The following is a 72,089-nucleotide window of genomic DNA, read 5'->3' as shown; positions in this document are numbered from 1 at the left end:
AGGAACATACATATCAAGTCATGATCAACAATGAATCTTTAAACCATGTCATAACGTAGCATATATTCATGTTCATTTTTGTACTTGAGCCTAATTAGTTGACTTGTACTACTGTGTTTGTTTTATTATATAGCTACTACTGTGTTGGACGTCAGGTAGCCCCTTTGTCAACCCCACGCCCCATGAACATATATTGGCCAATAGGTTTGGTGGACTTAAAACCACCCATGATGTCAACAAGCTCATATATTGTAGAACCCGTAAATCAGACTACGTATAAGCCATGCATAATTCCTAGTATTTAAATTAAAATGATTTTATTTCATGAGTCTTTAAATTCTCTTCGTTAAATGTATTTATTTCATGCAGTAGTTTAGTTGCTACCTTTTTGTTAAATAAGTGAGGCCGGACCGGAGTTGGAGTAAAGAGATAAATTTTAATATTAAGAAAATATTCCTAGAATTTATTTAAGATAAATAATAAGTTAATTTATTGTAAAAGAAAATTTAGGGGAATCATTTAATTAATTAGAGATAAGTAGTAAATGAATTCTTTTAGGTTCAATAATTTAATTAAAAGCCTAAAATAAAATATGTGACCAATTGAGATAAGTTAATCTAGACTTATTTTAATTAAGAAATTATAATTTAACATGATAGTAAATTTATCTTTAAAATTTAAAGAATAATCCATGCATGCAAGATAATGGTATTCCTTAATTAATTAATTTATTCACGAAAATATTTAATAGGTAGATCAAACTCTAAAGAATTAAAATACAAGATTTAAGAATATTTCCCCTCCATTTTTATTTAAAATTTCGGCCACCCCTTTGTGATTTAATTAATTTGTCAACTCTCTTTTTTTTTTATCTTTCACTTGGTCCTTTCCTTACCCAATTTATGGGAGATAAATCCCTCAACTTTAATCCTCAATAATTAAACAATTAAGCAATATTCTCCCTTATTTTTGCAAGCTCAAAATCAGTCATCCCTTATTTCAAAAGATTTTAATTAGTTGGACAACTCATTCTTTATTATCTTCCCCTTAAATTTTCCTAGGTAGATATTCTCCCAACTTTTAAATCACAATCAAATAATTTAATTAAGCAATTTTTCTTGTTCCTAGACTCATTGGTCGATCAAATACATTCAAAATATCCCTCAAAAATCTTGTGATATCCTAAGCATTCCTTATCCCACCACTAGAAAGATAGAAAGATCATTTCATTCCCTTATCTTGTCAACTTTCCCATCAATCTTCTAGCCATTCCCTCCCCCTCCTCTTCACCAAAATTTGAGAGAAATTCCGAGCATTTCAGAGAGGAAAAATCGTGAGAAAACCGTGAGAAAATAGGAGAACAAATCGAGTAGCCAACAAGAAGGAAAAGCACTCCGTCTCCTCCGCGCCGCATCGTGTATTTCTTTTTGTTTTCTTCAAAACAAAAATATCCAGGCATGTATAGGTTTTTATTTACTCCTCAATCAAGTCATATACTGATTTTAACATCCCTTGTGCACGATCATTAACCATAAAAATCGAAATAAATGACAGCAACTTTCGAACCATGTACAGAATTTTCTTGCCTTCTTGAACACTTCACGCCTTTGCTTTGTTTCGATAGTTTCAGGTGTTGGTTCGATTCCAGGATTCCAAGGCTGCGTATAGACACGTACTAGGGTGTGTCAAGACCATGTTGGTCCATTCAAACAAGCACCATGCATGCTAGAAACTGAAAATGACAGCAACTCTTCATTCATGCCATTTGAGTTTTGAAAAATGTTCTGCTTTGCTTTCAAGGGGAGTTTCTGATCTTGGCTGCCCTAAGGGCCTATAGACATTGTTAGAACACTTCCCTATCATTTCTAAGACGTGACTAAGTCTTCCTTTTGGAAGCTTGGTCCATGGTGAAACGGTTTTTAAATCAAAACACAAGAACAGCTCACAGCCCCTTCGCCCCTTTCGAATTCTGGTTGTGTAACTTTCGAATTTAGTGGTGTGGTGTGAATCTTGGTTGGCCTCTGGCCCATAGCCACGGTTCATACCATACCCCTTGATGTTTAGATCGTGCCATGGTCAACCAAATGGCCACTGGAATAGTCCATGATAGCAAGAAGCGTAGCAACATCCCACGCGCACATAATTGCTCTCGGGTGGGACTTTTCGATAGTTTCTTGGTGTGGTTCGAATTGTGGCTGGCCTTGGGCCCTTAGCCATGGTTCCAACCTTTCCTTAGGATGTTGGCAAGAGGTTCTGGTTGGTGGTTCAAGCCCCAATGGCCGGTTACCTCAAAAACGACGCAAGGAAACGCAAGCATGCTGCTGTATTTTTGGACAGCAAGTGGGTGCTTCGGTTCAGAGGCTTGTTTGGGTTCTTGGTTGGCTTTTAGCCTTTGGCCTTGGACTGGACAGTGCCTCATCAAGTTAGGAAGGTCAATTTTTTGGCTGTTTGTGATTCGTATCATTTTAGAGGTCGTACGAGAATTTATGGTGCAATGTGCCAAAGTGACTCTCGAAAGAGCTTTTCACGTTTTTGGCCTCCATTCACTAAATTTCGAGTACTGTAAATTTAGGAGCATTATTTCATCATTTTTAAGAGTATTTTAATCATGACTAAACGTTGGTTCGGTGTTGGTTCGGGTTGGCTCGGAGTCATGATTAAATACTAAGTCAGTGGGCGTAATTGTCTCGTTTTTGGATTCAATTACAAAGTTTGGTCAAGAAAAATCAATTGCATATTTTTCATGTTAGATTTAAGTCGCAGCGAGCCTGGGAACGATCCAACCCGTTTCGTAAAATCAATACAGGACATTTAATTACTTTATTTAATTATATTACGTGCATAAAAATAGAAAATTTTCATTTTTGAGATTTATGTGATATTGCTTGTGGCCATTGTACCATTGTGGGATTATTACTCACCCGGTCGCCAGTTACCGGTCTGTTCAGTTTTGTACCACCTAGTATACTGTGGCATTAGTCTGATCAGACGATTAGTATTTCACCCGGTCGTCAGTTACCGGTCAGTTCAGTTCAGTTCAGTGCAGTTCATGGGGCCACTTGCGTAAAACATAATCTTAACAAAATTATCATCCAGGCTATTTTATTGCAGAACTCTATTGGGCTAACAGTTCACTTATGATTTTCAGTTCAGTTATGTAAGGTCCAAAATTAAGACAACGTAATCCAACTGCATGCAAATCTAGGAAATATGAAAAATGAGTAATTAACTGATTTTGATTGCTAATTGATTATGTGACATACATGCTTACATGTTAAAAATGATTTTATTATCATCATGCATAAAATTATATTTTTAAGGAATATTCAAGTTGCGATTGAGGAACGGAGACCGAGAGCTGAAAAACGTAAAATATTTTTATTAAATAATTATTTTTAATTATTTAAAATATGGTTGATGATTTTTCATATTTTTTAAAATAAGGGGTTTTGAGGTGATTTTATACGCCGGGATGTAAATTTTATCGGTGATGGTTTTTCAACTAAAATACGAGCTTTTTGGCAACCCGGCTAATAAATTCACAAATTTATTTTAACAAAAACTTTGTTAATATTTTATTTAAATCCTAATTAGACTAATGGGCTTAATTTAATTGGCTTAATAGGCCAAAGCCTATTTAGTACTCAATTAGTGCTTAAATAATATAAAACCCTACAATTCTTCACTCCTAGCACTACTAAGAATCGGCCCCATCTTTTTAAAAGCTGAAAACACTCCCCACCCCTCACACAAACACAATCACACACTGCACTGCATAATTGCTGAAGAAATTCGAAGGTGCCAAAGGATTCAAGCCAAGGTTTCGCGTCCCGTTCTTCGTCGTCAACGATTATTTGAGCGTACTATACGCAAAGGCACACCTTAATCTTCCTTTTCTCATCCATCATGTCATATATATATTTTTAAAAGCTAGTTGGTTTGAAGCATGAAGCACAGAACCTTGCTGCTCATGTTTTCTTTCTTTGCATGATCTTTATGCTAACCTAGTTGATGCTTTGATTCGCGTTTCATGACACTAAGGGGCTGCCATGATGTCTAGGTTTGTTTAAGTAAAGTTTATACTTGTTTTGGAGTCCCACACACCATACACAACCGGCCGAAACGTAGAAGGAAAACGGAAACAAGAACAGGCAGACAGCGTGAACTTGCTGTCATGGGTTTAGGGGTCGGGTTCCTTGTTCCAGGGGTTGGCTGGGCTTTGGCTTGAGCCAGGGTACCGGCCAGGGGCTTGGTTGAGGCTAGGGTAGAGTCCTAGCCAAGCTAGGGCTCGAGATTGAGGGCTGGGAGGAGTCCTGAAACAAGAGGACTCCCACCCGAGAGGCAAAGGAATCGCGTGCAGGGTTCTGCTCTTCACGCAAGCTTGGGCGCGCGATTCAGGGGGTCTGGGCTGGGTCAGGTCAAGTCCTTAGGGTCCTTAGGGGGTGATCATCAGGTTGGTTCTCGGCTAGAGGGGCGGCTAGGTTCCTAAGGGTTCAAAACTTAGAGTCCATGAATGTGTAAAGTCTCGGCCAGCATGGGGTCAATTAGGAGCTTCTCGTTTTCATGGTTTGGGATGATTTATTGGCAAAATTAGGGTCCAGTAGGATACTTTGGGATGTTGGGCAAGTTTTGGCTCGACATGGTCCGGGGGTAACTCGTGAAAATCAAAAGTTGGCTCGGGGTCGAGGTTTAGGTGTCAAGTAGGGATCTTAAGTAAGGCAAAATTGGAAAACGGCTCACGGGGGTCGAGTCGTGGTCCATAAGGGCTAAAATAATATAAAAAGACTAAATTTAGAATTTAGGAATTTTATATCAAAGTTTGGGATTTTTCGGGATTAAAACACCGTCAAAACTATTAATTAATGATAAATAAAAAAGTCTAATAATTAAGCTAAATAAAATTATGGGAAAATTAAATTAGGCTTAAATAATTATTAGCGACATGTTACAGTCAATGAATTTAAGAAAAATTCAAATTCGAGAAATTTTTCATCCAAGGGTAAAACGGTCTTTTTTTACACCTAAAAATTAGTAAAGGTCATGGCAGTGCCCTAAATGCTATTTTTATGATATTATGAGTATTTTTAATTGATTATGAAATGTTCATAATTAAATGATGATTTTTAAATGTCTATTTGATTTTTATGATTTAAGGAAGACATTTAAAATACATGTTGCATGCTTGGTTTCAAAATGGAAAATGTAAAGATTATTCAGGATTTTTCTAAAGTGATGTGAATGAAAAATGTTGAAGGATGTGAAGTGATTGTGACTAATTCGTTAATGTTGGCAACGTCGTGAGGGTTATGGTCCCAGTGGGAGCCCGACGATCGTGTTTCCATCATTGCGAATATGTGGTAACGGTTTTGTGGTAACGGAAAAATGGGAATATCGTGAGGGGAAAAGGCCCCAGAGGGAGTCCATTTATGGGAAAAGGCCCTAGAGAGAACCCCGACGATCGTATTTCTATTCGAAAGAGGATAGGCCAGGGCCCAGTTGACTGGTGAGAGTGTTGCTGGTATCCCTCGCCGCCCAGTACTGCGGTTTCATGTAGATGGATCCATTGACTTTTGAGGTTTATGTCATGATAAGGAAAGTCACAATTAACGATCTGAATTCAACAAAGGAAAAGGAAAAAAAAAGGGAAAAGGAAAATATTTATGATCATGTTAAAATGTTTTATGTCATGATAAGGAAAAATAAAGGAAAAGATCAAGGTTTATGCAGGTCATGAAATATTATTTTCACCTAAAAGTATTTTCACTGTTGCATGTGGTTTTATATGTATTACTTGTTATAAAGATTATGGTGTGTTGAGTCTTTAGACTCACTAGGTGTGATGGATGCATGTGAGTTTGAGGGAGGTCTTGACGGATGATCTGACTGGACTGAAGGCGCACACAACCCGAGGACCAGCGCTTCTACTTATTTCCGCACTTATGACTTATGAATCATGATTTATAATTAAAGATTTTAAGACTAGTTATTTATGCTTTTTGAGAAATTTTTGAGAGGTTTAGTATGGGTTATTCTTTTCAAATTATGGTTTTTTTAGGTTTGGTAAAACAAATTGACGATTTCATTTCTATGACTATTTCGTTGATGTTTCATTTTAAAGGGTAAAATATTTTATAAAAAATATTTTCATGGGATGGACGAAATAAAAAATATATATATATATATATATNCCGAGGACCTCATTTATCAGTTTATTTATTATTTTTGGCGAAAACTCATTTTATTACAATGAATTATTTTAAGCTGTCGTTTTGAAACATTATTTACTTCCGCTGCTATTTTTGAACATTAAACTTTATTTATCAGTCTATTTATGAATGAGGCATTTTATTTAATTAAAGAGAAAATTTTAAATTTTTCCGCAAATTTTCAAGTACGAATTTAGAGGCCTCTACAGGTGGTATCAGAGCCTATGTTCTTGTAAAGGGTTGCACTACTACTGACCTCGAGAAGCTCACGAAGTCACGTCTTCAGTCTGTAAGTTTTACATTTACGCATTTTATTTAAAGCATGAATTATTTAACAGCATGTTTTCATGAAATATTTTACGACCAGATTTTTTTATTGTTCAGCATTTAAAACTTAAATAAATTAGGGAATTATGCATGTTGGTTACGTTTGGGTTATATGTGTGGAACAGTATGCCCCCTAGACGCATTCTCGAGCGCACTAGAAATGATGAGCCTCGCCGGGAGGACGAGGAGGAGCAGAGGCAAGAGAGGCATGGACCTCCACCCCCTCCACCAGATATGAATGCCCAGATGCTAGCTGGGATGACTCAGTTCTTCGCGCAGTTTGCGGGGAACAATGCCGCTGGAGCAGCTAAGCCGACAGGGGCCGAAGCTATTTATGAGAGATTCATGAAGATGCGTCCTAACGAGTTTTCAGGGACGACGGACCTCATGATTGCCGAGGGCTGGATCAAGTCCCTCGAGGTTATCTTCGAGTTTATGGAACTTGGAGATGCAGACAGAGTTCGTTGTGCCACATACTTATTCGGAGGAGATGCCCGCTTATGGTGGGAAAGAGCATCAGTAGCCCTGAACTGTGCTACACTGAGTTGGGCGCGTTTCACGGAGGTATTCTACTCCAAATAGTTTACTGAGGAAGTGCGCACCAGGTTGACCACGGAATTCATGAGTCTGAGGCAAGGAGATTTGACTGTTATGGAGTTCATCCGTAAGTTTGAGAGGGGTTTTCATTTTGTGCCCCTGATCGCGAATGATGCTAAATCCAAGTTGACACATTTCTTGGTGGGTCTACAGCCGATCTTGCTCCGTGATGTTAGGGTATCTGACCCTACTACTTATGAGGTCGCTGTCGCCAGAGCTCTAGCCGCAGAGCAGGATCAACGGGATATCGAGAGAGACCGTCAGGGCAAGCGCCCAGTCCAGGTACCGCACCGCCCTCCTCCTCAGCAGCATCAGCAGAAGAATAAGAGGCCTTTCCACAGCCCACACAGGAACGAGGGCCAGTAGCAGCAGCAGCAGCGGGGACGCGCAGTCCCTAAGCCTATGGAGCATCCGATATGTCCTAAATGCTCACGCCGCCATCCTGGAGTATGTATGTATGGCTCTGGGAAGTGTTACATGTGCAGTAGCCCAGACCACGTGCTACCGTAGTGCTCTCAGAGGAACCTACCTGCCCAAGGCTGGGTATTTGCTCTCCATGCAGCGGAGACGAACCCCGATACCATGCTTATGACAGGTACCTTTAAGCTTTAAATTTATATTTGGGATTTAATGTTTTGGGTTGAGATTTTGAACCTAGAATTGCGATAGGGTTGCGTGCTCTACTCAGTATTATTTTTGGGAATTTAAGTTAGAAGAAATTTGGTCTATGCTTGTCTATAAACTTAGCTCTTGTGATTATTGGGTTCAGCATAGTGTTCTAACCTTTCAGGGAGAATTTTCATAGCTGGCTCAGCTACAAAAGCCTTGATAGATTCAGGGGCTATTAACTCGTTTATTTCAGAGGTCTTCGCTAATTTTCTCAAAGTTAAGACCATTGGGCTAGATGTAGCCTATTCAGTAGTACTACCTTCGGTAGAGGAGATGACAGCCACCAATGTGATCCGAGACATAGATCTGGAGCTTCATGTCAACCTTGTTTATGCGGATCTGATTGTCTTGCCGATGCCAGAGTTCGACATCATATTAGGCATCGATTGGCTATTGCGGAACAGAGTGTTGATAGACATCCAGCGGAGATCTGTTCTAGTCCGACCGCCTGGGATGACACAGTTCTTATTTGAGCCGGACAGGTACTTTCCCTTACCACACATTATTCCTTATGTCCAGGCTAGGAAGCTCATGCATAGAGGGTGTCGAGCGTTTTTAGCAACTTTTATATCTGTCCCCGAGACACCCAGTCAGTTAGCCGCAGATGTTCCGATTGTTAGAGATTTCTTAGATGTTTTTCCTAAGGACGTCTCTGGTATGCCACCTGAGAGAGGTGGAGTTTTCTATTGAACTTATGCCAGGTACGGTACCAATCTCAAAAGCACCGTACCGACTAGAGCCGACAGAGATGGCAGAGCTGAAGAAGCAGATTCAGGAACTTCTCGACAAGGAGTTCATTCGACCGAGTTTCTCACCATGGGGCACGCCAGTCTTGTTTGTGAAGAAGAAAGATGGATCCATGAGACTATGTATTGACTACTGGGAGTTGAACAGGGTGACAGTGAAGAACAAATACCCACTTCCGAGGATTGAAGATCTATTTGACCAGTTGCAGGGAGCTTTGGTATTCTCCAATATTGATCTGCGTTTCGGTTATCACAAGTTGAGGGTGAAAGACGCTGATGTTTCCAAGACTGCGTTTAGGACTCGTTATGGCCACTACGAGTTCTTTGTGATGCCGTTCGGTTTGACGAATGCGCCTGTGATCTTCATGGATCTCATGTATCGCGTATTTCAGTCGTATCTTGATCAGTTTGAGATAGTGTTCATAGACGACTTTCTCGTCTACTCGAAGAATCAAGAGGATCACAGTAGACATCTGACCACAGTATTGCAGACCTTGCAGAAGCACAAGTTATTCGCAAAGTTCAGTAAGTACGAATTCTGGTTGGAGAAGGTGGCGTTCTTAGGCCACATTGTTTCTAGCAGTGGTATTGAGGTAGACCCAGCAAAAGTTGCAGCAGTCAGAGACTGGGTTGTGCCACAGAATGCATCTGAGATCCGCAGTTTTCTAAGCTTAGCAGGATATTACCGAAAGTTCATTCAGGGATTTTCTTCTATCGCAGTTCCACTCACAGCATTGACCAAGAAGAATGTGAAATTTGTTTGGAGCGATGAGTACCAGAAGAGCTTCGATACTTTGAAGCAAGCTCTTATCTCAGTACCAATTTTGGCCATGCCATCAGGGCCCGGTGAGTTTGTTCTATATACCGATGCTTCGAAGCTCGGTCTTGGCGCAGTATTGATGCTGCATGGGAAGGTGATAGCATATGCTTCTCGTCAGTTGAAGACTCTCGAGAAGAATTACCCAACCCATGATCTAGAGTAGGCAGCCGTTGTATTTGCTTTGAAGATCTGGAGACATTATTTGTACGGAGAGAAGTGCCAGATCTTTATCGACCATAAGAGCCTCAAGTACTTCTTTACGCAGAAAGAGCTGAATATGCGTCAGAGGCGTTGGTTGGAGCTTGTGAAAGACTATGATTGTGACATTAGCTACCACCCGGGTAAAGCTAATGTAGTTGCGGATGCACTGAGCAGGAAAGTTGCAGTGATGGCCCATTTGACGATTCAGAGACCTCTTCAGTCTGAGATGCAGAGGTTAGATCTAGAGGCATATCCTCAAGGTAGAGTTCCCCGTCTTTCCATCTTGACAATCCAGTCTTCTCTCCTTGACTGTATTCGCAGTAGTCAGCCAGCAGATGAGAAGTTGGCAAAGTGAAAGCAGCGAGATGAGGCCAAGGGCAGTGTCTTGTATTCAATTAGTGACGGTATTGTCAGATATCGAGACAGGATATGGGTTCCTAGCAGTGATTCTATCCGATCAGATATTCTATCAGAAGCCCATATGTCGTCGTACTCTATTCATCCAAGGAGTACGAAGATGTACAAAGACCTGCAGTTACTGTATTGGTGGCCATGAATGAAGAAGGATATCAGACGTTTTGTATCCGAGTGTCTGACTTGTCAGTTAGTGAAGGCAGAGCATCAGAGACCAGCAGGTCTGCTCAAGCCTCTCCCTATCCCCGAGTGGAAGTGGGAGAATGTTACCATGGATTTCGTGACCGGCTTACCGAAGTCAGTAAGAGGATCTAATGCTATCTGGGTGATTGTCGATCGTCTTACCAAATCAGCGCACTTCTTGCCTATCAAGACGACTTTCACCATGGTTCAGTATGCAGAGTTGTATATCCGGGAGATAGTCCGACTTCATGGTATTCCAGTTTCTATCGTATCTGACAGAGACCTCTGATTCACTTCCTCATTTTGGAAGAGTTTGCATTCGACGATGGGTACGAAGTTTCTGTTCAGCACAGCTTTCCACCCTCAGACAGATGGGCAATCAGAGCGAGTCATTCAGATTTTGGAGGATCTTCTCCTTGCTTGTGTTATCAATTTCTCCGGGAGTTGGGAGTCGAACTTGCCATTAGTGGTGTTCACCTATAACAACAGCTTTCAGTCGTCTATAGGAATGGCTCCGTACGAAGCATTATATGGTCGCAAGTGTAGATCTCCTGGGTATCGGGATGATTAAGAAGAGAGAGCCGAGTTGGGTCTAGAGATTATTCAGCAGACTGTCGATATAGTAGCCCAGATCCGTGACAGGATGAGGACTACTCAGAGTCGACAGAAGAGTTATGCGGACCAGCGGAGGAGAGATTTAGAGTTCGTCGTGGACTAACATGTATTTGTGAAAGTGGCACCTATGAAGGCTGTCATGCGATTTGGGAAGAAAGGGAAGCTCAGTCCGAGATTCATTGGACCATTTTAGATCCTCGACAGTGTTGGGACGCTAGCTTATCGTGTTGCTCTTCCGCTGAATCAGGCCGGAGTACAAAATGTGTTCCACGTCTCCATGCTGAGGAAGTATATGGCAAATCCTTCGCATGTCTTGAATTTTGAGCCGTTGCAGCTTACTCCGAACCTGTCTTATGAAGAGAGACCAGTGCAGATCTTAGACAGACAGGAGAAGAAGCTTTGGAACAAGCTGGTTAAGCGAGTGAAGGTCAAATGGCTTAACCATTCAGAGGAGGAAGCTACGTGGGAGTCTGAGCCAGAGATGAGGAGTCGGTATCCCGAGTTATTTGGTGAGTTTTAATTTCGATGAAGAAATTTTTTTAAGGGGGGAAGGGTTGTAGAACCCGTAAATCAGACTATGTATAAGCCATGCATAATTCCTAGTATTTAAATTAAAATGATTTTATTTCATGACTCTTTAAATTCTCTTCGTTAAATGTATTTATTTAATGTAGTAGTTTAGTTGCTACCTTTTTGTTAAATAAGTGAGGCCGGATCGGAGTTGGAGTAAAGAGATAAATTTTAATATTAAGAAAATATTCCTAGAATTTATTTAAGATAAATAATAAGTTAATTTATTGTAAAAGAAAATTTAGGAGAATCATTTAATTAATTAGAGATAAGTAGTAAATGAATTCTTTTAGGTTAAATAATTTAATTAAAATCCTAAAATAAAATATGTGACGAATTGAGATAAGTTAATCTAGACTTATTTTAATCAAGAAATTATAATTTAACATGATAGTAAATTTATCTTTAAAATTTAAAGAATTATCCATGCATGCAAGATAATGATATTCCTTAATTAATTTATTTATTCACTAAAATATTTAATGTATAGATCAAATTCTAAAGAATTAAAATACAAGATTTAAGAGTATTTCTCCTCCAATTTTATTTAAAATTTCGGCCACCCCTATGTGATTTAATTAATTTGTCATCTCTCTTTTTTTTATCTTTCACTTGGTCCTTTCCTTACCCAATTTTTGGGAGATAAATCCCTCAACTTTATTCCTCAATAATTAAACAATTAAGCAATATTCTCCCTTATTTTTGCAAGCTCAAAATCGGTCATCCCTTATTTCAAAAGATTTTAATTAGTTGGACAACTCATTCTTTATTATCTTCCCCTTAAATTTTCCTAGGTAGATATTATCCCAACTTTTAAATCACAATCAAATAATTTAATTAAGCAATTTTTCTTGTTCCTAGACTCATTGGTCGATCAAATACATTCAAAATATCCCTCCAAAATCTTGTGATATCCTAAGCATTCCTTATCCCACCACTAGAAAGATAGCAAGATCATTTCATTCCCTTATCTTGTCAACTTTCCCATCTATCTTCTAGCCATTCCCTCCCCCTCCTCTTCACCAAAATTTGAGAGAAATTCAGAGCATTTCAGAGAGAAAAAATCGTGAGAAAACCGTGAGAAAATAGGAGAACAAATAGAGTAGCAAACAAGAAGGAAAAGCACTCCGTCTCCTCCGCGCCGCATCGTGTATTTCTTTTTGTTTTCTTCAAAACAAAAATATCCAGGCATGTATATGTTTTTATTTACTCCTCTATCAAGTCATATACTGATTTTAACATCCCTTGTGCATGATCATTAACCATCAAAATCGAAATGCATGACAGCAACTTTCGATTCATGTACAGAATTTTCTTGCCTTCTTGAACACTTCACGCCTTTGCTTTGTTTCGATAGTTTCAGGTGTTGGTTCGATTCCAGGCTTCCAAGGCTGCGTATAGACACGTAATAGGGTGTTTCAAGACCATGTTGGTCCATTCAAACAAGCCCCATGCATGCTAGAAACCGAAAATGACAGCAACTCTTCATTCATGCCCTTTGAGTTTCGAAAAATGTTCTGTTTTGCTGTCAAGGAGAGTTTCTGATCTTGGCTGCCCTAAAGGCCTATAGCCATGGTTAGAACACTTCCTTATCATGTCTAAGACGTGAATAAGTCACCCTTTTGGAGACTTTGTCCACGGTGAATCGGTTTTTAAATCAAAACACAAGAACAGCCCACAGCCCCTTCGCCCCTTTCGAATTCTGGTGGTGTAACTTTCGAGTTTAGTGGTGTGGTGTGAATCTTGGTTGGCCTCTGGCCCATAGCCACGGTTCATACCATACCCCTTGATGTCTAGATCGTGCCATGGTCAACCAAATGGCCACTGGAATGGTCCATGACAGCAAGAAGTGTAGCAACACCCCACGCGCACAGAATTGCTCTCGGGTGAGACTTTTCGATAGTTTCTTGGTGTGGTTCGAATTGTGGCTGGCCTTGGGCCCTTAGCCATGGTTCCAAACTTCCCTTAAGATGTTGACAAGAGGTTTTGATTGGTGGTTTGAGCCCCAATGGTCGGTAGCCTCGAAAACGACGCAAGGAAACGCAAGCATGCTGCTGTATTTTTAGACAGCAAGTCGGTGCTTCGGTTCAGAGGCTCATTTGGGTTCTTGGTTGGCTTTTAGCCTATGGCCTTGGATTGGACAGTGCCTCTTCAAGTTAAGAAGGTCAAGTTTTTGGCCGTTTGTGATTCTGATCATTTTAGAGGTCGTACAAGAATTTACGGTGCAATGTGCAAAAGTGACTCTCGAAAGAGCGTTTCACGTTTTTGGCCTCCATTCACTAAATTTCGAGTGCTGTAAATTTAAGAGCATTATTTCATCATTTTTAAGAGTATTTTAATCATGACTAAACGTTGGTTCAGTGTTGGTTTGGGTTGGCTCGGAGTCTTGATTAAATACTAAGTCAGTGGGCGTAATTGTCTCGGTTTTGGATTCAATTACAAAGTTTGGTCAAGAAAAATCAATTGCATAATTTTCATGTTAGATTTAAGTCACAGCGAGCCTGGGAACGATCCAACCCGTTTGGTAAAATTAATACAGGACATTTAATTACGTTATTTAATTATATTACGTGCATAAAAATAAAAAGATTTATGTGATATTGCTTGTGGCCATTGTACCATTGTGGGATTATTACTTTACCCGGTCGCCAGTTACCGGTCAGTTTAGTTTTGTACCACCCAGTATACTGTGGTATTAGTCTGATCAGACGATTAGTATTTCACCCGGTCATCAGTTACTGGTCAGTTCAGTGCAGTTCATGGGGCCACTTGCATAGAACATAATCTCAACAAAATTATCATCCAGACTATTTTATTGCAGAGCTCTATTGGGCTAACAGTTCACTTATGATTCTCAGTTCAGTTATGCACGTATTTATAATTATCCATGATAACATATTTACAGTTCAGTTATGCAAATACTATAATTCCTCATGACATGATATTTTCACCTCGCATGCAATTTTATTATTATCTTTTTACTTGTTTTTTACGATATATGCATGCTGAGTCTTTAGACTCACTAGACTTGATTGTTGTAGGTACTGATGATGTCAGAACCGAGGGCGGGGACCAGTGAGCCAGCTCGAGTTGGCAGTAGTGGGACCCGAGGACCCATTTATCAGTTTATATATTATTTTTGGCGAAAACTCATTTTATTACAATGAATTATTTTAAGCTGTCGTTTTGAAACATTATTTACTTCCGCTGCTATTTTTGAACATTAGACTTTATTTATCAGTCTATTTATGAATGAGGCATTTTATTTAATTAAAGTGAAAATTTTTAAATTTTTTCGCAAATTTTCAAGTACGAATTTAGAGGCCTCTACATAAATCATATAAAAATCAGTCATTTTCCTTTTCTTTCATGTTCATGTTCATGACATAGCACCTATCTTCAATATTCATGAATTTCTTTCATATTTAATAGATAACAATGGAATATGGTGCTATGTTTTCATCAATAAACATACTAACAATGTACATATAGCAATACTCAATGGGAAGCATTTGAAAGTCATAATATTACTCATGTATTACTTCAAGAACATGCCAACTTACAGTCCAAGTGTATGAATACTGGTTTGATGCGATGTTTCTTACTCCTATACTACCAAATATATCAATAATCCAATTACTATGTTTATACTATATGAAAGTCACCCCTACATATATAACAATCAAAAGAGATGAAAACTCACCCCAAGGATGTTCTTGTGTTGTAGAACTAAATTCTAACTTCAAATTGAAAAAAAAAAAAGGAAGAAAAGATCACTTGGAGGAAGAGTTTTTGGTTTTCGTGAAGGCAAATGGAGAAACTGGTGTTGATGCTAAGAATTTCGAAACATATCTTTTCACATAGAAGGCGGCGCTCGGGCGGTAAGATCTTACCACTCGGGCACTGAACTTTCTGCCCTGCACACTATTTCATCAAAGATTTCTCCAGAAACGTCTCTTACTTTTGTAATTTGAAAAAATGGTAAACATAAAAGTTGTAGCCCTATGTCGTGGCTTGCATCTCCAATTGTTTTCATGTCATTTGGAGGACTGAGTAAAAATGTATCCTCAATCTACCAAAATATGTCATTGTACGAATGACAATACACATGACACACTTCGGGGCGCTGTTGGATTGTCTTACACAATGATTTTGACAAAATCTGAAACATGAAAGTTGTAACCTTATATCTTAGCTTTCTAATGGTTGTGGTCTCACACAATTTGGATCAATATCCAAACCCTTATGCTAAAACCCGTAAGAACTATCATATTTTTCATCTCATTTCCTGCATTTCCATACCAACTTTCATTACACTACATTATCTACAAATCTTACTATAACTATTTAGACATATATTTTTTCTCAATACGCCATGGACAATATATAAATCATATTCAATCTCACTATTGATACTGTGAGAACCCAGAATTTTCGAAGCAAATCATGTAAGAATTTAAAACCCAAAAACTAAGCTCACAACTTTAATCGTGACTACAAATCTCAAGTAATAACTTAAATTTTCAGCTAACACGGCTCAAGGAGGTAGCTCCAAAGCTCGGGGATTAGCTCAACGGGAAGCTATGCCATAAGAAACCGCAACAATCGAAGAATCATCATCGGAGAAGTAAACCCTCAGCTCAAGGACTCAATCTTTTAGCTCTATGAAGCTCAACCATGCTTGTCCTAAAAGGACCAAAAAGGGAGCTAAAGGAAGAGCTAAGAGATTGGACAAATTTATTATGTAAGAAATGTCTATTTAGAAAACCTAGATGACTCTTGGTGCTTGGATAGATTTTTGACCACAATGAATGCTTTCTAGGGGTGCAAGGGGTCGGCCAAGGGGATTGAAAAGCCATGTTTTTCTTCTAAAATAGCACATGATCCTCACACCAAAGGCACTTTAAAAAATTCTCAAAGGCTCGCAAAATTTTGGCCGCCTACATTCACCTCTCGTTCGACACCATAGTAAAAGAAAGAAGAATATTGTGACTATCATTTCATACAATAATTTGTCGTTGATACTGTCATAAAGATCCGATCTAGGTTCGGTCATCATTTGGCTAAAATCCAGCAAGTTTCGTTCAACCAAATTCTGTACAGTTCAAACCGTAACTTCGAGAATTATAAGTGGGTTTTTTTTACGTATCTTCATGTAATTTAAAACTTAGCATAAAATTACACGACATGCTTGAATGTGTGTCCATATTTTTAAAAAATCAGTATGTTATAATTTAAAAATCTCGATCGATGTATGAAATGTCCTTCTGATTTCGATATTCCTTGACTCTGCTAAATTCCTTTCGAATTCTAATAAGTTTTGTTCGATAAGTTGAATTCTTGGACACACTGTTACAAATCGATTTGTATATGGGACGATAATTGTAATTCTGTCTGGCCCCCATCAGTGGGTATAAAACCGTGTTCTGGCCCCCATCAGTGGGTATAAAACTGTGTTCTGGCCTCACCCCTTAGAGGACTAAAATATTGAGGACAATTTGACCATAGAAATGAGATGCATAACAGTGTTGTGTTTGTTCTGAATTGTTTTTGATTTGTTTCTGATTTGCTCTGAAATAGTTTGATAACCTTTGTCTCATAATTCGAATTTGATTCGATTCCGTTATGATAAGTCAAAAGTAATAAGTTTTAAAATTTTATTAAAAAGATGCTTTAAATATTAAGTCCTATATGTATCTTTGGAAAACCGATCAACCCCACTTGCTGAGTGTTTCCCAAAACACTCACCGCTTACAAATTACAGATAAGAATAAAGAGCAACTGAATGAGGAGGAACAAGAAGCTTTCTGGGGATGGTGATTGAACAACAAGAATCAAGATTTTTATCTTTTCTTTTGTTTAGCTTCCGCAAAACTCTGATGTAATTTTTATTCTGTTGTCATGGTAAAGACAATATTTTATTTATGAAAAAGACTGGTTTATTTGGCTTTTATATACGAGGCTTATTGTTTTCAAGTAATTGTTAAACAATGCCGGATGTCACCGAAGCTTCGGTCTAGGGCGTGACATTTAAGTGGTATCAGAGCCGCCATGTTCATAATCCCGCTGGGATTTTGATAGACAAAATTTGATGAAATCAAGGTTTGGCAAAATCCTAGTGCATTCCTATCTGAATTAAACTCACCCTCGAATTCATTCAAGTCTTATGTCTTCGTCTCAAAATTTCCTTCGAAGTTCAAAGTCAATATCCTTCAATCATTCTTTAAATTCTTAGTATCCAAAAATTCCACAACAACTTTATTTATATTTTTGTGCCTTTCTATCCTTTATCGTTGTTCTGAAATTTTTCCCTCGATTTATGTTAGGAAATGGCAGGCAGACCACCTAGAAACAACCGAAACCCCCGCGACACCAATCAAAACGAAAATGAGAATTCACCACCATCACCTCTGAGGGTGAATCTTAGCCGAGAGGATATGATGGCAATAGCTTCTATTGTAGATGCTACTTTGCAAGGAATTGTGAACCCAATTTCCAACACTATCCAGCCGCCACAGAACCACAACCACGAGGAATTAAGTATCATTATGAATCCCTCCGAAAGAACGAAGTTCCAACCTTTGATGGCAAACCTGATCCAGAAGTCAGTCATAATTGGCTTAAGAATTTCGGAACTCAACTGCATGTACTAGAAGTACCTGAAGGACTTAGAGTGGAAGTTGTGACACCGTTTCTGGAAGATCCTGCGTGCAAGTGTTGGGAAACAATATCATCATCTTTGTCCGAGATTGAGCAGATCTCATGGCAAATATTCGGAAGGGAATTTTTGAAGCAATATCACCAAGAAGAATTTCGTTTGCAAAAGTTGAGCGAGTTTGAAAATTTTAAACAGAAATCAGACATGACAGTGATGGAAATAAGAACAAGAGATCTTTTGTCTGTCAGTGCTCAGAGTGACCCCAAATTCAAAAGGCCAAACTATTCAAGTGGCCCCCAAAAATGAACCTTTACCAACGCAGTCAACAAGGAAGGGAAGTGGTGCGCTACTTGTTGGCAGAATCACATCGGAGAATGTTATAGGAAAACGGGGGCTTGTTTCAAATGTGGAAAGGTGGGTCATCAGATTAAAGATTGTCATTAGAACAAAGATAAAGAGACTGGACTAGGGATGGGTACGGTAGGGTATACCGTACCGAACTACGGTACCGTATACCGTACCGTAAATATCGGTATTGAATTTTCCATATCGATACCGATACCGGAAATTCGGTATACCGCATATTCGGTATACCGAATTTTCGATATGAATAAGTTCATACCGGATACCGTACCGACACCGAAAATTTTTTCGGTATACCGACATTTTTTCTGTATACCGAACTTAAATTTATAAAAAAAATAATAAAAAATTATTTTCGGTATTTCGGTGTATACCGAAATACCGAAAAAAAAATAATTACGTACCGATGCCGATACCAAAAATTTCGGTACGGTATCGAAATTTTCGGTATATCGATTTTTTCGGCATTTTTTCGGTACGGTATTTCGATATTTCGATATTTTGGTATATTTTCCCAGCCCTAGACTGTTCCCCGTAAACCAAATGAAAACAAGACTAACGCTCGGGTATATGCTATAACCCAGGAAGAAGCTGATAACACCAACGATGTGGTGGCAGGTACTGTTTGACTCAATGAAATGCCTGCTTATGCCTTGTTTGACTGTGGTGCTACTCACTCATTTTTTTCTAAATGTTTTGCTAAAAAGCTGAAACTTGAGCATGAAAATCTTAGTGAACCGTTAAGAGTTGCAACACCTGCTAGCAAAACAATTGAAACCCATAAGGTATATCGAAACTGTAAGTGTAGCATCAGTAAACAAATCTTTGAGGCAGAATTAATTCAACTCAACATGATTGAGTTCGACATCCTTCTTGGAAAGGACTAGTTAGTTAAACACCATGACATGGTAGACTGCCAAAAGAAAAATGTTAAACTTCAGGCTCCGACACAAAAGGAAATCATATACCATGGAAAGTCCAAGGAACAAAAATCCGTACTATCTGCCTCACAAACCTGGAAGGCCATAAAATTTGGTGAGGAAATCTACCTGGCAATGATCAACGAATGTCAGAGAAGAAACTACTCGAAAATTGGAAGAAATTCCAATCATCCAAGAATTTCCAGATGTCTTTCCCGAAGATTTACCGGGTGCGATACCGGACAGAGAAGTGGAATTTGAAATCAATTTGGTCCCTGGTGCTGTACTAATTTCAAAGGCACCATACCGAATGGCTCCAGCTGAATTAAAAGAGTTAAAGAAGCAACTTTAGTAGTTATTAGAAAAGAAACAAATTCGACCTAGTGCATACCCGTGGGAAGCCCCAGTCCTATTTGTAAAGAAAAAAGATGGAAGCATGAGGCTATGCATTGATTATAGAGAGTTAAACAAAATCACAATAAAGAATAAATACCCACTCCCAAGGATAGATGATCTTTTCGACCAACTAAAAGAAGCCAAGGTCTTCTCAAAACTTGATCTAAGATCAGGTTACCATCAGCTGAAAGTTAAAAAAGATAATATTTGTAAAACAACTTTTAGGACAAGATATGGACACTATGAATTCACGGTAATTCTTTTTGGTCTAACAAATGCTCATGCAGCATTCATGTACCTTATGAACCGAGTATTCAAGCCATACCTTGATAATTTTGTTGTAGTTTTCATAGATGATATCCTTGTGTATCACAAAGTGAGGAAGACCATCGAGAACATCTGCGTCTCACCTTGCAGACACTGCGAGAAAAAGAATTCTATGCCAAACTCAAGAAGTGTGAATTTTGGCTAAAAAATGTTGCGTTTTTAGGCCATATAATCTCTAAATTAGAGGTGTCATTGGACCCTAAGAAAGTAGAGGCGATCAGAGACTGGCCACAACCAAACACAGTAACCGAAATAAGGATTTTTCTGGGTTTAGCTGGCTACTATAGAAAATTTGTGGAAAGATTTTCTTCGATAGACATTCCTCTCACCAAACTTACTCAAAAGAATTAAAAATTCATTTGGAATGAAGCATGTGAGAAAAGTTTCGAAACCCTTTAAAGAAAGCTCGCATCTACGCCAGTACTAATTCTGCTCGAGGATGGCAAGAATTTCACAATATATAATGACGCTTCAAAGGGAGGATTAGGGTGTGTACTGATGCAGGAAGGTCAGGTAATTGCCTATGCATCACTGCAATTAAAACCTTACGAGCAAAATTACCCAACTCATGATCTTGAGGTAGCGACAATCGTATTTGCGCGAAAGATCTGGAGACATTACCTTTATGGGGTAAAATGCGAAGTATTTACTGATCACCAGAGCCTCAAATACATATTCACCCAAAAAGAAATAAACATGAGGCAAAGAAGGTGGATTGAACTTCTGAAAGATTATGATTTATCAATCAATTACAATCCGGGTAAGGCAAATAAGGTGGCAGATTCTTTGAGCTGAAAGGAACATTGGGAAAGTAAGTTTATCTTCTCTATCAGCGCAACCATGCCTTCGGGAATCGATCAAATTAAAACAAAGCCAAGATCCCTATATCACAAAAATCAAGGAACAAATTCAAGAAAGAAAAGCCCAAGAATTCCAGACTGATAAAAATGGTGTTCTTTGGATGAAAGGACGGTTATGTGTGCCAGAAGTTGATGGTATTCGAGAAGAAGTAATGGCTGAGGCACATAAAAAGAAACTTTCAGTCCATCCAAGATTCGTATCACGATTTTGGAAAAGTTTTCAAAAGGCACTGGGGACCAAAGTCACTCTCAGCACGGCCTATCATCCACAGACTGATGGCCAAACTGAAAGAACAAATCAAACCCTTGAGAACATGTTGAGGGCGTGTGCCCTGGATTTTCATGGAAATTGGAATGAGCAGTTACCTCTTATAGAATTTGCTTATAATAACAGCTATCACAGCAGTATTGAAATGGCTCCGTATGAACCGTTGTACGGCCGAAAGTGTAGGTCACCTTTGTACTAGGATGAAGTTGGAGAAAAGGCTAACATTGAACATGAGCTTGTTCAAGTAACCATTAACAAGGTCGCCATAATCCGAGAAAGACTCAAGACAGCTCAAGATAGACAAAAGAGATGGGCAGATTTAAAGAGAAGACCTTTGGAATTAGAGATCGGTGAAAAAGCATATGTTAAAGTCTTACCTATGAAAGGAGTTGTTTGGTTCAGCAAATCCGGAAAGCTAAATCCAAGATATGTAGGACCATTCGAAATACTGGATAAAATGGGAACCCTAGCTTACCGACTAGCTTTGCCACCAGATATGTCCAAAATTCAAAACGTTTTTCACATATCACAACTAAGGAAATATATCCCAGACCCAAGTCACATCCTTAAAGTTGCACCGCTGATGATCGAAGAACACTTGAACGAAGAGCTGAAGTATGAAGAAGTCCCTATTCGAATAGTGGACACCAAAGATCAAGTGTTAAGACACCAAACAATCCCATATGTCAAAGTACAGTGGTCAAATCATACAGAACGAGAAGAACTTGGGAACTAGAAGAAGGGATGAGCACACAATATCCATATCTTTTCAAAAAATTGAGCAGATCCAAGTTTCGAGGACGAAACTTCCAATAAGGAGGGTGGGATGTAAGAACCCAGAATTTCCGAAACAAATCATGTAAGAATTTAAAACCCGAAAACAAAGTTCACAACTTTAATCGTGACTATAAAACTCAAGTAATAACTTTAATTTTCAGCTAACACGGCTCGAGGAGGTAGCTCCAAAGCTCGGGGATTAGCTCAATGGGAAGCTATCACTACAAGAAATTTAAGAATTAACAACTTTTTTACAACGATTTTAGTAAAAACGGTTGTCATAGAGTGTTTTTAAGGGTTAATGACAACAGTTCTATAAAACCGTTGTCGTTGAGCTTTAATGACAACAGTTTATAGAACCGTTGTCTATTAGTGTGTTTTCTGAACAAATAACAAAGGTTTATGTGATCTGTTGCCATATTTAGCAACGGTTTTACTAAAACCGTCGCTAATTTCAAAATTGCGACGGTTTTGCTAAAACCGTCGCTAATTTCAAAATTGCGACGGTTTTGCTAAAACCGCCGCTAAATTTAGCGGCGGTTTAAAGTAAAACCGTCGCATTATTGAAATTAGCGACGATTTTAGTCCAACCGTCGCTAATTTTCGCGACAGTTTAGCAAAACCGTCGCAAAATTGAAACATGCGACAGTTTTGAAAATACCGCCTTAATTAGCGACGGTTTTAACAATAACCGTCGCAAACTGTGTATAAATACAACCATTTTCGATCCATTTTCTTCCACTTCACAACACTTAAAATTTTTCTCTCATACACAATTTTACCACTTCACAACACTTAAAATTTTTATCTCTTACACGATTTTAGATTCAACTCCTAGAATTTATTAAAATATATTCTAAGAATTTATTAAATTATTAAAAGTAATTTTTTATTTTTCGTAAAATATTAGCGGCGGAAATCATAAAAAACCGGCGCTAAATTAGCGAAAGACTTTATGGACAAACCGTCGCTAATTTTAGCGACGGTGTTTAAACAATTGTCGCTAATTTTAGCGATGGTTGTATAAACCGTCGCTAATTAGCAACGGCTTTGCATAAAACCGTCGCTAATTTTATTTGCGACGGTTTTTTGAAAATTGTCGCAAATTGCAACTACGACAACGGTGAAAAACCGTTGTCTTTAAGCGAAACTTTTATCAACGGGAGCTTTAACAACAGTTTTAAAAGGGCTACGACAACGGTTAAAAACCATTTTTGTAGGGCAATTTTTTGCAGTGTATGCTATAAGAAACCGCAACAATCAAAGAATCATCATCGAAGAAGTAAACCCCAGCTCAAGGACTCAATCTTTTAGTTCAATGAAGCTCAACCATGCTTGTCCTAAAAGGACCAAAAAGAGAGCTAAAAGAAAAGCTAAGGGATTGGACAAATTTATTATGCAAGAAATGTCCTTTTAGAAAACTTAGATGACTCTTGGTGCTTGGATGGATTGTTGACCACAATGAATGCTTTCTTGGGGTGCAAGGGGTCGGCGAAGGGGATTGAAAATCCATGTTTTTCTTCTATAAATAGCACATGATCCTCAGACCAAAGGCACTTCAAAAAAATCCTCAAAGGCTCCCAAAATTTTGACCCCCTACACTCACCTCTCTTCCGACACCATAGTAGAAGAAGGAAGAATATTGTCACGGTCATTTCATACAATAATTTGTTGCTGATACTGTCATGAAGATCCGGTCCAGGTTCGGTCATCATTTGGTCGAAATCCAGCAATTTTGTTCAACCAAATTCTACATAGTTCAAACCATAACTTCGAGAACGGTAAGTGGGTTTTTGTTACGTATCTTCTTGTAATTTAAAACTTTTCATAAAATAACATGACAATCTTGAATGTGTGTCCATATTTTTTGAAAATCAGTACGTTATAATTTAAAAATCTCGATCGATGTATGAAATGTTCTTCTTATTTCGATATTCCTTGACTCTGCTAAATTCCTTTCGAATTCTGATAAGTTTTGTTCGATAAGTTGAATTCTGTGACACACTGTTACAAATCGATTTGTATATGAGACGATAATTGTAATTCTGTCTGGGCCCCATCGATGGGTATAAAACAGTGTTCTAGCCCCCATCAGTGGGTACAAAACTGTGTTCGGTGTGGCCCCTTAGAGGACTAACATATTGGGGACAATTTGACAATAGAAATGAGATGTGTAACAGTGTTGTGTTGTTCTTAATTGTTTCTGATTTGCTCTGAATCGTCTGATAACCTTTGTCTCGTAATTCGAATTTGATTTTGATTCCGTTATGATAAGTCAAGAGTAGTAAGTTTTAAAAGTTTATTAAAGAGATGCTTTAAAGATTAAGTTCTATATGTATCTTTGAAAAATCTATCGACCCCCACTTGCTGAGTGTTTCCCAAAACACTCACCCCTTACAAATTTCAGATAAGAATGAAGTGCAACTGAATGAGGAGGAACAAGAAGCTTTCTGGGGATGGTGGTCGAACGACAAGATCAAGAATCAAAATTTTTACCTTTTCTTTTTTTTTTAGCTTCCGCAAATACTCTGATGTAATTTTTATTCCGTTGTCATTGTAAAGACTATTTTATTTATGATAAAGACTGGTTTATTTGGCTTTTCGATACGAGGATTATTGTTTTCAAGTAATTGTTAAACAATGTCGGATGTCATTGACACTTCGGTCTCGGGGTGTGACAGATACCTCAATCAACAAGTGAAACATAATGAGTCAACTAACCACATAATAAATTACATAAACGCATCGTTAATAATTTGTACGAGTAACCGGACATTACAGTATGATTGCATGATTAAATGATTATATGGCATGTTTTCATAAAATTGAAGGATTTTACCCGAATATTCAATAATAGGCAGGGGAAAAGAGACCGGGGACGACCAAGACTAGAATAAATATTTTTTCACTAAATATTTTCAAGGCTTCTAAATATGATTAAAAATGATTTAATTTTTCTAAAAAAATTGGAGTTCGAGTTATTTTACAAGTCGAGCTCTATTTTTCTCGAGAAGCTGGTTTTGGGCAAACGAGGAGTTTTTAAAAGATCAAAAATATTATTTTTGGAAACTATATTGTATGATTCCAAGCTTCAGATGGTATCAGAGCCATGAAAATAGTTTGGTTTATGATTTGGCACTTTTTATTCAATGAATATATTTGGTATGAAAGAAACTGTTCAAAACAGTTTAAATGAAGAATATGATATGATTTACTTGAAAATTTAGATTTATTAAATAAATGGACTATTCCTAAGATAGAATTTAAAATGATCTATAAGTTAAGAACTTTTGAAAAAATTGGTTTTAAAAAAGTAGTTAAAACAACATAATCTTTGGTACCTCTTCATAATGAAGAAATGGTTATTAGATTGTTAAACAATAAAAATATTTCACCTTATATGAAAAATTATAGATTTATTCATATAGGTTTAATACAAATTGCTTTTAGACCTTTAACTTTAGAAATTTTACCAGAAAGCTTTATAGCAGCTTTAAGAGATGGAAGAAATTTAAATTGGAAACAATCTCTTTTGGGAATAATTCAATCTAGTCTGGCACATGGTCCAGTATATTTTGATGTTTACCCTAATTTATCTTTTTCTCTGTCTGATATAAATATATTAGACTCTTTAACATTAAATGTTAAAACTCATGGTTATAATTATACTCCTAGAACATAAGCAATATGTATCTGTTATCTTATTTATTATAAACCATTATTTACACTGAATCCTATGTGTAAAAGAATAGATAAAAAAATTAAATGAAACTATTCTAATAGAAACTAATTTTAATAGATCTAATATCACAACCCGTAGAGTAGATCTATAAAATTGGAAGAAATTGAATTTCCAGAAAACTAGATAATTGAACAAGCTGTTCTTAGAAATCTTATAATAAATAGAGATTTACAGCAAGTTATTCAAAATAACGAAGTATCTGTTCAAATACAGTTCAATAATGAACAAAGAAGATTATTACCTTCATCTGTCTATGCTAGATCAAGATTTAGTCATTCTTTTATTTCACCTCTGGATTATATGGTGGATATTCCACAAACTTCTAAAGCTTCAATTTCTCAAATCAGAGAAGAAATAGAATCTTCAACAGAAGATTTAATTATTAATCAAAATAATATTGTTCATCAAAGTAACTCTCAAAAAGTTAAAGAAACTGATACTGTTTCAGAAATGAATTTTACTACTTAATGGATAGTAAACCAAAAATTGATTTTACTAAAGGATCTCTTGCTAGAGCAAAGATCAATGCAGAATTTTATTTACCCAAATAGGAATCTTTCAGGGAATGGTATTTTAAAAGTTTCTCTGAAGAAGAATTTGAATACATTGTCACAGAATTTTATAAATACTGTGAAAACCAAAATAGATTAATACATTTTGTTCCTTGGTTTTTTAAAACTTTTATTATAGATTATATATCTATTCTTGAAAAAAATTATAAACTTTCTTCGGGACAGATTCAAAAATCTGTTTATCCTCCTCAACAATCTTTTATTATAGAAAATAATAATAAAATTTTAAATTTTACTGCTTTTTTATAATTATTTGATAATGATATGTTACAATAACTGTTAAACACATTAATCAGATAATTGAAAAATAAAATTAGACAAATTTATATCTTACGATAATAGGAGAAGAAATAGTTTATCTTAAAGATCGAATAGATAAAATTATTATAGCTATTAATCAAATTAAACTAGATGTTTATCTACAAACTAAGGAAGAAGAAACTAATATTATTTATATTGCAAGTTCTTCTATTAAATCCCCTCCAGAAAAAAAAGATTTTAAATTTAAGTCTTCTGTTTCTGATATAGAAAAATTATTAGAAGAAAAATTTTAAAATCTTAATTTAAATACTCTTAATGAAGAGTTTGAAAATAATCCTTCTGATGAAGAAATTAATAAAATAAAATGGACAGATAAACCTACCCAATCTAAATATTATTACGATAGAAATACTCCCATGGATGTTCTTGTTGAAGAACAAGAATATATTTTCTCAAATAGATATAATTGGAAAAGTATATATGAATGGAATATTGATAGGGTTAGTGATAAACAAATTTATAATATTGCTCACAGAATGCTTATGTATAGTACTGTGTGTAAAACTTCAGGTAATACAGATAAAAATATTGCTAGAATAATTATAGCAGGATTTACTGGCCAACTAAAAGGTTGGTGGGATAAATATTTTAAATTAATCCCAAAAAGATGATATTTTCAATTCAATAAAAATTGAAAATAATATTCAATTAGAAAATGTAGTTTATTCATTAATAATGACAATGATTCAACATTTCACTAGTAGATTTACTGATAGTAGTGAACAAATTCGTACTTTATTAAGTAATCTAAAATGTAAAACACTTACTGATTTTAGATGGTATAAAGATACATTCTTATCTCGTATTTATGAGATACCAGACTGTAACAATAGTCTTTGGAAAGCTAAGTATATAGATGATTTACCTTTTCTATTTGCTGAATGAATTAGAAAAGTTTTAAGAAAAGATGATACATATATCCCTCATGAAGATTATACTTATGGAAAATTAATAAGTATTTGTATTCAAGANCAACATTTCACTAGTAGATTTACTGATAGTAGTGAACAAATTCGTACTTTATTAAGTAATCTAAAATGTAAAACACTTACTGATTTTAGATGGTATAAAGATACATTCTTATCTCGTATTTATGAGATACCAGACTGTAACAATAGTCTTTGGAAAGCTAAGTATATAGATGATTTACCTTTTCTATTTGCTGAATGAATTAGAAAAGTTTTAAGAAAAGATGATACATATATCCCTCATGAAGATTATACTTATGGAAAATTAATAAGTATTTGTATTCAAGAGGGTTTAGCTCTCTGTAATGAATTAAAATTAAATAATCAAATTAAAAGAAAAAATTTACTTGAGAAAAAACAATTAGGTAAATTTTTTGATCAATTTGGTATGGACCTACCTTATAAAGGTAAGAAAAAAATAAAAGATAAAGAAGAAAGACCTTATAGAAAGAAAAGAAATTTTTCTGAAAGACAAAGAGATAAAAAGAAGAAAAGAAAAGAAAGCTGTGATTTACGGAAAGCAGAAAAATACAAAAACAAATTAATAATTTGTAGAAAATGCAAAAAGTCAGGACATTATGCTAATCAATGTTGGGCTAAAAACAAAATTAATAATTTAGATATAGATGAAAATCTAAAAGAAACATTATTTAAAATAATAATGGATTCAAATAATAATTCTGATAGTGAGTCTGATAATTCTTCAGAATCATTTGAATCAGAAGAAATTAATGAAATAGAATCTAATACTTCTGATTTAGAAAAATGTGATAATTGTATACAAGAAAAATCTTGTATAAATCATATAGATGAGAATAATGATAAAAATGATCAGTTTTATAAATTTATGTCTCAATTTCAAGATTTAAATATTAATGTTTTAACTAATAATAATATTTTAGAATTCTTTAAAATGATTAAGGATCTAATATTAAAATCTACAATTATTTATCAAATGTAAAATACTGCTTCAACTAGCAGTAATAACATTTTTGTTAAACAAGAACACGTTTATTCTATGAAAGAAGTAAAAAAACTTCTACAAAAAAAATATAGTAAACAAAATCATGTTACTATACATGATTTAGTTAAAGAAATAGATAATCTTAAAGATCAAATAAAAATTTTACAATACAATAATAATAGTTTAAATTATCGTATTTCAGTTATTGAAAATAATAATAACAATTCAATTAATAATTCTGAAAGTTTTGAAAATATTCAAGATATTACATTTCCTAATTATAATCAAAAATATTTATCTGTTTTAAGTATGATAATATCTCAAAAGTGATATACTAATATTACTTTATTAATTGATATTTCTTATAAGAAGAATTTAATTGCCATGATAGATAGTGGTGCAGATTTAAATGTCATACAGAAACGATTAATTCCTACTAAATACTTTTATAAAACTACTCATTCTCTCTCTCATGCAGGACGAGAACCTTTAGAAATAAATTATAAATTACCTAAAGCTTATATTTGCAAAGATAAAAACTGTATTCAAACCAGTTTTTTTTAGCTAAGGATATTTCTAGCCAACTAATACTTAGACTTCCTTTTATATATCAAATTTATCCTTTAACTTATGTTGATAAAACAGGTATAATAGGAACCTATCAAAGTAACCCTATTTCTTTTCAATTTATAACTAAATCTGCTCACATAATTTTCAATGAATTACAAGAAAAGATTGATAGAAAAACTTTTCAAATTAATTCTTTAAAAGAAGAAGATTTTAAGGAAACAAATATTACTAACAAGGCAAGACCTTGTCAAATGAATTCTGAATATTTAGAATTATGTAAGAATGAAATTCATTCTTTATTAGATAAAGGTTTAATCAAACCTTCTCAATCTCCTTGGTCATGTACTGCTTTTTATGTTAATAAACATTCTGAGCAGGAAAGAGGAGTTCCTAGATTAGTCATAAATTATAAACATCTTAATAAGGTTTTGAAATGGATTAGGCATCCTATTCCTAATAAAAAAGATTTATTAGATAGACTTGTTAATGCAATTATATTTTCAAAATTCGATTTAAAATCAGGATTTAGGCAGATTCAAATTAAATATATAAAACTGTTTTTAATGTTCCAATAGGACATTATGAATGGACAGTTATGCCCTTTGCACTTAAAAATGCCCCTTTAGAATTTCAACAAATTATGAATGATATTTTTTTTTATCAGTATTGCAATTTTTAATTGTTTATATTGATGATATTTTAGTATTTTCAAATGACATAGAAACACACTTTAAACATTAAGATATGTTTAAAAATATTGTTATTCAAAATAGTCTTGTTATATCAAAATAAAAAATGATTTTATTTCAAACAAATATTAGATTTCTTGGTCTTACGATTGAAAAAAGAAAAATAATTCTTATACAAAGAAGTATAGAATTTGGTTCAAAATTTCCTGTTATTATAACTGATAAAACTCAGTTATAAAGATTTTTATGAAATTTAAATTATATTTCTTCTTATATTAAAAATTTTATAAATGATTCAGTTATCTTATATGATAGATTAAAGAAAAATCATTTACCTTGGTCTACTAAACATACTGAAGCAGTTAAAAATATAAAAGAAAAGGTTAAAAATCTTCCTTGTCTTATGCTTGCTAATCCCCAATGGGACAAAATTGTTGACATAGATGATTCAGATATAGATTTTGGAGGTTTTAAAACAAATAGACCCCAAAACATAACAATAATATTTAATCAGATTTTATTCTGGGAAATGGAATAATGCCCAGAAAAATTATTCCAAAATAGCAAAAGAAATTTTAGCTATTGTGAGATGTATTTTAAAATTTCAAGATGATTTATACAATCAAAAGTTTATTATAAAAAACTGATTGCAAATCTGCAAAATTTATGTTTTTAAAAGATTTTAAACATGATGTGTCTAAGCAAAATTTTGCAAGATGGCAGGCACATTTAGCTTCTTTTGATTTTGAAATCATTTATAAAAAAAGTGAAGATAATCACTTACCAGATTTCTTAACTCGAGAATATTTATCTTAATTTTTCTATTTACATATATGAATTCTCGAGGTCGTAGAGATTCCGCTTACAGAGGAAGAGGTGGTAGGAGAAAACCCCCTAATATTATTGCCCAGCATGGTAAACAGAGGCTAATTGCCCAGAACCTATATAGTTCATCTGCCAGTAATACTAAGCAAAATGAGTTATACAATGAATTTCAAGAATTCTTGAAACAGAAATAGAGAAGTAATACAGATTCTTAGTCTCAAACATCATATGCTAACATCAATAAAAATGATAAAGGTGATTCTGCTATTTATATAGAGACAAAATATCGTGAATTAATTCTTCTTATAGAAGAAAAAGATACCCAATGGAAAAAACTCCATGGACTATTATGGAAAGATACTTAACCAATATATCATATGCATATGGTGCTTATAAGCAAAGAGGATTTTATGAAAATCTTCTATTATTTACAAAAAGTGTTGAAATAACTCACTTTTTTAATAATACTCAACAGAAAGGAAGTTATAACTTCTCCAAGTTTATCATCAAAAAGATTATATCTATTGAAGAATAGGGTATATCTCCATTGGTTGAAAAAGAATTTTATTCTCAAAATCATCAAATGAATTTCAAATTTAATTTTTGGGATTATGTTGAGAGTTTTAATAAAAATCTATTATATGAAAATGAAAAAAGAAAGCATACATGGTTTTTAAAAATCTGTGAAAATGTTTTCCATTATCAAATTACTAATTGGTTTTTAATATGGTGGAAAATATTTGGTCCATCAGCAAAAATTTTGCCCGAGGTTTTCATAAAATCAATGAATACTTGGTTAAATGTTTCCCCAAGTATTACAAAATCCTTTTCAGAACATTGGATTGATGGCAAGACTCTATGTCTATTCTTTATGGACTTTGAATGTCATGGATCTGGAAATGGTAACTAGAATTCGGTTACACTGATGAAAGCATCCCTTGTATATGGAGGGTCATTTCCACAAAATTTTGGGACAAATTATTAAGAGATGATCCAGATACTGGTAAGCCTTATGGCTATGAAACTCTTCAAAATATGGAGGAGAAAATTTATTTATATCAGAAAGATTTTCATAATCAACAAGAAAAAGAGAAAGACTCTATGAGTCCATTCAAGATATTGACTCAAAAATATTATGAGATTTATTGAAAAAATGATTGAAGTATATATTGATGAAATGAAGAAGAATCTTTATAAGAATATTGGATGTTCTGATTCCAAATCAGATAAATCAATGGCGTCCGAATCCAGTGAGAATCAATTCATTCATCTCATTCAAATGCAAGATGCATAAGACCCAGAGGAAAATATTCCTAATCTCTAGCATATCAGCTACATTTTTAAAAATTTTATAAAAGATAATCTTAAAGATGATTAGGACATTCATCTTTAATAAAGTTGTTGGGATATCACAAGTTGGTGGAATATAACTACAACCGATGGAATATTTCAAGTTGGTGGCATATCACTGTAGACTTTTTGATTTTTGTAACCATGTTACTATTTGCTTTAATAAAGCATTGTACTATTTTTATTTTTAGTTGGAATCCGAGGTTTGATGTCCGACTCTTCTTTCTATATATAGTTAGTTTCGTGTTCTTAAGAGGATACGGTCGAGTTTGCTCCCCTCTATTCCTCTCTTGTAAACAACCCTTCATAATAAAAGCTTCCACTTATTCAATCAATGCTTCTTTACTGATTACAACTTTGTAAATTTACTGTTTTTATTTTCAATTTTTATTTATAGTTTTTAATTTTTATATTTTATCGCTTAGCCTGAATGACAGGCTAAATCATTCGTGCTAAATCATACTACTTTACTATAGCATGATCTATATTTATTTGTAACTTGGAATGAAATTGAGATAACAAAAGATTTATTTAACTTTTGGAATTTAATGAAATATAAGAGTCTTTTGTTAGAACATAAAGTAAAAAGATGAATCAAGAAATGGTAAACACAAGATTCGAGTAACCAAGAAATAATAAATTCATGTTGTAGTCCTTCAGCCTGCTTAGCCGAGAGATGACGTTTAAGGCATTTATGGGTGATTTTTTTATGAATTTATGTTTCAAAGGTATCTCGGTAAAATCCTCTGTTGTTTAATTTCTTTGGTATATCTTTCATAAATCCTTTTATGTTTTGTAAAAGTTCCTAATAAGAACCTTATATTCTTTATTATTCTGGAATTTAAATGTCTCATTTTCTTAGCTCAGTTTGAGTTGAAGATGGTATATAGGCTGGAAACCAATAACCTCCATGTGTGCGAAAACCACTAAGAAAAAATTTGATAAAACAAAGCCACGTATCAGATTCAATTTGATTTTAAGCTTCAGATGGTTAACCAAATTGAGTAGGCCCAATTGCTCCCAAACTAGCAAGCCCAAAAACCAAGCCCATTTACATGTTAACTAAAATATAAATAACTAAACCAAGGGTTTTTCACCCCATAATTTACACCTTAAACCAGCCAAAACACACACTCGCACACACTAGAATTTTCGAAAATAAGGAGAAGAGAAAAGCTAGGATTCTTCGTCGCCCGTTCGTTCTTCCTCGCTGACGCTCACGTATTCGAGCGTTTTAAACGCAAAGACATGTTTTCTAAACTCCTTTACACATCATTCAAATAATAATATGCATGTTTAAATTGTTTTTGAATAAAAAAATTTGCGTTTGATGGTTTAACATTTTATCAAATATTTTCAAAAGTTTCAACGTTTTTACGTATATGTGATCATGATATGATTTCAAACGAGTACGCTGCCAACGTAGGATGTTGTTGTAATATCCAAGCCTGGTGAACGGTACAGTTTAAGATTTCGTATGTTTATTGATTATTTGGTTCAGATTAAACTTGATTTAGATGTTAAGAGTTGTGATTATGGGTCATAGTATTGTTGGTTATTATTGTTTGGTGGTATTGTTGATATTAGTTGATGAGTAGTTGTGTTGTATCAGCGTTGCGATTCGATTTTTGTTTCATAGAGTTGTTTTGGCTGAGAGCAGACCGCACCCGCGGTGATTTGTGCAGCGCACCCGCGGTCTTTATTGCAGATCTTGTGGAATTGCCGAAGAAACACCGCACCCGCGGTGGGATAGGTACCGTACCCGCGGTCGTCGATTTCAGAAATTTGGTTGAGGTGCCGAAGGCACACCGCACCCGCGGTGAGGTATGTAGTGCACCCGCGGTGCATGAACAGTAAAGTCGTGTTTTCGGATTTTTAGTGTTTAAATGGATGAGTTGGTCTCATTTTTCTCATTCTTTCCCCTCATTCTCGATTCTTCGGTGCTTGGGAGAGCTAGGGTTCCATTTCCTTTCTTTTCCTTCCTTTGATTCAAGTATCTTGTGGGAGTTTTGAAGTGTGAGCAAGGTTCTTGTTGGTTCAAGAAGCTAAGGTAAGCTTGTGGTATAGTTTATTGTTGGATTTTGGTGTTGGAGAAATCATGGGTTTGTTGATGGTGTTGGTTTTATGGATGATATGTTATGGGTTTGTATTTATTGGGTTATTGATGATTCTATTTATGGTTTATTGTTGTAGGTTGTGTACCAAGAGTATAGTAGCAAGTGTTGCAAGTGTTGTAAGTGGAATTCATTTCCTTGTGCTCACATGATAATATATGTATTGTGTTTCAATGGTTTTAAAGTGTTATTCCCTTCCATTGATTCATGCTATGTATTAATACACCTTGTTGCATATTAGAGACATTCTTATGTCTCAATTATGTTAAAGGGAATACAAAAGAAAATAGAGTCTTCAAAGTATTTGTTTTAATGCCAAAGAGAGAATTCAAATGTTTTATTGGATTGATAGATACATAGTCAGAGATTGCATGCAATAAGTTGATCAACGACCATAGGCTTATATCCCTCAGAGTTATCGATTCATATCGATGGGATAGAGGCACAGAGACAGAGATACTATATAGATATCAATCCAACAGAGAAAAGAGAAATACCATCGTTATTGTTATTCATTCTATGATATTCATGTTTCAGAGTTGATGGTATTTTATGTTTTCAAAGCCACGTTTTACAGAGTATGGTATATGTACATTGCTATGTAAGAGTTCCACTTGCTGAGTTTCATACTCATTTTAGTTATTCATGTGATGCAGATAAGAGTGACGGGCCGGGACGTTGATTGGAGCCGGGGTCATATGCATAAGAGAGGGAAGGAAGAAGACTATTTTGCAAGTATTTTGACATGATCACAAAAATGATGTTTTGTATTTTGTTGCCTCATTTGATTGATCATGTAATAACTTTTGTTTATATATGGTAATGTATTTTAAATCCTTCCTCCCTTCAAAGAAAATTTTAATTTCCGCTGCTATTTTATTAAAACCGGCCAGAGGTGTTACATTTATTGGTATCAGAGCACGGTTCTTCGGACCAATGCATATGACTTCGTCTACTTTCAACAGTCCGGGTATGTCTTCTTCTTCATCTATTCATTGTTATTGGTTGATATGTATTATGTGAGAACATTGTAGGAGTATGCCTCCTAAGAGAAAGGCTTCAGAGGGTGCGGATAGTTCTTCCTCTAGAATTGTTGATGAGTTCGGCAAGTTACTAAAAGAGCAAGCCAAGGTCCATAGTGAGCAGATCCAGCAGTTACTCCGTATGCAAGGAACAGGCCAAGGTAGAGGTCAAGGGAGAGGCCAAGTGGTTCAAGCGGTTGGAACTGATGGGATCTTTACTGCTTTTAAGAGGATGGATCCGGCTGAATTTGCAGGAAGCACTGATCCATTGGTGGCTGTAGAGTGGGTCAAAGCTCTTGAGGCGATATTTGATCATCTCACGTATGAAGACAAAGGCTGAGTGGATTTGCAGTATTCATGCTAGTCAAAGCTGCACGCATTTGGTGGAATGCTACCAAGGTAGGTGTTGATGTTCCGGCATTGAAGTGGCAAGAGTTCACGGATCTTTTCTATGACAAGTATTTCCAAGATGCACTTCGAGCTAGAAAGGTGACTGAATTTCTAGAGCTTCGTCAAGGAAGTATGAATGTTGATGAGTATATTCTGAAGTTCGAAGAGGGCTGTCTGTTTGCCCCATACATTGCATCCAATGACAAAGACAAGGGTGCTCATTTTATTAGAGGACTTCGAGCAGAAATCAGAAGGGACATCAATATGTCTAAGGCGGTGATATTTAAAGAGATTGTGTCTAAGGCTTTGTTGGCCGAGCAAGATGAGAAAGACATTGCCAGAGAGAGACAGGCGAGGAAGCAGTTTGTTGCAAAAAGAGGTCAAGGTTCGAGCCAAAGAGAAAATGACCATTTTAAAGGGAAAGGCAAGTTGGAGCCGAGTCCTAAACCACCGACAGTTCCATCTGAGCCTGAGAAGCCATTGTGTCCCAAGTGCAGTAGGCCTCACAGGGGTGAGTGCAGGTTTGGTACTAATACATGCTACAGATGTGGCACTGCAGGCCATATTGCCAAGGACTGCCCAAGAGGATCGAGCAAGGAGAAGGTGCAGGGTCGCATCATTACCATGACGAAGGAAGATGATGGAAATAAGGAAAGTATGCTCGCCAGTGCAGGTACTTCGCTGGTCCTTCCTTTTATTTCGTGTCTTGAGGCTAAGAAGTTGTTGTTTAGAGGTTGTGATGGGTTTTTGGCTTCGATTGTGGATATGGATAGAATTGTGAAGTTGAATCTTGATGATATTGATGTTGTGAGAGAGTTCCCTGATGTATTTGAGGATGATGTGCCGGGTTTACCGCCGGACAGAGATGTGGAGTTTGTGATTGATTTAGTCCCAGGTACGGTTCCTATTTCTAAGGCTCCGTACAGAATGGCCCCTACAGAGATGAAGGAGTTGAAGACGCAGTTGCAGGATCTATTAGATAAGTGTTTTATTCGGCCGAGTTCTTCGCCTTGGGGAGCTCCGGTTCTTTTTGTTAAGAAGAAAGATGGGTCGTTGCGACTGTGCATTGATTACAGAGAGATCAACAAAGTGACTATCAAGAATAAGTATCCGTTGCCACGGATAGACGATCTTTTTGACCAATTGCAAGGGGCTACAATGTTTTCGAAGATTGAGCTGCGATCTGGTTATTATCAGTTGATGGTTAGGGAGTCTGATATCCCTAAGACGGCATTTCGGACCAGGTATGGTCATTATGAATTTCTTGTTATGTCGTTTGGTATGACCAATGCTCCTTCAGTCTTCATGGATCTTATGAACCGAGTGTTCAAGCCGTATTTGGATAGCTTTGTCATTGTTTTTATCGACGATATTTTGATTTACTTCAAGACCAGAAAGCTTCATTCAGAGCACCTCAGAGTTGTTATTCAGTTGCTGAGAGAGAAGAGGTTGTATGCTAAGTCGAAGAAATGTGAGTTCTGGTTAGAGCAGATTTCTTTCTCAGGCCATGTTATCTCAAAGGATGGGTTAGCTGTTGATCCAGTGAAAATAGAGGCGATACAAAAGTGGCCTATCCCTACCACTGTATCAGAGGTACGCAGTTTTCTTGGTTTGGCGGGTTAATATCGTCGATTCATTTCAGATTTTTCCAAGATTGCCCTGCCGTTGACCAATCTGACGAAGAAGACTGTGAAGTTTGAGTGGTCCAATGAATGCCAAAGAGGATTCCAGGAGTTGAAAAATAAGTTGACGACAGCTCCGGTACTTGCTTTGCCCAGTGGTTCAGAGGACTTTGTTGTTTTTACCGATGCGTCGAAGAAGGGCCTTGGTGCAGTGTTGATGCAACGAGGTAAAGTTATAGCCTATGCTTCTCGCCAGTTGAAGGATTACGAGAAGAATTATCCTACGCATGATTTGGAGCTGGCAGTTGTGGTTTTCGCCCTGAAAATCTGGAGATATTATTTGTATGGCGAAAAGTGTGAAATTTTCACAAACCACAAGAGTTTAAAGTATTTGTTTTCACAGAAAGAACTTAATATGCGACAGAGACGGTGGTTAGAGCTTGTCAAAGATTATGATGTGATGATTAGTTATCACCCAAGGAAGGCGAATGTTGTAGCGGATGCATTGAGCCGTAAGTCGAGTTCTTCTTTAAGTTCTATGATTCAGCAGCCGTTGTTGTTAGATTTGCAGCGAGAGGAGATAGCTTTGGTGGTTCCGTGAACCATTGCTCGCTTTTCAGCGTTGATCATTCGGGCTACATTGACGGACAGGATCCGTAGAGAGCAGGCCAATGATGTACAGTTGATAGAGATGAGAGCCAGAGCAGAGGACAGAGGTAATTCAGAGTTTGGGATGAATGGAGATGGTTTGACGACATTCAGAGGCCGTATATGCATTCCTATTGGCAATGATATTCGATGAGACGTCTTGACAGAAGCACATACCGCGCCATACTCGATGCACCCAGGTAGCACCAAGATGTATCAGGATCTTTGTAGACTCTATTGGTGGCCAGGAATGAACAAGGATATTTCTATGTTCATTTCTCAGTGCCTAACTTGTTAGCAGGTGAAGATCGAGCACCAGAGACCTGCTGGGACATTGTTATCATTGTCGATTCCTCAATGGAAATGGGAGCACATTACGATGGATTTCGTGACTGGTCTTCCCAGAACGCAGAAAGTTTTTAACTCTATTTGGGTTATTGTTGATCGATTGACCAAGTCAGCACATTTTCTTCCAGTCAAGATGACATATTCTATGAACCAGTATGCTGAAGAGTACATAGCAGAGATTGTTAGACTTCATGGTGTTCCTGTGTCGATCGTGTCTGATCGTGATCCTAGATTTACTTCAGAGTTTTGGAAGAGTTTGCACAGAGCTATGGGTACACGGTTAGCATTTAGTACAGCATATCATCCCCAGAGCGACGGTCAGTCGGAGAGAGTTATTCAGATTTTAGAGGATATGCTCAGAGCTTGTACTATAGATTATCCTGGTAGCTGGGATTCCAAATTACCTCTTGTTGAGTTCACGTACAATAACAGTTACCAGGCGACAATTGGCATGGCACCTTATGAAGCACTTTATGGAAGAAAATGTAGATCACCCTTATATTGGGATGAGATTGGTGAGAGAAAGATGTTGGGTCCAGAGTTGGTCCAACAGACTGCTGATGTTGTTGCTGTTATCCGAGAGAGAATGAAGACAGCGCAGTTGAGACAGAAGAGTTATGCCGATGTGCGTCGTAGGCCATTGCAGTTTGAGGTTGGCGACCATGTGTTCTTGAAGATAGCACCTCTTAAAGGTGTTATGCGGTTTGTCAAAAAGGGAAAGTTGAGTCCGAGATTTATTGGTCCATTTGAAATATTGGACAGAGTCGGTGATCAAGCTTACAGGTTAGCCCTACCGCCAGATCTTGATAGAGTTCATAATGTTTTTCATGTCTCTATGCTCAGGAAATATATTCCGAATCCTTCCCATGTTCTTCGCCACGAGCCATTGGATTTGACGCCGAATTTTACGTACCAAGAGATTCCGGTCCAGATTCTGGATCGCAAAGTTAAAGTGTTGAGGAACAAAGAGATCGGCATTGTTAAAGTCCTTTGGAGGAATCATCTGATTGAAGAAGCCACGTGGGAACCAGAGGATGAGATGAAAGAGAAGTATCCTGAGTTGTTTGTGCAGTGACGTCAATTTCGAGGACGAAATTTCCTCTAAGGAGGGGAGATTGTAATATCCAAGCCTGGTGAACGGTACAGTTTAAGATTTCGTATGTTTATGGATTATTTGGTTAAGATTAAGTTTGATTTAGATGTTAAGAGTTGTGATTATGGGTCATAGTATTGTTGGTTATTATTGTTTTGTGGTATTGTTGATATTAGTTGATGGGTAGTTGTGTTGTATCAGCGTTGCGATTCGATTTTTGTTGCATAGAGTTGTTTTGGCCGAGAGCAGACCGCACCCGCGGTGATTTGTGCAGCGCACCCGCGGTCTTTATTGCAGAATTTGTGGAATTGCCGAAGAGACACCGCACCCGCGGTGGGATAGGTACCGCACCCGCGGTCGTCGATTTCAGAAATTTGGTTGAGGTGCCGAAGGCACACCGCACCCGCGGTGAGGTATGTAGTGCACCCGCGGTGCATGAACAGTAAAGTCGTGTTTTCGGGTTTTTAGTGTTTAAATGGATGAGTTGGTCTCATTTTTCTCATTCTTTCCCCTCATTCTCGATTCTTCAGTCCTTGGGAGAGCTAGGGTTCCATTTCCTTTCTTTCCCTTCCTTTGATTCAAGTATCTTGTGGGAGTTTTGAAGTGTGAGCAAGGTTCTTGTTGGTTCAAGAAGCTAAGGTAAGCTTGTGGTATAGTTTATTGTTGGATTTTGGTGTTGGGGAAATCATGGGTTTGTTGATGGTGTTGGTTTTATGGATGATATGTTATGGGTTTGTGTTTATTGGGTTGTTGATGATTCTATTTATGGTTTATTGTTGTAGGTTGTGTACCAAGAGTATAGTAGCAAGTGTTGTAAGTGGAATTCATTTCCTTGTGCTCACATGATAATATATGTATTGTGTTTCAATGGTTTTAAAGTGTTATTCCCTTCCATTTGATTCATGCTATCTATTAATACACATTGTTGTATATTAGAGATATTCTTATGTCTCAATTATGTTAAAGGGAATACAAAAGAAAATAGAGTCTTCAAAGTGTTTGTTTTAATGCCAAAGAGAGAATTCAAATGTTTTATTGGATTGATAGATACATAGTCAGAGATTGCATGCAATAAGTTGATCAACGACCATAGGCTTATGTTCCTCAGAGTTATCGATTCATATCGATGGGATAGAGGCACAGAGACAGAGATACTATATAGATATCAATCCAACGGAGAAAAGAGAAATACCATCGTTATTATTATTCATTCTATGATATTCATGTTTCAGAGTTGATGGTATTTAATGTTTTCAAAGCCACGTTTTACAGAGTATGGTATATGTACATTGCTATGTAAGAGCTCCACTTGCTGAGTTTCATACTCATTTTAGTTATTCATGTGATGCAGATAAGAGTGACGGACCGGGACGTTGATTGGAGCCGGGGTCATATGCATAAGAGAGGGAAGGAAGAAGACTATTTTGCAAGTATTTTGACATGATCACAAAAATGATGTTTTGTATTTTGTTGCCTCATTTGATTGATCATGTAATAACTTTTGTTTATATATGGTAATGTATTTTAAATCCTTCCTCTCTTCAAAGAAAATTTTAATTTCCGCTACTATTTTATTAAAACCGGCCAGAGGTGTTAGATTTATGCGCCTTTTATTGTAACGACCTATTTTATTAAAACCGTCCAGAAGTGTTACATTTATGCGCCTTTTATTGTAACCACCCATTACAGGCCCAGTGGACCGCCCATACGGCCTACTGTCCCTGGGGAGGCGAAAGAAACCCCTTGGTAGGGAGGGGGAGATCCTATGAGTAACCCGTAGGACGCCTATGGAAAGCTCGTGAGGGAAAAGACCCCTTTGAGAGAGCCCAAGATCGGGATAGCCTTGGGTCGATCGGGGCAGTGGGCCGTATGGGCGGTCCACTGGGCCTGTAATGGGTCGTTACAGTTGTATGATTAGAACATGATTAATTCAAGAAAAAAAATTCAAGGGAAGAACACCTAGGGTCTTTCTAGGAGGGGCCGTGTGCTTGGGTGTTATCATGGGGTTCATAGGTTGCATGGGGTGTTGGGGCTCGGCCAGGTCTTGAGGAGGGCTCGTACGGGATGTGGTTAGGTCTTAGGAAGGGTCCTAGCAGGGCTAGGATTCGTGCATCGTGGCTGGAGAAGAGTCCTTGCGTGATAGTACTCTTCCCATGCATGTCCAAGGGCGGCCGAGAAGTTGCAGCGGGAGGCTTGGGAGAGGGCTGGGCTAGATGGTCTAGGTGTTGGCTAAAGGTGGTCCTATAACATACCGTACTTTTTAAAAGTACTTAAAATTTGCGGAAAAATAAAAATTTTCTTAAATAGGTAATCATCTTTCAAAATGCAATACAAATAAAATGTTTGAAAAAATATTTGGAATGTAACGAGCTTGAAAAAGTGCTAGTTTTAAACAACATGAAATAATTCGTTAAATCAAAGTAAACAATTTTATCACACATAAAATAAAATCCTTGAAAGCTAAGGCGGTCCTCAGGTTAGTCCACCGCTCAGTCTGAGCCAGCTCACTGATCGCCGCCCCTCGTCTCCTCAAACTCGTCCTCACCTGCATCGATCAAGTCTAGTGAGTCTAAAGACTCAACATGTATAAACTGATAATAGCAAGTATCGTATAATAAAACCACATGTATTTTAAAGTAACACATACATAACTTAACTTTGAACATATTTGCATAACATTGACGTGCCATCGTTTTATAAACATTTTCTTAAACATAGTTGCATCATACGTATTTAAACATTCATAGTCATCATCATTTTGCGTAGAGATATGTTTCAAAGTAAGTGACCCATAACATAGTGCGCCTGATCAGACTAAACCATAGTACCGGGATGGCAGGGATGTCCACTCCCACATACATAAGATCTCCGATCATACTTTACCGGGTGGATTGATCTCTGGTCATATTTTAACACTTTCCAATCCTGATCAAAACCCGGTCATACTTTACCGGGGTGGAGAGGTACCCGGACACGTTCTCCGGCTTCCAAACCCGTTCATCTTCGATCACAAGACAATTAGGATACCTCAAAAACATCAAATATTTTCTTTTGCACGTCGAACATACTTACATACCAATGAGGGATTCGTTGGACCTCGCTTGGGCTGTCGCTGCACATACTAACACGTTTTCAAGCAATCTAATTCCATAACTTAATCATACCAATCAAACTCACCACCGAAGTAATAAATAACTTTTGAAATTCTAGACCATTCGAGACTTGACCAATTTAAACATCATACTAAACCATGACATCAAACCCCGAACCAAATCTTAATGTGAAGAATTGACATTTCCCAAGCAATGAAAAACCCGAACCCCGTTTAAATTGTGACTCAAAGATTCCTATTCAAGACTCGTAACAACTAGTCTAACCCTCATCAAGCTTGGACATAATGACGTATTAGTACCCAAAAGAAGCAATAACACCTATACTCGAAGCCCGAAATTTCCTGAATCAGCGCCTATGCGTTGAAGAGCAGTGCTGCAGCGCCAGACAGGTGCCTAGGCGCTACCCTACAGCACCGCAGTGCTACATGGTACGAAGCTGCAGAGCTGCGGCTCTAGTCTTGCGTGAATTCAACCCCAAAAAGCCATGTTCTACCCATTTCCTTCCATATGCCTTCTAATAAAACCAAACCCATACCGTCTCGAAACAAAACACCAAAAGGCGACTGATCCCAACACATGACACAACCTACACAGCAACGACCACTCGTCGATTCTCAACGAAGCCAGCAACAAAATAAACTCAAGGAACATGAAGAACATATTTTAAAAACTCTACAGTTTGAGCAGTCCCACAAAAATGTTCATAACACACTCGTTTTTTGTCCAAAAATTACGAATATACTATCAAATCAAAGATATTAAAAAGTACTACGTTTTATATGTTGAAGGTTTTTCCAGAAGGTCGACCAAAAATCCACAGTACTCGAAATGACTTCAGACTCGTTTTTGAGATCTAAATTTTTGATCCAAAATCGTTTCAAACGTTTTGGCTCAAACTTTTGCACAACATACATGAATTTTACACACAATAAACATCAAAACATATACTATAACAAGATCGATGCAAAACGAAAGAATATACATGTCTTTGATCTTTAAAACTCACGATACCACGGATAATGACACGAGGGAATGGGAGACATGATTCGGGACAATTTTCGGCACGATTTTTTCTTGAAAAACCAACGAATTCTTCAGAAATTTAGCAAGGGGAAAGGGGTGGCTGCTGCTGAGAAGTTAGAACCCTAGGTTTCTTTTCAAAATTCTGAAAGTGTATGTGTGTATGTGTTGCTTAATTAATAATTAATTGACTATTTAGGGGCTAATCATGCTTAGGTAAATAATTAGGAATAAAAATAATACTAATCTAATTACTTAACCCCATTAAAAGATTTAATAAACTAATTTGCAAGGTTAAAAAAATCCCCACTACTCAACTTAGTAAATTAGTGGAAAAGCTTAAAAATCTCAAAATCACCTAATAAAATAACTTAGGCTTTAAAATGTTTAAAATTTCATAAATCAATCAAAAATACTAATTTTTCTTGACTTGAAATAAAATATCACATTTTCTCAAAATCGCCTAAATCGTCGCCGATCTTTTTTCCCGATCTCGCATTGAATATTTGCCTGAAACATAAACTCAAGAAAAAATTTAACGTGCATCACAATAAACTTGTAAAAATTTAAAATAATGTGAATCGTAAATTATTCATGATTAAAAAATCATTTTAAAAATTAAATAAATAATTTTAACCATTTAATAAATGAAAGGGTTTACGTGTACTGATTTTGGGCTCTACAATTCCTCCCTCACTTAAATAAATTTTGTCCACAAAATTAAATCTTACCAAACAACTTAAGATAGCGGCTTCTCATATCTGCTTCGAACTCCCAAGTGGCCTCCTCCACTTATTGATTTAGCCACTGGATTTTGACCAAGTTGGTCACTTTGTTCCAAAGTCTCCGCTCCTGTCTATCTAGAATTTGAACCGATCCTCTCCTCATATGACAGATCATGAGCGAGCTGTAACGGCTCAAAACATGCAAAGGATTTGCCATATACTTCCTCAGCATCGAGACGTGGAATACATTGTGTACTCCGGCCAAATCAGGTGGTAGAGCTACACGATAAGCAAGTGTCCCAACTCTGTCTAGAATTTCGAACGGCCCAACGAATCTCGGACTCAGTTTGCCTTTCCTCCCAAATCTCATAACACCCTTCATAGGTGCTATCTTCACCAATACGTGAACTCCTACGGCAAATTTGAGATCCTTTCTCCTCTTGTAAGCATAACTCTTTTGGAGACTCTGGGCGGTCTTTCTCCTGTCTCGGATCTTGACCACCACATCTGTAGTCTGCTGAACAATCTCTGAACCAAGTTCTGATCTCTCACCGACTTCATCTCAATGAATCGACGATCTGCACTTCCTTCCTATAGTGATTCGTAGGGAGCCATACCTATAGATATTGGAAACTGTTATTGTAGGTAAACTCCACTAGAGGTAGCTTCGTTTCCCAATTCTCATGGAAATCGATCACACAGGCTCGCAACAAGTCTTCCAATATTTGAATCACTCTATCAGACTGGCCATCTGTCTGAGGGTGAAATGTCGTACTGAAAAGCAATTTCATCCCCATGGCTGCATGTAAACTCTTCCAAAAGGACGATGTGACCCTCGGGTCCCTGTCAGACACAATAGAAACTGAGATCCCGTGCAATCGGACTATCTCCCAGATATAGAGCTCTGCATACTGAGTCATGGAGAAAGTCGTCTTCACCGGTAAGAAGTGTGTCGATTTAGTAAGTCGATCCATTATAACCCAAATGGAATTAAAGCTGATATTCTCCCATTTCCACTCAGGAATAGGGAGTGGTTTAAGCATACCTGCAGGCCACTGATGCTCTGGTTTTACTTGATGGCAAGTGAGACACTCGGATACAAATCGACGAATGTCCCGCTTCATCCCTGGCCACCAATAAAATATATGTAAGTCCTTGTACATTTTGGTACATCCTGGATGGATGGAATATGGAGATGTTTGTGTCTCTGTCAAAATATCCTCTCTGATCGAATCTACACTAGGCACCCACATCTTTCCTCTGTACTTCACCATACCATCAGACACTGTGTAGAGTACACTGCCCTTAGCTTCATCATTAAGTCTCCATTTCTGTAACTGTTCATCCGAAGGCTGACCTATACGGATTCGGTCTAGCAAAAAAAACTAGATTGTAAAATTAAACAGTTTGGGAGCTCTGCCCTTAGAATAAACTTCTAAACCAAATCTCTGAATCTCTGATTGAAGAGATCTCTGCGTTGATAGCTGTGATACGACTGCTACTTTCCTGCTCAAAGCATCTGCCACAACATTAGTTTTCCCTAGATGGTAGCTAATTTCACAATCGTAGTCTTTTACTAACTCCAACCACCATCTTTGTCTCATATTCAGTTCTTTCTACGTGAAAAAGTACTTGAGACTCTTGTTATCAGTGAATATCTGGCATTTCTCGTCGTACAAATAATGTCTCCATATCTTCAACGCAAAGACAACGGTAGCAAACTCGAGATCATGAGTCGGGTAGTTCTTCTCATGTACCTTTAACTGTCTGGAAACATAAGTTATAACCCGACCATGCTGTATCAATACTGCTCCTAAACCGAGGTTAGATGCATCAGTGTATAACACAAAATTGCATTGCCCTGATGGTATGGCCAAGACCGACGTTGTAATATGTAGAACCCGGAAATCAGATTACGTATAAGCCATGCATAATTCTAGTATTTAAATTAAAATAATTTTATTGCATGAGTATTTAAATTTAATTATTTTACGTAGTAGTTTAATTTTTATCTTTTCAGTTATTTCAGTGAGGTCGGACTATAGTTGGAGTTTTGAGATAAAATTTAAAATTTAGAAAACATTTCCAAAGTTTATTTTAGCTAGCAAATAAGTTAATTTAAGTTAAAAGGAGGTTTAAGGAATTATTTAACTAACTTGAGGTGAGTAGGAAATAAGTTCATTTAGGTTCCTTAATTGAGGTGTTAATTCCCTAAATTAATTAAAGGATAGGTAAGGCTCTTAAGGTTTAATAATACACTAGCTAAACAATATTCCCCTTCATTTAGTTGATAATTTTTTGCCACCCCATAGTGAGACCATAATCCTTTGCCAACTCACCTTTGACCCGTTCCTTGTCATCCATTAGCATGATAATCTTTTCATTTATTAATCACTCTTAATTAATTAATATTAGATCAATATCCTAACCTAGTCTAGCATGTAGAATCGGCCACCCCATCCATTTCCTCCTCCAACAAATCAAATTCAAATTTCAAAAGAGGGAGACTTGGTCATACCATTTGTATCCCTTTATTATTGGATCTCCCTCACTCTCCTAGCCACCATTTCCCCACTCCCCATTCTCGAATTCCAGAGTAATATTAGGGTGAAAAAAACGTGAGCCTCATAGCAAGAAATAGGAGAGAAAACCGAGAAAAAAAACAAGGTAGCAAAGCGCTCTGTCTCCTCCGCGCCGCGTCGTTGCGTTTCGTTCGTTTTCTTTTCAAAACGAAACCAGGCATGTTTATATTTCCTTTCACTCTTCAATCAAGTCATACTAATATTTTAAAACATATCACGTGCATGATTTATTAGGCAAAAACCTAAATATTACCAAATCATTTTCAAAAAGGTAGTGCAGATTTTGTTGGCTTCACGCTATGCCTCACGGTTTTTGCTGTTTTTGTTGAGTTCCAGGACGGTTCGATTCCAGGCTCCCAAGGCTGCATCCAGACACATACTAGGGTGTGTCAACACCATGTTGGTCCAGTCAAACAAGCCCCATGCATGCGAGAAATCGAAAATGACAGCAACTCCTCATTTATGCCATTTGAGTTTCGAATTTTTCTGTTTTGATGTCAAGGCGAGTTTCTGATCTTGGATGCCCTAAGGTTCTATATCCATGGTTAGAACACTTCCCTATCATGTCTAAGACGTGATCAAGTAGCCCTTTTGAGGCTTGGTCCATGGTGGAATCGGTTTTTAAATCAAACAACAAGAACATATTTTCGGCCCTTCCCCTTATTTCATGTGTAGTTCGATTTTTGTGTAGTGATGTGGATCTTGGCTGGCTTATGGCCCTTAGACACAGTTCACACCCTACCTCCAGATGTCTAGACCATGCCATGGTCAACCAAATGGCCACTGGAATGGTCCATGACAGCTAGATCCACCGCAACTCTCCCACGCGCAGATTAAGTGCTCGGTTGGGACGTTTGTTTTGTTTCTTGTGTGGTTCGAATTGTGGCTGAGCTAGGGCCCTTAGCCATGGTTCAAATAATTCCTTAGGATGTTGGTAAGAGGTTCTGGTTGGTGGTTCAAGCCCTAATGGCCATTAGCCTTGTAAACGACGCAAGGAAACCTAAGCACAGCTGCTGTATTCTTGTGGACAGCAACTTTCTGCTACGGTTCAGTGGCTTGTTCGAATTCTTGGTTGGCTTTTAGCCTATGGCCCTGGACTGAACAGTGCCGCATTGAGTTGAGAAGTTCATGTTTTTGGCCGTTTGTGATTCAGATCATTTTTGAAGGCGTACGAGAAATTACGGTGCGGTGTGCCAAATTGACTCTCGAAAGAGCGTTTCATGTTTTGGCCTCCATTCACCAAAATTTCGGCCCTTATCATTTTAGGAGCATTATTTCATCATTTTAAGTGTATTTTAATAATGACTAAATGATGGTTTGGTGTTGGTTCGGGCTGGCACGGAGTCATGATTAAATACGAAGTCGTTGGGCGTAATTGTCTCGTTTTTGGATTCAATTACAAAGTTTGTTCAAGAAAACCAGTTGCATATTTTTCATGTTAAATTCAAGTCACAGAGAGCCTGGGAACGATCCAATCCATGTGGTAAAATTATTATAGGATATTTAATTACGCCATTTAATTATATTACGTGCATAAAAATATAAAATATTCATTTTTGAGATTTATGCGATATTGCTTGTGGCCATTTCACTATCATGGGATTATTATTTCATCTGGTCGCCAGTTACCGCTCAGTTCAGTTTGTACCACCCAGTATACTGTGGCATTAGTCTGATCAGACGTACATTACTTCATCCGGTCGCCAGTTACCGGTCAGTTAAGTTCAGTTCAGTTCAGTGCAGGGGCCATTTGTGTAGACCATAATCTCAACAGAAAATTTATGACATGTTATTTATGACAGAGCTCGATTGAGCAAGCATTTCACTTAAGATTTTTAGTCAGTTATGCACGTATTATAATTGCTCATGACAAGTTATTTTCACATTATGTCTCATGACATTATATTTTTATTCCCATGCAACTTTATTATATTATTTACTCGTTATTTACGATATATGCATGCTGAGTCTTTTGGCTCACTAGACTTGATTGTTGTAGGTACGAATGATGTCAGGGCCGAGGGCGGGGACCAGTGAGCTAGCTTGGGTCGGCAGTAGTGGAACCCGAGGACCTCATTTACAACACTTGCCATTTTTATGTTCAAACAATTTTATGAGTTGTTGGATACTTTAACTTGTTATTTTGGCGAGTAATGATTTCTTCCGCTGCTATTTTTAATCATTAAACTTGATTTATCGGATTATTTGGTGAATGAGGCATTTTAATTATTTAAAAAGAAAATTTTAAATTTTTCCGCAAATTTTCAATCACGAATTTTCGGGGCATTATAGCTGGTATCAGAGCAATGGTTCTGTAAAGGGTTGTACTACTACTGACCAGGAGAAGCTCATGAAGTCACGTCTTCGGTCTGTAAGTTTTACATTTACGCATTTTATTCAAAGCATGAATTATTTAACAGCATGTTTTCATGAATTATTTTACGTCCAGATTTTTATTGTTCAGTATTTAAATTTAAATAAATTATAGAATTATGCATGTTGGTTACGTATGGGTTATGTATGGAACAGTATGCCTCCTAGACGTATTCTTGAGCGTACGAGAGATGATGAGCCTCGCCAGGAGGACAGAGAGGAGAAGAGGCAGGAGAGGAACGGACCTCCACCTCCACCGGATATGAATGCCCAGATGCTAGCTGGGATGACTTAATTCTTCACACAGTTTTCGGGGAATCATGCTGTGACGACAAGGCCGACAGGGCCCGAGGCTGTCTATGAGAGATTCATGAAGATGTGTCTGAAGGAGTTTTCAGGGACGTCTGGTCCCATAATTGCCGAGGGCTGGATCAAGTCTCTTGAGGTTATCTTCGAGTTCATGGAGCTTGGTGATGCAGACAGAGTTCGATGTGCCACATATTTATTCAGAGGAGATGCCCGTTTATGGTGGGAAGGAGCATCAGTAGCCCTGAACTTGGCTACACTGAGTTGTGCGCGCTTCACGGAGGTATTCTACTCCAAATATTTCACTGAGGAAGTGCGCACCAGGTTGACCACGGAATTCATGAGCCTGAGGCAGTGAGATCTGACTGTTACGGAGTTCATCCGTAAGTTTGAGAGGGGTTGTCATTTTGTGTCCCTGATCGCAAATGATGCTAAAGCCAAGTTGATGCATTTCTTGGTGAGTCTACGGCCGATCTTGCGCCGTGATGTTAGGGTGTCTGACCCTACTACTTATGAGGTCTCTGTCTCCAGAGCTCTAGCCACAGAGCAGGATCAGCATGATATCGAGAGAGATCGCCAGGGCAAGCGCCCAGTCCAGGTACCACACCGCCCTCCTCCTCAGCATCATCAGTAGCAGAACAAGAGGCCTTTTCACGGACCGCCTAGAAATAGAGGTCAGTAGCAGCAGCTGCGGGGACGCCCAACCCCGAGGACTTTTGAGCACCCAGTTTGCCCTAAATGCTCTCGCCGCCATCCCGGAGCATGTATGTTTGGTTCAGGGGAGTGTTATAAGTGTGGTAGTCCAGACCACTTACTTCTGCAGTGCCCTCAGAGGAATCTGCCTACCCACGGCAGAGTTTTCGCTCTCCATGCTACGGAGACGAACCCAGAAACCATGTTTATGACAGGTATCTTAACGCTTTGAGTTTATATTTGAATTTCAATGTTTTGGGAATCGGGATTAAGATTTTGAACTTAGAATTGCGATAGGATTGCATGCTCTACTTAGTATTACTTGGGGAACTTTAGATAGAAGAACTTTGACCTTTGCATGTGTATAAGATAGTCTTCGTAATTTTTGGGTTCAACTTGACGTTCCAACTTTCAGGGAGAATTTTTATAGCGGGGTCGGCTAAAAAGCCCTGATAGATTCAGGGGCTACTCATTCCTTTATTTCGGAGGTCTTTGCTAATTTCCTCAAGGTCAAGACCGTTGGGCTAGATGTAGCCTATTCAGTAGTATTGCCTTCTGGTGAGGAGATGGCAGCTACCAATGTGATCCGAGACATAGATCTTGAGCTCCATGGCAACCTCGTTTATGCTGATCTGATCGTGTTGCCGATGCCAGAGTTTGACATCATACTAGGGTTGGATTGGCTATTGCAGAACATAGTTTTGATTGACTTCCAGCGGAGATCTGTTCTAGTCCGACCGCCAGGAATGACGCAGTTCTTATTCGAGCCGGACAGGTACTTTCCTTTACCGCGCATTATTCCTTATGTTCAGGCTAGGAAGCTCATGCATAGAGGGTGTCGGGCGTTTTTAGCAACTTTTATATCTGTCCCCGAGGCACCCAGTCAGTCAGCCGCAGATGTTCCGATTGTTAGAGACTTCTTAGACGTTTTTCCTGAGGATGTCTCTGGTATGCCACCCGAGAGAGAGGTGGAGTTTTCTATCGAGCTTATGCCAGGTACGACTCCGATATCCAAAGCTCCGTACCGACTAGCACCGACAAAGATGGCAGAGCTTAAGAAGCAGATTCAGGAACTTCTTGACAAGGAGTTCATTCGCCCTAGTTTTTCTCCATGGGGCGCGCCAGTCTTGTTTGTGAAGAAGAAGGATGGCTCTATGAGACTTTGTATTGATTACCGGGAGTTGAACAGGGTTACAGTGAATAACAAATACCCACTCCTGAGTATTGAGCATTTGTTTGACCAGTTGCAGGGAGCTTCGATATTCTCCAACTCCGGTTATCACCAGTTGAGGGTGAAAGATGCTGATGTTTCTAAGACTGCTTTTAGGACTCGTTATGGCCACTACGAGTTCCTTGTGATGCCGTTCGGTTTGACGAATGCACCAGCGATCTTCATGGATCTCATGAATCGCGTATTTCAGCCGTATCTTGACCAGTTTGTGATAGTATTCATAGACGACATTCTCATCTACTCCAAGAATCAGGAGGATCACAGCAGACATTTGACCACAGTGTTGCAAATCTTGCAAAAGCACAAGTTATTCGCAAAGTTCAGTAAGTGCGAATTTTGGTTAGAGAAAGTGGCGTTCTTAGGCCACATTGTTTCTAGCAGTGGTATTTAGGTAGCCCCAGCGAAAGTTGCCGCAGTCAGAGATTGGGTTGTGCCGCAGAATGCATCAGAGATCCGAAGTTTTCTTGGGCTAGCAGGATATTATCGAAAGTTCATTAAGGGATTCTCCTCTATTGCCGTTCCACTCACATCATTGACCAAGAAGAATGTTAAATTTGTGTGGAGCGAGGAGTGTCAGAAGAACTTCGATACTTTGAAACAAGCTCTTATCTCAGCACTAGTTTTGGCCATGCCGTCAGGGCCCGGTGGGTTTGTCTTGTATACCGATGCTTCGAAGCTCGGTCTTGGTGCTGTATTGATGCAGCATGAGAAGGTGATAGCATATGCTTCTCGTCAGCTGAAAATCAATGAGAAGAATTACCCTACCCATGATCTAGAGTTGGCCGCCGTAGTTTTTGCCTTGAAGATTTGGAGGCATTATCTGTATGGAGAGAAGTGCCAGATCTTTACCCACCACAAGAGCCTCAAGTATTTCTTTACGCAAAAGGAGCTGAACATGCGTCAGAGGCGTTGGAGCTTGTGAAAATTATGATTGTGACATTAGCTAACACCCGGGTAAGGCTAATGTAGTTGCGGATGCATTGAGCAGGAAATTTGCTGTGATGGCCCATTTGACGATTTAGAAACCTCTTCTGTCTGAGATGCAGATGTTTGATCTAGAGGCATACCCTCAAGGTAGAGTCCCTCGTCTATCTACCTTGACCATTCAGTCCTCTCTTATTGACCGCATTCGCAGTAGTCAGCCAGCAGATGAGCAGTTGGCAAAGTGGAAGCAGAGAGATGAGGCCAAGGGCAGTGTTTTGTATTCAGTTGGTGACGGTATTGTGAGATACCGAGATAGGATATGGGTTCCTAGCAGTGATTCTATCCGAGCAGATATTCTATCAGAATCCCATATGTCGCCGTATTCTATTCATCCAGGGAGTACGAAGATGTACAAAGATCTGCAGTTATTGTATTGGTGGCCAGGAATGAAGAAGGATATCAGACGCTTTGTATCTGAGTGCCTGACTTGTCAGTTAGTGAAGGCAGAGCATCAGAGACCAGTAGGTTTGCTCAAGCCTCTTCCCATTCCCAAGTGGAAGTGGGAGAATGTTAATATGGACTTCGTGACCGGATTGCCGAAGTCAGTCAGAGGATCAAATGCTATCAGGGTGATTGTAGATCGTCTTACAAAATCAGCGCACTTCTTGCCTATTAAGACGACTTTCACCATGGTTCAGTATGCAGAGTTGTATATCCAGGAGATAGTCCGACTTCATGGTATTCCAGTTTCTATCGTATCTGACAGAGATCCCAGATTCACTTCCTCGTTTTGGAAGAGTTTGCATTCTGTTTAGCACAGCTTTCCATCCGCAGACAGATGGGCAGTCAGAGCGAGTTATTCAGATTTTAGAGGATCTTCTCCGTGCTTGCGTTATTGATTTCTCTGGGAGTTGGGAGTCGAACTTGCCATTAGTGGAGTTCACCGATAACAACAGTTTTCAGTCTTCTATAGGTATGGCTCCGTATGAAGCACTGTATGGCCGTAAGTGTAGATCTCATGTTCATTGGGATGAGGTAGGAGAGAGATCAGAGTTAGGTCCGGAGATTATTCAGCAGACAGCAGATGTAGTAGTCAAGATCCGTGATAGGATGAATACTGCTCAGAGTCGACAGAAAAGTTATGCATATCAGAGGAGGAGAGACCTAGAGTTTGCCGTTGGCGACCATGTTTTCGTGCAGGTAGCACCTATGAAGGGTGTCATGCGATTCGGAAAGAGAGGAAAGCTCAGTCCGAGATTCATCGGACCATTTGAGATCCTCGACATAGTTGGGACGCTAGCTTATCGTGTTGCTCTTCCGCTGAATATGGCCGGAGTACACAATGTGTTCCACGTCTCTATGCTGAGGAAGTATATGGCGAATCATTCGCATGTCTTGAACTTTCAGCCGTTGCAGCTTACTCCGAACCTATCTTATGATGAGAGACCAGTGCAGATCTTAGACATACAGGAAAAGAAGCTTCAGAACAAGCTGGTTAAGCGAGTGAAAGTCAAATGGCTCAACCATTCAGAGGAGGAAGCTACGCGGGAGTCTGAGCCAGAGATGAGGAGTCGGTACCCCGAGTTATTCGGTGAGTTTTAATTTCGAGGACGAAATTTCTTTTAAGGGGGGAGAGTTGTAGAACCCGGAAATCAGATTACGTATAAGTCACGCATAATTCTAGTATTTAAATTAAAATAATTTTATTGCATGAGTATTTAAATTTAATTATTTTACGTAGTAGTTTAATTTTTATCTTTTCAGTTATTTCAGTGAGGCCGGACTGGAGTTGGAGTTTTGAGATAAAATTTAGAAAACATTTCCAGAGTTTATTTTAGCTAGCAAATAAGTTAATTTAAGTTAAAAGGAGGTTTAAGGAATTATTTAAGTAACTTGAGGTGACTAGGAAATAAGTTCATTTAGGTTCCTTAATTGAGGTGTTAATTCACTAAATTAATTAAAAGATAGGTAAGGCTCTTAAGGTTTAATAATACACTAGCTAAACAATATTCCCCCTTCATTTAGTTCATAATTTTCGGCCACCCCATAGTGAGACCATAATCCTTTGCCAACTCACCTTTGACCCTTTCCTTGTCATCCATTAGCATGATAATCTTTTCATTTATGAATCACCCTTAATTAATTAATATTAGATCAATATCCTAACCTAGTCTAGCATGTAGAATCGGCCACCCCATCCATTTCCCCCTCCAACAAATCATTTTGATAGCAAACAAATTCAAATTTCAAAAGAGGGAGACTTGGTCATACCATTTGTATCCCTTTATTATTGGATCTCCCTCACTCTCCTAGCCACCATTTCCCCACTCCCCATTCTCGAATTCTAGAGTAATATTAGGGTGAAAAAAACGTGAGCCTCATAGCAAGAAATAGGAGAGAAAATCGAGAAAAAAAACAAGGTAGCAAAGCGCTCCGTCTCCTCCGCGCCGCGTCGTTGCGTTTCGTTCAATTTCTTTTTAAAACGAAACCAAGCATGTTTATATTTCCTTTCACTCTTCAATCAAGTCATACTAATATTTTAAAACATATCACGTGCATGATTTATTAGGAAAAAACCGAAATATTACCAAATCATTTTCAAAAAGGTAGTGCAGATTTTGTTGGCTTCACGCTATGCCTCACAGTTTTTGCTATTTTTGTTGAGTTCCAGGACGGTTCGATTCCAGGCTCCCAAGGCTGCATCCAGACACATACTAGGGTGTGTCAACACCATGTTGGTCCAGTCAAACAAGCCCCATGCATGCGAGAAATCGAAAATGACAGCAACTCCTCATTTATGCCATTTGAGTTTCGAATTTTTCTGTTTTGATGTCAAGGCGAGTTTCTGATCTTGGATGCCCTAAGGGTCTATATCCATGGTTAGAACACTTCCCTATCATGTCTAAGACGTGATCAAGTAGCCCTTTTGAGGCTTGGTCCATGGTGGAATCGGTTTTTAAATCAAACAACAAGAACATATTTTCGGCCCTTCCCCTTATTTCATGTGTAGTTCGATTTTTGTGTAGTGATGTGGATCTTGGTTGGCTTATGGCCCTTAGACACAGTTCACACCCTACCTCCGGATATCTAGACCATGCCATGGTCAACCAAATGGCCACTGGAATGGTCCATGACAGCAAAGCACAGCTGCTGTATTCTTGTGGACAGCAACTTTCTGCTGAGTGGCTCGTTCGAGTTCTTGGTTGGCTTTTATCCTATGGCCTTGGAATGGACAGTGCCTCATCAAGTTGTAAAGGTCATGATTTTGGCTGTTTGTGATTCGGATCATTTTTCAGGGCGTACGAGAAATTACGGTGCGATGTGCCAAATTGACTCTCGAAAGAGCGTTTCATGTTTTGGCCTCCATTCACCAAAATTTCGGCCCTTATAATTTTAGGAGCGTTATTTCATAATTTTAAGTGTATTTTAATCATGACTAAATGATGGTTTGGTGTTGGTTTGGGTTGGCACGGAGTCATGATTAAATACGAAGTCGTTGGGCGTAATTGTCTCGTTTTTGGATTCAATTACAAAGTTTGGTCAAGAAAATCAGTTGCATATTTTTCATGTTAAATTCAAGTCGCAGCGAGCCTGGGAACGATCTAATCCATGTGGTAAAATTATTATAGGATATTTAATTACGCCATTTAATTATATTACGTGCATAAAAATATAAAATATTCATTTTTGAGATTTATGCGATATTGCTTGTGGCCATTTCACTATCATGGGATTATTATTTCATCCGGTCTCCAGTTACCGGTCAGTTCAGTTTGTACCACCCAGTATACTGTGGCATTAGTCTAATCAGACGTACATTACTTCATCCAATCGCCAGTTACCGATCAGTTCAGTGCAGGGGCCACTTGCGTAGATCATAATCTCAACAGAAAATTTATGACATGTTTTTTATGACAGAGCTCGATTGAGCAAGCATTTCACTTATGTTTTTTAGTCAGTTATGAACGTATTATAATTGCTCATGACAAGTTATTTTCACATTATACCTCATGACATGATATTTTTATTCCCATGCAACTTTATTATATTATTTACTCGTTATTTACGGTATATGCATGCTGAGTCTTTAGGCTCACTAGACTGGGTTGTTGTAGGTACGAGTGATGTCAGGGCCGGGAGCGGGGACTAGTGAGCTAGCTTGGGTCGGCAGTAGTGGAACCCGAGGACCTCATTTACAGCACTTGCCATTTTTATGTTCACACAATTTTATCAGTTGTTGGATACTTTAACTTGTTATTTTGGCGAGTAATGATTTCTTCCGCTGCTATTTTTAAACATTAAACTTGATTTATCGGATTATTTGGTGAATGAGGCATTTTAATTATTTAAAAAGAAAATTTAAATTTTGCCGTAAATTTTCAAAAACGAATTTTCGGGCCATTATATAATAAGAGCTTGGTAATGGGTATTTTTTCTTGATCGTTACCTTGTTCAGTTATCGGTAATCGATACACAACCTCATGCTTCCGTCCTTCTTCTTTACGAAGAGTACTGGTGCGCCCCATGGTGAGAAACTAGGGCGGATGAATTCTTTGTCTAGGAGCTCCTGAATTTGCTACTTGAGCTCTAACATCTCTGATGGAGCAAAACAGTACGGTGCCTTAGAGATTGGCACAGTGCTTGGAACCAAGTCAATGGTGAACTCCACCTCTCTCTCTGGTGGAAGGCCTGTGACGTCATTTGGAAAAACGTCAGGAAAATATCTGACAACTGGTACATCAGATATCGACGGGGTGGGTGCGTCAGGTATTGAAATAACACTGGTCAAGAATGCCTGACACCCTTTTTGCATAAGTTTATGTGCCTGCATGCAAGAGATCATGCGAGGGAAACTTTTCCACCTGTTCGGATAAAAAAGAAACTGCTCTATGCCTAACGGCCATACAAACACTGATCTTTTCTGAAAGTCAATTAGAACTCTATTCTTCATCAGCCAGTCCATCCCCAAGATGATATCAAACTCTGGTATTGGCAACACAATCAGATCGGCGTAAACTAGGTGGCCCTGTAGTTCAAGATCGATATCTCTGACCTTGCTAGTTGCTGATAACTCCTCCCCTGATGGAACTGTCACGGAGTAGCTCACGTCGAGTCCAATGGACTCGATGCCCAAATAATTGGCAAACGTCTCTGAGATAAAAGAGTGAGTAGCCTCGGAATCTAACAAGTTCTTCGTGGCTACTATCTTTATGAAAATATTTCCTGAAAGACGTTAGCACAACATATAAACTTATACCCCAAAATACTAATATTAACCTCAAGCATAGTTTAAAATCCTTAACCAAAGTCTCAAAAAAACACGAAAGCAGCATACTAATATTACCAAGTAAAATTTGAAGCATGCAAGACCAAAAATAAATACTGTGCTGAATTAAATAGGCTACCAGTCAGAAGAGTCGTGTCTGGGTTCGCCTCCTCAGCATGCATGGTGAACATTCTCTCCTAGGTTGGATGCCTCCACTACAGGTAGTCCCTCAGCATATGATCATTGGCTCCGCACTTGAAGCATTTTACAGAACCCCATAAACACTGGCCCATGTGCTGACGGTTGCACTTCGGACACACTGGGTACTCAGGCTTCTGAGAAGCCTTCTTTTGCGACATAGGACCTTTGCCTTTCGGCGGTCCTTGGAATGGCCTCTTTCCCTACTGTCCCTGGAAAGACCTCTTGAACTGCTGCTGCTGCTGAGGTGCTTGATAGGGTCTCTGTCCCTGCCTATCACCCTCGATTTCCCTCTGGTCCTGTTCTGTCGCCAAGCCTCTCGACACGACTACAGCATAGGTAGTAGGACCAATAACTCTAACATCACGGCGCAAGATCGGCCGTAAACCATCAACGAAATGCCTCAACTTCTCACGGACATCATTTGCAATCAGGGGCACAAAGTGACACCCCCTATCGAACTTCCTCACAAAATATGCAACACTGTTGTCTCCCTGTCGCAACGTCATAAACTCCCTATTCAGGCAGGAGTGTGCTTTCTCAGTGAAGTACTTGGAGTAGAATACTTTCTTAAAACCATCCCAAGACAAAGTCTGCAAATTCACCGACACATAAACGCTCTCCCACCACAGCCTGGCGTCCCCTGTCAGAAAAAAGGTGGCACATCTAACTCTGTCTGCATCCTACAGCTCCATAAAAGTGAAAATCACCTCGATGGACTTAATATATCCCTAAGCTATCATCGAGTCAGTAGTCCCCGAGAACTCTTTTGGGTCCATCCTCCTGAACCTCTCATAAACTGCCTCTGGCCTGGGCCTCGCCCCTGCATCAACTCTAGCATTGTTCTCCGCAAACTGTGCGAAAAACTTAGTCATACCTGCAAGAATCTGTGCCTATATATCTGACGGTGGGCGAGGAGGAGTGACCCTCTACTCATCCCGAGCCTCTGTGTTCTCTTCACCTGCTCCTCGAGCAATCATACATCTAAGAGGAATATTGTTCCAACATTTACCCAACACGTAAACTAACATGCAAGAACATAATATCCATATCATAAGATGCACGAAAAAAAAATCGAATTTAAACATATACATGTTGAAATCATGACTTGGAAGCTTACTACATGAAAGAATTTTAAAACTTTAAAACTTAAAGACTTGAGGCGTGACTTCGTGAGATTCTCGCAACTGGCAGTATGCATAACCCTTTACAAGAACACCGCTCTGATACCAACTATAGTGTTCCATACTTTTTAAACATTCTTAAAATTTGCGGAAAAATAAAAATTTTCTTAAATACGTAATCATATTTCAAAATGCAATACAAATAAAATATTTGACAAAATATTTAGAATGTAACAAGCTTGCAAAAGTTATAGTTTTAAACAACATGAAATAATTCTTTAAATCAGAGTAAACAATTTTATCAAGCATAAAATAAAATCCTTGAAAACTAAGGTGGTCCTCGGGTTAGTCCACCGCACAGCCCGAGCCAGCTCACTGATCCCCGTCTCTCGTCTCCTCAAACTCATCTTCACCTGCATCGATCAAGTCTAGTGAGTCTAAAAACTCAAAACTTATAAACTAGGAATAGCAAGTATCGTATAATAAAACCACATGAATTTTAAAGTAACACATACATAACTTAACTTTGAATATACTTGCATAACATAGACGTTCCATCGTTTCATAAACATTTTCTTAAACGTACTTACATCATACATACTTGAACATGCATAGTTATCATCATTTTGCGTAGAGATATGTTTTAAAGCAAGTGACCCATAATATAATGCGCTTGATCAGACTAAACCACAGTACTGGGCTGGCAAGGATGTCTACTACCACATACATAAGATCTCCGGTCATACTTTACCGGGTGGATTGGTCCCTGGTCATACTTTACCGCTTTCTAATCTTGATCTATACAAGGTAATACTTTACAGGGGTGGATAGGTCTTCGGACACGTTCTCCGGCTTCCAAGCCCGTTAATATATGGTCACAAGACAATTAGCATACCTCGAAAATATAAAATATTTTCTTTTGCACGTCGAACATACTTACATACCATTGAGGGATTCGTTGGACCTCGCTTGGGCTGTCGCTGCACATACTAAAAAGTTTTCAAGAAACTCAAATTTCATAACTTAATCATACCAATCAAACTCACCACCGGAGTAATAAAAAACTTATGAAATTCTAGACCATTCGAGACTTGACCAATTTAAACATCATACTAAACCATGACATCAAACCCCGAACCAAATCCTAATGTGAAGAATGGACAATTCCCAAGAAATAAAAAAACTCGAACCCCGTTTAAACCGTGACTCAAAGATTCCCATTCAAGACTCGTAACAACTTGTCTAACCCTCATCTAGCTTGGATATAACGACGTATAGTACCCAAAGGAAGCAATAGCACCTATACTCGAAGCCCGAAATTTCCTGAACCAGCGCCTAGGAGCTGAAGAGCAGCACTGCAGGGCCAGAAAGGCTCTTAGGCACTACCCTGCAGCGCCGCGGCGCTGCATGGTGCGAAGCTGCAGCACTCCTATTGCAGTGCTACGGCTCTAATCCTACGCGAATTCAACCCCAAAAAGCCATCTTCTACCCATTCCTTTCCCTATGCCTTCTAATGCAACAAAACCCATACCGTCTCGAAACGAAACGCCGAAAGGAGACTGATACCAACACATGACACAACCTATGCAGCAATGACCACTCAACAATTCCCAACGAAGCCTGCAACCAGATAAACTCAAGGAACACGAAGAACATATTTTATAAACGCCACATTTTAATCAATCCCACGAAAATGATGATAACTCACTCTTTTCTCGTCCAAAAATTACGAATTTACTATCAAATCGAAGCTATCAAAAAGTACTACGTTTTATACGTTGAAAGTTTTTCCAGAAGGTCGACCTAAAATTCACAGTACTCGAAATGACAGCAGACTCGTTTTTTAGATCTAAATTTTTTATCCAAAATTGTTTCAAACGTTTTTGCTCAAACTTTTGCACAACATACAAGGATTTTACACACAATAAACATCAAAACATATAATATAACAAGATTGATGCAAAACGAAAAAATATACATTCTTTTGATCTTTAAAACTCACGATACAGCGGATAACGACGCGAGGGAATGAGAGACTCGATCCGGGACAACGGCACGATTTTTGGTCAAAAAACCAAAGAATGCTTCAGAAATTTAGCAAGGGGAAAGGGGTGGCTGCTGCTGAGAAGTTAGAACCCTAGGTTGCACCTCAAAATTCTGAAAGTGTATGTGTGTGTTGTGTGTGTGCGTGTGTTAGTGATGACGGGGGAACAATTGCTTAATTAATAATAAATTGACTATTTAAGGGCTAATCATGCTGAGGTAAATAATTAGTAATAAAAATAATACTAATCTAATTACTTAACCTCACTAAAAGATTTAATAAACTAATTTGCAAGGTTAAAAAAATCCCCACTACTCAACTTAGTAAATTAGTGGAAAAGCTTAAAAATCTCAAAATCACCTAATAAAATAAATTAGGCTTTAAAATGTTTAAAATTTCATAAATCAATAAAAAAAATACTAATTTTTCTTTACTTGAAATAAAATACCACATTTTCTTAAAGTCACTCAAATCGTCGCCGATCTCTTTTCCAGATCCCGCATCAAATATTCTCCTGAAACATAAACTCAAGAAAATATTTTAACGTGCATCACAATAAACATGTAACAATTTAAAATAATGTGAATCGTAAATCATGCATGGTTAAAAAATCATTTTAAAAATTAAATAAATAATTTAAACCATTTAATAAATGCAAGGGTTGACGTGTATTGATTTTAAGCTCTACAGGTCCGAAGAGGGTCAAGGGGGTTCGGGCTTGAGTGTGGCTTGAGCATAGGGTCCTAGTCGAAGTAGGAGACGCATAGGAGCAAGGAGAGTTACGCGCGGCTGCTGCTGTCTCGAGCTGGTGGCTTCGCGCCTGGTTTAGGGGCCTGGGCTGGGTTCGGCGGGTGCTGGGCGTAGTCCAGGGTCGGTGAGGGTCAGGTGGGCTCGGTGGTTGCTCAAGTAGAAGAGTCCTAGTTAGCTAGGAGTCCTAGTGAAGGTAGGATAAACGCGCGCAGCTCTTATATCTCTTGTACAGGGCTGGTGCTGAAACGTCTTACTTTCTTAATGTTTTAAAAGTACTAGAAATTTTTTTTTTAACACGATGGCCGAACCCATGCGATATTTTTATAAAATATTTTGCCCATTTTAAAAATAAACATCAACCAATTAGTATTTAAAAATCCAATGGAAATACTCAAATGTTTTACCAAGCCTAAAAAGCAAAAAACGTGAAATGTACCATCCTCTCAAAAACCACTCTAAAGCATAAATAAATGGTCTTAAAAATCTTTTAACGTAAAATCTTAATCAAAATCATAAGTGCGGAAAAAGTAGAAGCGCTGGTCCTCGGGTTCTGTGCACCTTCAATCAAGCCAAATCAAGTGTCAAGACCTCCGTCAACCTCACCTGCATCCATTACACCTAGTGAGTCTTAAAAACTCAACACATCATAATCTTTATAGCAAGTATACGTATAAAAATCATATACAACAGTGAAAATACTTTTACGTAAAAATAACATTTTCATGACATGCAAACATGAACCTTAACATTTTCCTTTTCCTCAACATAACATGACATAAAACCTCTTTCATGATCATAAACATTATCCTTTCCTTTATTAAATTCAGATCGTTAATTGTGACTTTCCCCAATCCTCAAAATTCGATGGATCCATCTACATGTAACCACAGTACTGGGCGACGGGGACATCAGCGAGACAAGATCGTCAACTGAGCCTTGGCCTATCCTCAATCATATCCTCATATCCTCAAATCCTCATTAGTCACAATTACTTCACTTTCATCAATGTTTTCATATTTTCATCACTTTATAACATTATGCATAAATATCATTTTTCTTTTGAAACCAAGCATACAACATGTATTTTAAATGTCAACCTTAAATTATAAAAATCCATGGACATTTAAAAATCATAATTCAACATGTAAAATTTCATAAACCTTTAAAAATAATCATAATAGAATGAAAATAGCATTTAGAGCACTGCCATGACTTTTATTAAATTTTCAGTGTAAAAAGACCGTTTTACCCCTGCACATAAAATCCTCGACTTTGAATTTTTCTTGAATTCATTGACTCTAACATGTCCCAAATAATTATTTAAGCTTAAATTAAAATTCCTATAATTTTATTTAGCTTAAAAACTAGGCTTTTCAATTAATCTTTAATTAATTGTTTTGACGGCGTTTTAATCTAGCAAAATCCCAAACTTTAAATATAAAATTCCTAAATTTAAAACTTAGTCTTTTATCATTATTTTAGCCCTTATGAACCACAACTCGACCCCCCCGTGAGCCATGTTTCAAATATTTTAACTTTCAAAGACCCTAGGACATATGAGCTAGTCACCCTCGAGCCTACTCCATTTTTGGTCGAGCCATGCTCGAGCCATCATGAGCCAGTATCGAGCCAACCCCTGTCTAGACACTACTGGACCACCAGGACCCCTAGGACGCAACCCTAACCATCGCCCAAGCTTCCTGCACCAACCAACTGCTGCGGCTAGAATCCTAGCAAGACAAGGACTCTTCGAACTCCAGCTAGAACCTTAACCATCGAGCCAGCCCCTGACCCAGCCCCTCGTGAACCATCTCAGGACCCTAACTGACCTAGCCTGGACCACAGCCCTCACGGCCCTTGCACGTACAAGTGCACACTATGCGTAGCTCTCCCAGCCCTTCCAGCTTCGCGTGGATCCTCTTGACTCGAGACCAGGACCCTCACAAGCCCAGCCCTTCACCCTGAAAGAGTCCCGCTCAGCCATCCATCCTAGTTCCCTCAAAGTCGAACCCACCTAATCGCACTGATTTGATATATCACTGTGGGGGTTATCCCTAGCTCATTCCTATTATGAAACAGTGAATCTTAAGGATAAGATTACGGCTTTTAATGATTCTGATGATAATAATATAGAATCACCTATGTGAGAGAGAAGTGGGGCAGCTTCGAAGGGATTGTAAGGCTCAATTCTAGACCCTCTCGCAGAATCAGGCGTGTGTTCATGGCCAAAACGAACACAATCATGAGAACTTAATAGTATCAGGAAGAGTCTTGTGTGAATTATATCTTAATTTACATAAACGGCAGAAAAGTTCAAGGACATCATGTCTACTGGTCAGCTAGTAAAGCAAATATATTTCATAAGGGAAGGTTCAAAGGATAACACCTACCTATCCTATGCAGGATTCAACTGTAAAACTTTATCACCAGGGTTTGTATCAATTTTCATTCATGTGGGGGATTGTTGGAAATTTGAATCAAATTTAGAGTTTGAATAAAAATTATGTCTCATGAATGTAGGAGTGTATTTTGGCTCTCCACATTCTTGAGTTAATTGTGGCTCATAATTTTAGAAATATCTTTTGACTTCCACATTCTTGAGTTAGCAATCTCTTGCATTTCATATTGTTAGCTTTCAATTTGGCCTACGTTAAATCTCGGTGATAAAGTAAAGGTACGTTTTCAATTCGTCGTAGTAGTGCCTCGTGCTAAGTCACTGCTGGTTGTTCCGTTATATCATGGGAAACAGACGTCCAAGACGATCTTCGAAGCATATACTTGGTTTGATATACTGTTTTATTGTTGTTATTTTATACACTATATCCATACTTTCAATAGTATGCTCATTTTCGTATAATGTTTTGATTGTCGACTGCCGAAACCGAGACCTCAACAAAGCCTGCCCAAAGGACGAATTCCCTCTACCGAACATGAATGTACTTACTCATTGACAGTGGTTCGAAAACTTTTCATTTATAGATTGCTATATTGTGTATAATTAGATAAAGATGGCTCCTGAAGATGTCGCTCTTTCTGTATCTTTACAAGATTGTTTTCGTTCCCTACTTCTATATTTTGTTATTAGAAATTCGGCTAACATATTTCTCATATTCACACTACAAGAAAAAAGCCTAAAGACAACAGTGAAAAACTGTTGTCATATGTCCTGAAAAAGCGTTGTTAAAGCCCCTATGGTTAAAGGGTTCGCTCAAAGACAACGGTTTTTCACCATTGTTGTAGCTACAATTTGCGACAGTTTTTCAAAAACCGTCGTAAATAAAATTAGGGACAATTTATTAAACCGTCGCATAGCGACGGTTTATTTAATCGTCGCTAATTTTAGCGACGGTTTGCCATAATGTCAGTCGCTAATTTTAGCGACGGTTTTTTAATGATTTCCGTCGCTAATATTTTCAGAAAAATAAAAAAAAATTACCTTTAATAATTTAACAAATCTAAAAAAAACTTACAATTTGATTATGCTAACAATATTCATGAACTTAACTAACACTTAAAAATTTACCAAAAATTAAAGCGAAAAAATTTATCCTAAATCGAAACTAAAATCGTGTAAGAAAGAAAAATTTTAAGTGTTGTGAAGTGATAAAATCGTGTAAGAGGGAAAAATTTTAGGTGTTGTGAAGTGGTGTGGAGAAAAATAGACCGAAAGCGCGGATATTTATAGACAATTTGCGACGGTTTTTGCTTAAACCGTCACTATATATAGCGACGGATTATACACCGTCGCTATTTTTAAATTAACGAGGGTTTTGCTGAAACCGTCGCTAATTTGTCCAAAAAAACACGCTAATCGACAACGGTTTTGATTGTCCAAAAAAACACGCGTCAAAGACAATGGTTGTCAAAGACAATGGTTGTCTTTGATCCTAAAAAACGCTCAAAGACAACGGTTTTATAGAACTGTTGTCATTGACCCTAAAAACCGTTGTCTTTGACCCCTAAAAGACAATGGTCAAAGACAACGGTTTTTATAAAACTGTTGTCTTTTGCTTAAAAAACCACATACAACAACGGTTTTCAATAAAACCGTTGTTAGAAAGCATACAACAACGATTTTAGTAAAAACCGTTGTCTTATGTGCGTTGTTGATTTGGTTTTTTCTTGTAGTGTCAATGTCATTTCTATTGTATTATTTTTTTTTTTAACATATTTGTCTAAAAGTTCATAACTAATTGTCAAATTTAATATCAATTTCGCTTGAAGTCTTAAAAGTTAGTTTTTTTTTTAGTATTTTTCACTCAAATTGGTGCTTTTATTTTTTAACCTCGGTCAACTTTTTTTTTAAGAAAATGACCTCCTCGAGGTATTCATTTTCTTAAAAAAAAAAATTTAACCGAAGTTATTTAACCAATTTCTCTTCTAAAAAAATTGTGCAAAACTCTTATATTAGAAGAAATTATATTATTTTCTTATTTTCTCGAGGAATGAGGGATACTGACATTATATCTCCACAAATTTATGCAACAGTCTCGATCCAACCGAGACCAACTTCTGGCTAGATAAGTTGTGTTACCAACGGACTTTTGACGTAATCGTGACTAAGGATGTAGAACCCGTAATTAGACTGCGTATAAGCCATGCATAATTCTAATTTTTTTAATTAAATTGACTTCATTGCATGAGTATTTAAATGCATTCTTTGAAGCTAAGTATTTTATTCAGTAGTTTAAATTTTATTCTTTTTAGTTCATTAAGTGAGGCCGGACCGGAGTTGGAGTAAAGAAATAAATTTTAATATTAAGAAAATATTCTTAGAATTTATTTAAGATAAATAATAAATCATTTTAAAATAAAAGAAGGTTTAGGGATTTATTTAATTAACTTGAGATAAGTAGCAAATAAATTCTTTATGTCCAATAATTTAATTAATAGCCTAAATTTAAATATGTGACCAATTGAGATGAGTTAATCTAGACTTATTTTAGTTAAGAAATTATAATTTATCATGATAGTAAATTTACCTTTAAGATTTAAATATCTAACCATGTATGCAAGATAATGTTATTCCTTAACTAATTAATTAATACTTAATGGGTAGATAAAACTTTAAATATTTAAAATACATGAATTAAGCAATATTTCTACCTAATTTAGCATTCAAAATTTCGGCCCCCTCATTATCCAACCCAATCTTGATTAGTTTGACAACTCACAATTTAATTGACTTCTTTCCTTATCCATTTTTAGTAGATAAATCCCTCACCTTTTAATTCCCCAATAATTATTAATTTAAACATTTTTCCACCCCACCTTGCTAGCAAAAATCGGTCATGCCTTATTTTCAAAGATTTGATTTTTTTCAACTCATCCTTTATTTCCCTTCCCTTAATCTTTTTTCTAGGTAAATATTCTCTCCATTTTTTTTTTATCTCTAACAAATAAATTAATTAAGCAATATTCCTCCATTGATCCTAGACCTAACCATCGACCAAATACACTCAAAATATCCTTCAAATCTTTGTTATCAAATCATTTATCAAACTCTAAGATATTAAAAAAAAAAATATATTATCTTGCCATTTAAACTCCAACAATCTTGCAACCTCCCATATTATTTCTCCCTAGTCATCTCCCCATCACCATACTCGAAACTTCAGAAGAAAAACCTCTCAAAAATCGTGATTTCCACCTAGAGAAAATAAGAGAGAAAAGTTGAAACGAAAGAAGAGCACTCCGTCTCCGCCGCGCCGTGTCGTCGCACTAGCTTGTTTTCTTATTCATCAAAATTTCCAGGCATGTTTATACCTTCTTACACACTTCAATCAAGTCATATTAATATTTTTAAACCACCATACTCATGATTTTTATGAAGCAAAACCGAAATAAAGCAACAACATTCTCGAAAAAATATGTACAGAATTTTTATGGTTCATATGCGCCTTCACGGTTTGGCTTGTTTTGAGGATTCAGGTGGTTGGCTCGACTCCAGGGGCTCGGGGCTGCATATAGACACATACTAGGGTGTGTCAAGACCATGTTGGTCCATTCGTTCAATCCCATACACGCTGGAAACTCGCATGTGACAGCAGCTCTTCCTCCATGCCATTTGAGTCTCGATTTCTTTTGCTTGCTGTCAAGGGAAGAAGTTTCTGATCTTGGCTGCCCTAGGGGCCTATAGCCATGGTTAGAACACTTCCCTATCATGTCTAAGACGTGACCAAGTCGCCCTTTTGAGGCTTGGTCCATGGTGAATCGGTTTTCAAATCAAAAGAACAAGAACAGCCCACGGTCCCCTTTCCCCTACTGCATGTGTAGCTTCGGCTTTTGATGGTTGGGGTGAAGCTCGGTTGGCCTATGGCCCTTAGCCCTGGTTCACTCAATACCCCTTGATGTCTAGATCGAGCCATGGTCAATCGATGGCCATTGGAAAGGTCCATGACAGTAACAAAATAAAATTTCAGAAACATGTCGGTACAGATTTTTTTTGTTCTCGGTTGAGGCTTTGTGTTGTCCTAGGTGTTGGATTGGATTGTGGTTGGCCTAGGGCCCTTAGCCATGGTTCAAGCCACATCTTAGGATGTTGGGAAGAGGCTCGGGTCGGTGGTTCAAGCCCCAATGGCCAATAGTCTCGCAACCGAAGCGATGTAAGTACAAGTGCGGTTGCTGGAATTTCTGGACAGCAACTTGCTGTGACGGTTCGGAGGCTCGTTTGAGTTCTTGGTTGGCTTTTAGCCTATGGCCTTGGACTGGACAGTGCCTCATCGAGTTAGGAAGGCCACGTTTTTGGCCGTTTGTGATTCGGATCATTTTTGAGGTCGTACGAGAATTTACGGTGCGATGTGCCAAATTGACTCTCGAAAGAGCGTTTCATGTTTTGGCCTCCATTCACCTAGATTTCGGCCCTCACCATTTTAGGAGCATAAATTCATAATTTTAAGTGTATTTTAATCATGACTATACGTTGGTTCAGTGTTGGTTCGGGTTGGCTCGGAGTCATGATTAAATACGAAGTCGTCGAGCGTCATTGTCGCATTTTTTTTACTTAAATTGCATAGTTGGTCAAGTAGAAGCTATTGCATATTTTTCATGGCATATTTAGGTTGCAGCGAGCCTGGGAACGATCCAATCCAGTTGGTAAAAATAATACAGGATATTTCATTATACAATTTAATTATATTACGTGCATGAAAATAGAAAATACTTATTTTGAGATTTATGCGATATTGCTTGTGGTCAATTCACTATTTTGGGAGCACTATTTACTCGGTCGCCAGTGACCGATCAGTTCAGTTTGGTACCACCCGGTCGCCAGTGACCGGTCAGTTCAGTTCAGTTTGATACTCCCCCGGTAGCCAGTTACCGATCAGTACAGTTCAGTGCAGGGGCCACATGCGTAGACCATAATCTCAACAGAAAATTATTACCAGTTATTTCAGTACAGGGCTCTAACGAGCAACATTTTTACTATGATTTTAATTCAGTCATGCACGTATTACAATTGCTCAGTACAGGTTATTTTCAATATGCCCCATGACATGATATTTTATCCCATGCAAAATTTTACTAGTATTTACTCGTTACCTGCGATATATGCATGCTGAGTCTTTAGGCTCACTAGACTTGATTGTTGTAGGTACTGATGATGTCGGGATCGAGGGCGGGGATCAGTGAGCCAGCTCGAGTCGGCAGTAGTGGGACCCGAGGACCTCACTTTTAGCATTTATTGTTGTTATCGCTCAAACATTTTTTATCTACCGTTGGATAAAATTTTTTTACAGTTATTTTTACTACATTAATTTCTTCCGCTGCTATTTTTAAACATGATACGTTATTCAACAGTTTATTTTATGAACTGGATATTTTATTTAGTTTAAAAGAAAATTTTTAATTTTTCCGCAAATTTTCAAATACGGATTTCTAGGCCTTTACAAAGGATTTGTTAGAAAGTTCGTGACTAAGGATTTGTTAGAAAGTTCGTCTCTAATGATAGAATTCCAAGCCAAATACCCTTGAACCATAACATTTTTTTAAGAAAAATCAATACTGGTCGAGAGCTTTAAAATTATATCATTAAAATTAATGCATACAGATGATACAAGTTATCTTTTTCCTGGACAAAAAGGGTTCATGCTAGTTTGGTCAGTTCACTTTTCAATATCACACAACAATATTAGTTCCCAGAGGCAAAATCTTTTGCTAACTAACCGTTACCTCTGAATTTCTGTGGACTGTAAATTTCTGAATAATTTAGAACTACAAAGTGAAATTCGATTTACAGGCATATGGTGACCATCTAAACTTGCTAGCCATGGGAAGGCAAGTTATGGCTGCCCACCACTAAGTTGACTCATTAGTTGCAGAACATTTGTCGCTGTTAACCTTTCTATAGAATAGAACATAGGCAGCAACTGACTTCACGTCTTCTTCATTGATCGGTGATAAGTGACTATCGTCAAAATTGTACCACTTGTTTTCATCTAGAAGCTGCACATAAAGTACACAAATTAGAAGAATCGTCCTCACTCAGGTTCTTTGAGATGAAAAACTAAATCAGCTTCAGTGTGTCAAGTCGATACTTGACATACAATTAAGCATTTGAGGATGTTGCTTGAACTGTTGACAACACAAAAAGAAGATGTAATGTTAAATAAAAAGTAATCCGCAAATTAATGTGCCAAGCTACGATGATCAAGGAAGTATAAACATAGAAGGAACATCACGAACCTTAATGTGTGCAGTGTAATGTCCACTTCCCATGCCACCATAGTGGTTTGTCAAGGCATAGAGTTCATAAATCTGTCTCTGAGTGTTGCTCTTGCTTGCCACATAATTTGTCAAATCAAAGTCATGAATGGGAAAATTGACAAATGTGTCTAGCTTATGCTTCACAGATCGACTGTAAGAGAACCTTTTTAAATGAATGACAAGAACTTTTGGAAGCCTCCAAAGATCCAGCTTCTTGCTCGCCTGGCGCCTCTCCTTGCATTGAGGGCAATACCTACACCAGAACGAATGCAAATGTTGCAAGTTTGAGAGAAAGGCTACTTTTCGAATATCTACCAACAAGTTGAGAGAGAGGTAGACAGAGAAGAAACACAATCTACTATATAATTTTGGGGTCTTGTACACATGATTTCAATCTTTGAACAAACATGGAGAGAAGCTTTTATAAAAATTTGCAACCATATGGCTGTTAAACCACAAATAACTAGTTCATTAAAAGTGAAAGGAAATTGTAGTGAAGGAAAGGATGAGGTTACCACATGTCCTCCGGGACCAATGGCTCTTCCCGTAGAAAAGATTCCAAGCAAGCATACAATGAAAGAGGTTCATTACGAGCTTTCTTACTTAAATGTCCATATTTACAAACTTCTGGTAGGTTTTCTATATGGCTGGTATCATAGCTTCCCAGAAGCTTCTGCGACCAGTCAACAAATACAAGTATTGACATAGAGGATGACGACAACTTAACGACCTTATCATCACCCAAAGTTAAATCTATGCAAGCATTGTTTTCATCAACCAACTGCAAAGGAAGTTTCTGTAAGGTCACTGGTGTTGAACTGCTACCATTTCCTTTTCTTAGATCAGCAGTATCAGCATCTGTACAAGCTTCCGAAATTCTAGTTGAACGGGATTCATCGGATGTGGCCACTGATGCAGTTCTAGAAGTAATAGCACCTGGATTTGTTGTTCTTAACATAGGTGAAAGAATTGTACGAACTATCAACTGTATATCACTTCTAGTAATAGTATCGTCACACGAGATTGGTGAAACAAGAGGTGTTCCATAAGGCTTCCATCCAAGAGTAGTCTGAGCATTTCCTGAACCCCTATAAATATTGAGACCAAAGAAGAAATATTAAAGAGATGTAAAGTAATGATGGATTCTATGAGAATGAAATGCATAAAAAGATATCTTCAACGTAGACTTTATATTGAGTTTCACATACTGTTCTTCCCGCCTGTGAATCAATTGTAGGAATTTTGTGTTCTTCAACACTTTTGAGATCTTGTAGGCTGTAAGGTGATCGTCATCTTTAATGGAAGATAATGATATCAATGGATCCTCCAGGAACCGGTAAATCAAGTGACCTCTTATCTAGAAAAACACAACAGCTAAATATTCATGCAAAAAATCCATGTAGAAATATGAGATTACCACAGAATTTATACTCTGCCAACCTCTGCAAGCAGGAGCTTCTCATTGAGTTGCAAGGAACAAGCATTAGTTAGTGCTTGGATCAAATCCCGGCAACGTCCCTGCTTTGGAACAGTAACAGAGCAAGCTGCTGGCAATGCACTTCCATCACAGGTAAAAACAGTTACTGTCATACTACGGGTGGTTGCGGGCTGAAGAGGCAGGGATAGATACATGAAAGGATCGAATGTAACTGATACTTTATTACATACAGGACAGACTAGAGTTGACTTGAATTGACCCTGCACAACAAAAGTGAGCATGTGATTCTAATGACATTTTATTTTGAAATAAACACAAGAGACCATAATCTATAATGAGGTCACAAATGAAAAGGCTGGAAAAAAGTTTGTCAGAGAAAATTACAGGATACAAATATCAGAAGCAACAATAATCAATAGGAGCCATAATTTTCTAGTAACA

At 37.7% G+C, this 72,089-nt stretch overlaps 2 protein-coding genes across 2 annotated transcripts in view; one reads left to right on the top strand and one right to left on the bottom strand.

The window, feature by feature from the left end:
- Nucleotides 1-17,677: 17,677 nt before the first annotated feature.
- Nucleotides 17,678-39,137, top strand: LOC140991210 (uncharacterized). The gene is made up of 6 exons (XM_073461156.1): nt 17,678-17,888; nt 18,255-18,420; nt 19,911-20,142; nt 20,517-20,591; nt 21,340-21,798; nt 38,016-39,137. Exons 1-6 carry the CDS (start codon nt 17,678-17,680, stop codon nt 39,135-39,137), a joined length of 2,265 nt encoding a protein of 754 aa, XP_073317257.1.
- A 30,392-nt stretch (nt 39,138-69,529) lies between these two features.
- LOC140991383 (ubiquitin carboxyl-terminal hydrolase 5-like) overlaps nt 69,530-72,089 on the bottom strand; it is a 9,556-nt gene continuing 6,996 nt past the window's right edge. Inside the window, exons 9-13 of the mRNA XM_073461308.1 lie at nt 71,651-71,908; nt 71,419-71,567; nt 70,726-71,298; nt 70,190-70,463; nt 69,530-69,949 (exon numbers count right to left, since the gene is read on the bottom strand). Of these exons, the coding sequence (XP_073317409.1) occupies nt 69,803-69,949; nt 70,190-70,463; nt 70,726-71,298; nt 71,419-71,567; nt 71,651-71,908 (1,401 nt within the window). The 3' untranslated portion in view covers nt 69,530-69,802. The remainder of the gene's footprint in view (nt 69,950-70,189; nt 70,464-70,725; nt 71,299-71,418; nt 71,568-71,650; nt 71,909-72,089) is intronic.

This window comes from Primulina huaijiensis, chromosome 13 (assembly GCF_012295235.1).
Source record: "Primulina huaijiensis isolate GDHJ02 chromosome 13, ASM1229523v2, whole genome shotgun sequence".
Taxonomy (NCBI): Eukaryota; Viridiplantae; Streptophyta; class Magnoliopsida; order Lamiales; family Gesneriaceae; genus Primulina; species Primulina huaijiensis.
The sequence above is the reverse complement of the archived record's forward strand: the minus strand, read 5'-3'. Positions and strand labels throughout refer to the sequence as shown.

Coding starts and splice junctions, on each gene's coding strand:
- LOC140991210 (XM_073461156.1), top strand. CDS start 17,678: ATGGCAGGCAGACCACCTAGAAACAACCGAAACCCCCGCGACACCAAT. Junction 17,889..18,254: donor CCACAACCACGAGGAATTAA/GTATCATTATGA, acceptor TTTGTCTGTCAG/TGCTCAGAGTGACCCCAAAT. Junction 20,143..20,516: donor CTATGCCAAACTCAAGAAGT/GTGAATTTTGGC, acceptor GTACTGATGCAG/GAAGGTCAGGTAATTGCCTA.